Source organism: Netta rufina, assembly GCF_964035555.1.
Source record: "Netta rufina genome assembly, chromosome: 3".
In the NCBI taxonomy this organism is placed as follows: domain Eukaryota; kingdom Metazoa; phylum Chordata; class Aves; order Anseriformes; family Anatidae; genus Netta; species Netta rufina.
In genome coordinates, this window is record NC_140125.1 from 82,648,159 (window position 1) to 82,702,262 (window position 54,104).

The 54,104-nt window shown below is 38.7% G+C and overlaps 1 protein-coding gene across 1 annotated transcript; it reads right to left on the minus strand.

The window, feature by feature from the left end:
* Positions 1–12,580: 12,580 nt before the first annotated feature.
* On the minus strand, positions 12,581–24,005 carry TMEM244 (transmembrane protein 244; the record flags this gene model as incomplete). The annotated part of the gene is made up of 6 exons (XM_084283669.1): positions 12,581–12,675; positions 13,543–13,587; positions 14,511–14,636; positions 17,023–17,096; positions 17,633–17,718; positions 23,973–24,005. 6 exons carry the CDS (start codon positions 24,003–24,005, stop codon positions 12,581–12,583), a joined length of 459 nt encoding a protein of 152 aa, XP_084139795.1.
* Between the last annotated feature and the right edge of the window lie 30,099 nt (positions 24,006–54,104).

Here is a 54,104-nt window from a genome sequence, read left to right on the forward strand (position 1 = left end):
ACACCCAGCTGGACTCAGGAATCCCAACAGTTTCCTGGGTTGCCCTAAAAGGGGCATGAAACTTCTTAAAAAGAAGTTCCATACGGAAGCAAGTCATCCAAGTATGGTCAACATGAACAGCAAACCAAGAGGGCCAGACTATGTGCTTTTGTAGCAACAACGGCTTCAACCTCTAAACAGGAGGAAGACTCATACTGCTTTCTCAGCCTTTCTGCTCCTTCCTCAAGCTAACTAACAGCCACACAACAAGGTGCTGGAGCAGCAGTAGTGCCCCATCTAAACCTAGTCCCAGGGTCCTTTGAGAAAAATTTGCCAGACCTGCCAGAAATATTCCTCAGGCAGTGTTCAGTCCATCAGCCACATCTTGAACCATACAGACCCCAGATCATGGACTTTTATGAAGCAAATTAAGTCTGTACTCATACCAAAACCCTGTACAACCTGGTGAGACCTCTCGGTGAGCATAAAGATGTTGTAATCAGAGGGCTGGAAGAAAATGGGACTGACAGCCCTACCAGAAGTATTATTTGCTGACCAACTTTTTAAAAATATAAAAATTGCACATATCAGGGGTCTCACGACCACTCTGAGAAAAATAATGGTTTATTTGTTGATGTTTCAATTAACAATCTTGCTGCATTTCATGCAGCCACTTTCTGAGGCGGGTTATAAAAACAGGTAATTTGTAACAAATATTGCATTTCCAAAAAAGCACTTCAAGTCTGGGGCTGTTCTTTTCTACCCATGTAGCTTAATTATTTTATTTTTTCTAAAATAGAAACTGTACCTAACATAAATATGCTTCAATTCAAATTTCTGCAGTACAATTTACTGTGGAAATATCCTTCGTAGCTTCAAATGTTCACTCCCCTGATAAATGTCTTACATTCACGGGTCTACGTCTTTGTCTTCAGCTTGTGTTGCTTGGTGTGCTCTGGAGCTGTTCTATCTGCCGCTGTCTCTTTTGTCTGTTGTTCTCAGGAATCACTGCTCATCTCATTTTTGTATAGTGCTCTGCTTTCACATGGTGTGTGATCTTTATTTATGTGGAGATAATTATGTAAAGCATATTTATATGAAAACATCTCACCCTTGATCATAACTCAGTATTTTTAACAATTATTTTCTTGGCTGATCCATTCCCATTCAGTGAGCCTGCTTTTGTCTGACTGAAGCCAATTAGAAGTTTATGGCCGAACTGAATGGGAACTGTTGCTGTTGACTTAAACGGGTACAGTCATCCTCTGTAAGGGCTAATTAGTCAAGGTAAGAGACCAAGTACTGCTACACGGTTTCTTCTAGCAACTATGACTACTGTATTTCGGTGTATTTACTTCTGATTTTCAGAAGGGGCATTTTTCAGAATTGCTATATAGTACCCAAGGGTGCAATATTTTTCCTGTAGCTTTGGGATCCTTTTTTTTTTGGCAATGATGTCAAATTAAAAGCTAAAAAAGATTCATATGATTCCTATATTTCTGCTAACTGTGCAAGTCCTGTAGCAATTTGAATTAATTATCCGTTTTTCAGTAAGTATTGAATTAAGGGCATAATTATGATTCCCAGAGGATCTGATTATAACCATTGTTTAGGCTGCTCAATGTACTATTTTATTGGCATAGTTTAATCTTGTCACAAGCTGTATTTTTCTCAACTTAGTAAGTACAGTCCTTCACATTCAAATATCTTTTTCTTATGACATTATTAGCACAACAGTTATTCACTTAACTGCGGTAGAACCTTGAAATCCAATTCATGAACCAGGCCTTGTTGGTTAAGTATTTACACAGAATAAAAAGATGACAGCTGACCCAAGCACCTTATCATTTAACTGTATGCTGCACTCATGGGGAGACAATGCTGACAATAAGCATTTTTCCCAGCGCTCCAGCTGCCTATCAATTCTTCACTCAGTAAAATAGCTATTTTTTCTATTTCCTTGCTGTTACTTTTTTTTTTAATTTACTATTTCTATTCTCATGTAAATTAAAAAAATATTATTTCATGGCTAACCAGAAGCCTACTAAGATGGTTTAATCAGAGCTCGTAAAGTATACTATTTAATGAATATGCCATACAATCTCATGTTTACGCACTCTCTTTCGTATTCCACTGTTTTCTGGGGTCGTAGTTATCCTGCTGGCCACTTGCCAATGGAAGCACAGAATAAGCCCACTATAACGCTGAATAGTTGCTGTTTGTGCCTGAATGGCATCGCCCGAAATACACAGGACCTATCAGTCATAATTTCGTGTGGTGGATGGACAAAAATATTACGCAATTGTGCTAGAAGCAAGCTGCACTGTAAGCCTGAAGATGACAGAGTACCCTTCCCCTCTCTGCCCAGAGCGAAATTATGATCTCTCTTGCTGAAGAGTATTGGTACCAGGGAACACCTTGTCCTCGTTCATGTCCTTCCAGCTACCTCCACTATTTGCTACTCCAGCGATACTCAGTGAAATATTTGTCCCCTTTTTAGCTGTGACAAATGAAAACTTGTCCTAATTCACATTTATTCAGCACTATAATATTCAGTTTCTTAGCATGGTGAGACCCCTTTGCAGCAACATCTCCAACAGCTCTGCCTCTCCCATGAAAGCAAGTAGGCTGGACATTTAAACACCTAACCCTAATTCTATGCACTTTGTTCGGTCAGTACTAAAACAACCAAATTGTGCCTTCAGAGGGGCCACTGGCCACCCATTTGTTACATTTCCAGACATGCACATTTTCAGACACTCGCAGCTGATGCTCATTCAGCATGAGAAGAGCTTTCTGTAAGTTTGGTAAACCTGTAAGTTTGGAAAACTTTGGTAAACTTCTGCATCCTTTCTCATGATACCTACAAAACACCCAACAGTGATGGGGCTGCTGATGGTTCAAGAAATTAACTGCATTGTTTCGCTGCATCCCCTCTTCTGCCTGCATTATTTGCTGCTTCCTAATTCAGATGATTTTTTTGTTTGTTTGTTTATTATCTGATGGATATATAGCAACCAAAACCATGACGCTCTGGTTCAAAAGCAGCAGCATCATGCTGCTAAACAAGCAACCACTGCCCAGCGGGAGAAGGGAGGCAGGGGAAGGAGCCGGCAAAGGTTTTTCCTGCCCAAATGCCTTCTGCGTTTGCCCAAGCGCCAGGAGGGGACATCCCTGCCCGCACCACCTGCGCTTCTGTCTCAGCCCGAGCTCCCTCCTGCGACACTTTTCGCCTTCGGACCTCTTGCGAAACCCTCGGGCACCTGCGCGGGCGAGGAAAACTCCGGCTCCCGCCCGCCACCCGGGAGGCGCAGGCTCGCCAGTGGGTCCCTGCCCGTCCCGTCCCGCCCCCGGCCCGTACCTCAGGTGCAGGTAGTGCACCAGCTTCGTCACCACCGTCACCATCCCGCCGCCGGGACGCCTTCTCCGCCGCCGCCGCCGCCCTGGGATGCTCCCCGGGGCTGCCGCCCGCCTGCCCGCTGCCCCCCGCCCTGCCCCGCTCCGGGAGGCCGGCCCGGCCCGGAGGCGGAGCCGCCGCCGCCGCAATCTCCCGCCCCGCGGCCTGGCACGGGGCCGTGAGGATCACCCTGCTCCAGCCTCTTGCCATGGGCAGGGACACCTCCCTTCAGACCAGGTTGCTCAAATCTCTGTCCTTGAACACCTCCAGGGATGGGGCATCCACAGCTCCTCTGGGCAGCCTGTGCCAGGGCCTCACCACCCTCAGTGTAAAGAATTTCCTCCTTAAATCAAATCTCCCCTCTTTTAGTTTAAAGCCATTACCCCTTCTCCTGTCACCACATTCTCTGACAAAGAGTCCCTCCCCAGCTTTCCTGTAGGCCCCTAAAAGTACTGGAAATATCACATATAAATAATCTCTATATAAATCTCCATATAAAACACACATATAATCTCTATAACTGTTTGATTGGGGTTATTGAGAGAATTCTGTGGTCTCTGTTCTGGAGATCAGGTGGTCACAGAGCAGATGATCACAGTGGTAACTCCAGGTTTTCAAGTTATGAATACTAATTACATCCTTTCTGCTGCACTCCAAATTGAGAATATCCCTTCAGCCTAATTCTGCCTTTCTCGTGCATCCATCCTGGGCATTTAACCAGGCAAAAATCTCAAAAAATATGTATGTGAATTCAATTCAAACATGGTCATAAAGCATGCATTAACTTTTAAAAGGGAAGGTTGCAAACAAATATATACTTCATATTTTCCATCTCAGAATGCTTGATTTATAATAATGACTTATTCTAATGAAGCACTTCATTGTGTTGATAATATTCAACACAATTCTAGAATTCACTGAAACTCTAGAATTAAAGAGAAGTCACAGTACATAAAATGTTCCTAGTTCACCAGTATGTATTTTGGGACCATGGATAGTTTAGAAATAATAGGGCCACAAAGACAAAACTCATAAGTTTGATGAAAAATTAGAAGGTTTTTCCTATAAGTAACAGTTTGGTCACTGTACCCTTCTGCAATAAATTGGGTACTGTAAATCATATTTCAGTGTTTTCTAGGAAGAACTGACTGGAAATCCCCATAGCCAGTAAGAATTTTAACTCAGTTTCTGGTTTGCTGTAGTCTCTAATCCTTTCCATCTGCACATTCTTGACAATATCAGACTCAAGAGAAAAGCGTGTGTAATTTTTGTTGATGAGTCAAAATACAGAGATTCTGTAAAGATAGAAGGAACTAGTTAAAAATAGATCCTTTTTGTAGCTGCACTGTATAAATACTGCTATTTAGAATATTTATAGCCCCTTCTACATAAAGCTTTATATACCAGATCCTTGGGCTGGTTGTTTTCATTAGTGACTATTTTCCTCACTATACATTTTTTCTGTACTTCCTGTATTTCTCAGCTCATGTCAATTACAGCTCAAAAATACATGCACTTCACTTGCTAACTTGTCCTCATGTCCTTCATGCTGCTTTACACCATTTACACCTCTGCTCCATCTGTGGGGGAGAGGTAGTTTCACATCTAGTAGATGTAACATGGCTGGCTTCCTTTTGTACTTAATGATCCCCCTTTTCATCCTCATATTTGTTCTTAGCATTTGTTATTTCTCACCAGCATTCCTAAATTAATCTTTAGCTGCTAAGTCTACTCTTGTAGTTATTCTCATAATAAATCTGTGTGGAAAAAAAAAATCAAAATATGAAGTAGATGTAGTATAGCAAATCCATTAGCATAATCCACAGAATTACAGAATCATCTAGGTTGGAAGAGTCCTCCAAGATCACCTAGTCCAACCTCTGACCTAACACTAACCAGTCCTGCAAAGTGTTTTTTTCCCCAAATCATATGAATTATCTCACTAGATTAAAAATTCAATACTTTTTCTTTCTTTCCTGAAAACATTTAAAGTTTCCATGGAACAAAAATTCTGAAAAGTCTGGTTAGTAATTTCTAAGTGGATTTTAGATTTGTTGTTGTTGTTTTCTTTTACTCCATTGCTTGAATTTCTTTCTTTATTTTTTTTACATTACATTCTGTTGTAATTCAGTAGTCAACAGGATAACATATATGTTTTGATAAGTTACTGCCAACAAATCTCAATTAAAAAAACTTACCTTGAAACCTTTAGATTTTGTGTAATCATTATCTTCTGGCAGAATGTTGCTCATCAGAAAGTTGTAAATAATTCCAAAAATCAGAAATTTAGCCCTTTATTTTCACTATGCTAAGAATGAAAGCAAACCTTTTTAGAATAAGATATTTGGTCACACATAGTGGACAGCTGAGGCATAAGCTACCGGAAAGGGAAAATTAATACCTAATCCTATTAGTTAATGGATGGCTTTCTCTGAGCTGTATCATCATATGTTCTTTTTACAGAATTTAACTGATGTAATATAATTCTTTGTTTTCACATTCTTACATTTTTGGCTTGTAGACCTCTTTGTGATGTGCACAAATCAGCAAACCTCGGCATATTGCTAGAGTCAGGGGTAGTGACTCGAAATAGAAGACCAGTGTAACAAGCATAATTAAGGGTAAAGAATTTGAGAAAGAGCTGCTGTCTTTTGAAGTCACAGCTTTGCCTGCAGAGGAAATCCTTGAGAAAGGATTCAAATAAGCTTCATGGAGCGAAGAGGTACAGTCTGTATAAATATATTCTCCATCAAAATGCACTTTGAGTATTGTCAGAAGAGTTCGCTGACTCTAAAATGGATCATGTGATTAAGATTAAGTGTCAGGAGAATATAGGAGCTATCAGATGTCTTGAGCATATCATGTTCTAATACATAAAAGAATCCAGTTCCATCTAGAGAATTAAGCGTTCATAATTTAACACAATCTATAGGCAAAACTCCAGAGAAGAGGCAAAAGAAGTTTCTGGTGACAAAACTTGTATTTGGTAGCTTGAAATTATCTGCATTTGTGGGGCTTGTGTCCTTTAGCAACATTATAAACCCTAGGATTTGTGTGAGATTTAGTTTTGATAATTTTGAAATACATTTTTCTTTTTTCCTCCCAACGGAGAAAGCAGGCTTGAGAAAAAACACAGCACAAACTAATAACATTAGCACAGTTCTCACTGCAGCTTCAAAAAGAACAGTTAAGATTGCAATAAAATTATATGGCATTTGTACTGCTGTATGAGATACACAATCTACTAAACGTATCAGCAGTTAAATGTCAGTTTCTCAATCCGCTCATTACTCGGTCTGTATCATGGACAATACTTATGCATACTTGATCATAGGCAATACTTAACATGAGTTTTATAATTTGCTTTCTTTAAGTAAGCAATTGTGTATTTCAATTTTTAAAGTGAAATTATAGGAAGGTATATGCCTTCCTAAAATTCTCACCAAGTATCTATGTGTTTTAGTTAAGAATATGTGCAACACTTTTTTTCCTATACTATTTCTGAACTATGTGGTTATTTGTTGTTTGTCAGATATCATTTTCTGCCTTATTTACTTCCAAAATCAACCAGAAGCAGTGTGAAAAGGATACTCTAACAGTCTTCATAGAAAAAGGCACTTTGTAGAAAAAAAAAAAAAAAGTGCAGTTTCAAGGTAACAGCAAGACATCAATTTTCTGTGTTAGAAATTAACATAATGTTTTACATAATGATCCTCTTTGCTGATCATTAAAATAACATAGTTACCTCGGCAACTGGAACATTTTGCAAATGTTATCTAGTGATACATAACACATTCTAAAAATATATGTAACAAATAAAGTATGAAACATTATCATTTGGGAAGAATTATTTTTTCAATAAAAATACCTTCTAGTCTAAGCAGATTTTTGTGAGAATATTTCAGTTTAAGGCAACTTTGTTTTTCAACTAAACTGATTTTATGTGCTTGAAACCTGAAGACCTGTTGTTGCTTCATTTCATGACAAAGGAAAACAATAGCTGGTTTTCAATTACAACTCGATTTTTTTTTCTTTAAATGTATCATTGGTAAATGTTTAGAAAATAAAAATTATTCCTATGTCAAGTGTTGCAAGCTTAAAAAGCTCCAGAAAATATGACACACTGAAAAGTCGACTAATGAATTAGATATAGAGAGTTTACCATTTTAAATCTGAATTCATCCACTGCCTTTCCAGACCTCTCATTCTCTTCTTACTGGTACCCATGTGAGCCTCACTGGCATAACTGAAATCTAATGTGACTGAAATGAACAGTCATTGACACTCTTGACCTCCTCTCTTTTTCAAGCAAAACTCATTTAACTGTGTTCTCAATTGGTTTTGGCTGTCTTAAAACTAATTTTTGTGTAGAAATGATTTTCTGAAAAATTTTGCCCAGACCTAGTTACCAACACATCTCCCATTAGAGAGAAAATTTCTCCCAGGTATGCAATTTGGTTCATATCCTCCAAAATCTTTTTTGCTCTCCCTGGGTACTGAAGACACTACAATCTTGAAACACCATGTGCCATTGCCCCTTGCTGGCTGCTCTTCTCTGTCTTGGGAGTGTATTAAGAAATACTTCCCACTTCCGTGGGAAGTCACATTTAAGAGGTCCTTTGCTAGAGTATTGTCCCAGTGGAGATAATGGGATCTTTGCTATTGGAAGTGGCAGTGGGCTACAATCACTTTGCAAATCCACAGCAAATAATCTCATATCAGGAACATAATGAACAGGAAAGGCCAGGCTGTGACTATCTTTGATTTAAGACCATGTCAGCAAGAATCTGAGTGTACCTTTGTATAGTTCTTAAAAGCTCCAGCTTCAGTTACTATCCTTGTATTTGATCGCAACTGTTTTCTAGGGGTAGATAGCCTTAAAAGATTAGGGTCTGGGCTTTTACTCAGGTTTTGGTTGCCCATAGTTTGTGTCCTAGTATTGCTTCCAGATCCCCAGTCCAGCATCCTATATGTCAGGATGACATCCAGGCATTGTTTGTCCTTGTTTGCAGAGTACACCCAAGTATATGAACTGGAAGACACCTGTAAGATGTTTATTTGGTCCCCTGAACTGGAAAACGGACGGAGTAGGGTGCAAGTCCATCTCAAAGCATGCTTGCCCTATGACATAGGTATAATTACCTAGGTGCATCTGAACAGGAAGGTACATCTCCTAAGGGATCCATATTATTCATCCTGAACAGAGGAGAGTTGGGGCATGAGTCTGTGTCTTAAAATCACAGTCTCACACTAAAAGGTTTAAAGCCAATAATAAAGGTATTAATTACATCATCAAATTTTATAGCCATTCCTAAGACCTTTATCCTCTCTGACATCTAATGAGAGAGTGCCTGCTGTCTGGGGCTGTGATTAGCTCACAAAAAGGAGAGATTAGAGTATTAGCCATTACTGAGCAGATGGATCATTACATAGGATCTTAAGCCAAGAAATAAATATTCTAAGTAAGTCACATTTAGAAGATACAAAATATTTAAATAAAGTGTTAAATACCTGTGGAGATTAACGAGGATCCAACTTTTTGGTGTGACAACACACATACCAGAAGACGGATTGAAAAATGTATAAGGCATTCACATCGTTTCTCTGGTTAATCAAGCTCTCTCAGTCACAATGACTACTTCTACTCAGGAGTCTATGGGCCATAGGAATCCTGTGCATGAATATCTATTTTAGGAGACTGCAGTCAGGTGACTCATGTACCTATTGCTCTTTATCTAGTATTACTCAGACTGTTTCCTGTATTTATCAGTGTTGCAGTTGTTGGGATTTTTAGTACACAAATAATGAGTACAGTAGGTTTTTGCTTTGCTTGCATTTTTAAGTTTGGATACAAAGAAGGTGGTTGATAAAGTGTTTTAAAGAGATAGATAAAGTGTTGTAGAGAGATAGAAAAACCATGGGCTTAGTCTGAAGAACTAGCTCATTACTTCAATGTGAAATTGTAAGCATTTAAATCTATATTTTTAGGAAAATGCCAACTGTAATCATTGCATTGTCTGTACTGTATGGTTTTATGTTTGGCTGTGTTTACAAGGTTGAGTCAGTTTGTTGGTCCCAGAACAACTTCATGAAGTGGTTTGCACTTTGACATTACATCAAAGGCAGTGCTGTTAGAATAGGAATAAACTGAGAGTCTCAAAAAAAAAAAAAATGTATTCCACTTACATTCTTTGTTATGAGCAAGACACCATTTGGGAAAAGAGTGAATACAGAGCCATTTAGGGAGAGGACTGAATTGAGAAGAACTATAATCTATCTCAGTTGGTGGTTGGGAATGACAGAAAAGAGTTTGTCTCTGAAAAGAAATCTTAAAATGACTTTAAGTATGGTGCTTTTAAGGTATGGCATTTCTGTACTGTTCCATTGGATTCTATAGCTCATGTTTACATGTTCCAACTATCTTCCCTGCAAACTCTGCCCAGAATCTCAGAGTGGAAGTGGATAAATTCTCCCTCTGCATGCAATATTTTCTAGAAATACTAATTAGAAGGAGTTAAATAACCAAAGACTAAAGATATGTCAACTCAATTAGTCAATATTCCTGGGCCTGGTTGAGCCAGAGAACAGAGAATACTGAAAATCCTGGGGCAGGAACCAGAGATTAAATCAGCGATTATAAGGATATCTTTGGATGTGGAGACTACTTTTCCTAAAATAATGTAGACACAAGCAAAAAACAGACTGTGACGTACATGTGGCAGTTGTATTGTGAAGTTCCAGTGTTACAAGTTCAGCCTGCAAGTCTTTTTTTATTTCACTGATCTTGCCCATTTCTGTGTGCTCCTTTCCTGCTTTCATTGTTGCTTTTCCATACATGCCTGTTTTTTGATGTCCAGGTTGCTTTTCTTGTAGTCGTTGGCAATTCTGTTGTGAAACACATAGAAAGCCCTTTTCCTCCAGAGGCTCTTTCCCACCTGTCTTGACTGTTATCAATTAATCACATACAAATTGCTCATGTGGGTCACTTCTTTATTGTTGGAGAAATAGACAGGGTTTTTTATATTCAAAAGTGTCATATTTTTATATTCAAAAGTGTCAGTTTGAATATTTTATATTCAAAAGGTGTATCAAATAGAAATCACACAGTATAAATAAGACCTCTAAAACCTTCTAACCAAGTAATTCCCAAACAGATATAACTGATATTTCTTACAGAATGGAAATTTATTTGTTCAATATGAACTTGGACTACACTTTAAATATTATTTGTAATATTTGTAATTGATGCTCAAGATAACAATAACAGAAAAGACAAAATAATACATAATTCTGAAACTGTCTTGTTAGATATTTGAAAGTAATAGAATAATCTCATGATGTTTTTAATAGCTTGACTAAGGTTTTTAATCTTCAGTAGAGTTTTTACTCTGATTGTTTCTCTACCACTGGTCTAGTTGTAAACGCTTTGGAGAAATTCTGGGGACAAAGCTCTCTTTATATAGTCTGAAGGTATTTTCTTGCTTGTGGTTTAAGATTTTAAAGAGAAAACAAAAGTTTAAAATGTCTAGACTGGGCAACAGAACTATTGCAAGCTGTAGCAGGGCGGACACCCAAAGGAGAAAATCCTTCCAATTTAAAAATAGAAACTTGTTCCGTCTGTAGATTATCTTTAATCCACTAATGTTTGCACATGGTACCCTACCTACATGCACGAACGGCATATGGACTAGAACGGAGGCATGGATTGATATTGGACTAATTCCCATCCATTTTTATAGTTCTAAACTGAAAAAAAAAAAAAAAATCCAGAAGAAATGTGTGTGTCTTTCAAACAGATAACACCAGTCAGCTTTGGGAACACAAATATTTATGGAGATAGAAATCCATTGAAGTCAAAGTGGTCCATGGCTCAGTCCAGCCATCAATGCAGGTTGGTTAATCAACTCTTTGGAATTATCTCTGCTAACTTCAGTACACAGTGCATTATACTTCATATGGTCTTAATGATCCACTTCTAAAGTCTAAGTCTTTTCAGTACTGTGTATTTACATGTCTAGTTTGTCTCTAAAATTATTTATGTATCTATCATTCACAAAAGACAATCCCATACTTTTGGGAGTCTGAAATGTGCTTCTCATTATATGTGTATATTCAATATTAAAATGTGCATACAAACTATAAAACTTGCAATGTGTTTTAAAATGTTTGATTAGATCTTGAGGGGACATATTCTTCAGAGGCATCATCTGCTGTGTAAAATTAAGGCAAATGCAACACTGTGCTCCTGTGCAAACACCAATCCAGTCCTGCTCTTCCAAGTAAACTGCAGTTGAAATCCAATTACTAATATTATACTTAAGATGAATTTGCCTCCTAGCAATTTTGCTATTAAGACTTTATTATGGTTAAATAGATACAGCCACTACTGTGGTTGGCTTGTTGTTTTTTTTTTTATTACTACTATCCATAGACTAGCACTTCAGCATGGGCCATGTGCAGCTGCGGGATACATAAAAAAGTGACTGTAGGCAGCATTTGCCTTTCATCGTTCCAGCACAGTCACACCATAACTGGATCATTAGTGAAAGAAAGAATGGCCTGAGGCTGTCACGGAAAACATTTGGCTGTAGCATTCCTGGAATTCGGGGAATCAACTAAATATTGATGATTGTAAGTCTGCCTGTTTCTGTCTTGAGCACCTTCTAGGTGAGAGCTTTAAGATGGAAAGAGATATGCAGAGATATGCGCTCTTCAAGGAGTCTTCTTTGCTAGGGCTTTGCCAGTAAAGACTGCTTTATACTTAAAATGATGTATGCCAGCTAGGTGACTTTAAAGTTCTGCAATTGTGAGAGGCCAGACTCCAGTCTGAGTTACAGTCAATACTTTATAAACTGCAACAGATAACAAGTGGTCTGAAAACATTAAATACAAATCCATTTTTTCTTTTAGGATTTTGCGAGAGTGCTGCATTATTGCTCCTATCCTCCTTGTGGTTTATTTGTTTTAAAACAGAAGCAGTGTGTCTAATTGCTTAATGGAAAATGTACATACAAAAGCTAAAAGTGATTATATACAATAGCTAAAAGTCATAACATTGACTTTGCAAACAAATGTAAGATACAAGAGTTCTGGTAAGCTAAATATTAGCCTTATGATTAGACAGTTTCTAGCTTCATTTTAATTATGTTGTTAAAGAAATCTTTGGAATTATATAAATATAAACACAAGCTCTAAATTGCCTTTTCAAAAATCATCTAGAACTGGATAAATGAAGTTGTCTTTGAACAAGCAGTATGCCAAAATCTGTCCTCCACAGATCATGGAAATTACTCCAGATCCTGAAAGGAAAAGCATGACAGTTTTGTATTTTTTTATTATTTATTTTCAGTGGAATACAAACATTATAATAAAACTTTAGTCAGTTTTTCTTATTTTTTTGAATGGTCTGTTTACTTAAACATTTTGCCCAAGACTTTAACCACCCACATAGAGATCAGTCCCGGTAGTTGCTGATACAAAACCAGTTGCAGGACAAGAGATTTATTTGCTTGTCTCTGTCTTTTAGGAATTTACTACAGCTGTCGATCCATGTTATACATCATAAAAGAAAGAAGAGCAGAAGCCAGCACTTTCTCCCTTAACTGTTTTCCAAGATAATATAGACTAGCACATGACTATATTTCTAATTTTACAGAAAATTAAACATTCTAAAATTTAGATTTGCTATTCACTGTAAGAAAATGTGATGACTGAGATTTATCTTGTCTATCATAGTACCTGTATATAGTGTTTATAAAAATTGTTTCAGAAAGTGTCTATTTCTTTCCATTGATTGTAAAGAGTACCAAGGAAGACTAGTTTGGCTAACTGTCTTTTTGACACCTGCATTTGATGAAATAGATAGCTTGATTATTCAGGAATTAACATGGCTCATTTCAGCAATGTGAACATATCTGCTGTTTGGTAGGAAGAATAACATAATTTGCGTACATTCTGGTCTTAAAATAGGTGATTTTTTAAGGCAAGTCAAATGTTAGTTTAGCGATACTTGCCTGTGTCCTTAAAAGTGTAGATGTAAAGAATATATTTCTTCCTCAAATACTGACAACTCCCAAAGCATTGTGACAACAGACATTTAATAGAAAAAGAAATCATACTGTAAATGCAAATTTTCTAGATTCTAGTGATTTGAACTTTAATTTTACCTAATGCCAGCCACCAGTGTAACATCAAAGGGAATTCAGACATAACTGCAAGGAAAAGAAAAGGAGGAATGTAAGTTTTTAAACAGTAAGTATGAGGATATGCAAATATTGCATTACAGTATCTGCTTAGTTATCTTTCAGAGATTACATGCTTTAGATTTATTGAAATTGCAAACTCTTATTGAGGTCCTAATCATTCAGATATTTGGTTATACTGTTGCACAAAAGTGGGTGAGCAATCCCACTGGAAGTCATCTTTAAACATTAAAAGCGTGTGCTAAATTGAAGTTTTAGATTGTAAAATCTCTGAAAAAGAAATGGTTTGTTACTACTTAACTGTACAAAGTTCAGTATAATGGAGACACTGATCATCTAGTAGAGTACTTCCATGTTGCTGCAATGCAAATATTTTAACCTGTCTAATGTTTTAAGTTTAATGGGTGATAACAGCACAAGAAAGACAGGCTAGGACTGTGCACTGCGAGTCATCATAGATACCTAGCTCTGCTATGTGTCATGCAGCTACCTTTTTCTCCTGTAAGATGACCAATATCCCCACTGTATGATCAATATGAGCCTGTATCAGCCTCCAGAAGACCCAGCAGGGCTGTTGAAGCACTGAAGGGAGCTAGGAGGCATGCTGCGTGCTCTGGTAGTGCAGGTGAACTTTGGCTGGCCATTTGAAAGCAATAATAACAGTTCTGGTGTTGTTTGGAGATCAGTGTGCACCATACGATATAATGATATAAGATAGTTTACTTCAGAGTTTAAAATTCTGAAATTTTATAAGAAATTTGTTTTGTTTTGTTATTACTATTTTTTTAATACTCCAACAAATACAGAATTAAGTTTTAAATGTCGGTATTTAAAAACATGGATAAATTAAATGGATGGAAAGTACAGATTAATGTGTTTTTAGCTCCACGGAAGAATGGGCTACACATATATTTAGCAGCAAACCTACTTACCAACTGAGGTTATGATGATATGAATAACAGTAACTGTTACAGCGTAATCCCAAACCCATTCTTCCACAACCAGGGCAAATAGCAGGCCACAAATGAAGAAGGTTATTTCCAATGAGACTACAAGAACTGTAAATGAAAGCAGGATATTTACACCAAGCATAGTTTTGAAAGGCTTTTTTCTCATATTCAAAGGTAATAGCACTAGGAAGTTAAAATCTCTGATACAATGTTATGCAAATTATTTCTGATTAGATCAAATATTACACTGATGGTTTCATTATAAAGTTCATTTCTAATTTTACCACAGACACCTGCATGGGTTGTATCCCAATTTCCCTATAAGCTTTCAAATGTTTCATATTTTGTGTAAAAAACATGAGGATGAACAGTCCTCTATGTGTTGCCTAAAAGAGAAATAGTGTGGAAATCCTTCTCAGAGACCATCCATCCAGGGTCTTTGTGTATGGCACTAAATAGACTTCATTGATACTGACATAGAGCAACTTTTTTTCTTCCAAAACAGAACTGTGTGGCTAAGGGGTTACATCCAGTATGAACCTTGACAGTTTTCTCCCTGTCCACTTGTTTGCATCATGCACATGTATCAGTGCAACTTAAAGATGAGACATGCAAGGGGAAAGAGAGTAGAGAGCCTACAAAGCAAGCACAGGCCATCCATGTGTATCTCATGGTGTATAAAACCAGGAGGTCTGGCTTTTCGGTTCTGATAGCAAGGCTGACACAGCTACCATATACAATATGCCAGCTACAATATACAATATACAATATGGACAATAGCTGAGTTCTGTTGCTGAGACACTAATAAAGCAAGCTGACCGAGGAAGTCCGCCTCACAGGCAAGCTGTGCAGCCTGCAGAAACCACCTAAGCCGTCATGGAGCAGAGGAGCTAGGGTGTGGAGGTGCTCCTGCTCTTCTGGGAGGTGCAGGCTTCCCCAAAGCCTCGCTCAGCTTGGCTCACAGGACACTTTCTTGCCAGCATGGGAGGTAGGACCAAGAGAAACCCTTGTGGGTGAGCCCTCATGTCCTGCTACCTGACCTAGTGGGGCTGAATGGAAAATGCCTGATGTCTCCTCCAGCTACAGCCCTCAGTGGTTGTGTAACGAACAGGCAATAACAGCACACTACTGATTCATAGGATTTTCAATCTGAAGACTTTTCATTTTTCTTTTTAATGTCCCTAGGCATATTGAACTCCCATTTTTAACTGAATTATTTTTTTATTGTAGTAATGTAATAGCTAACATTACTGTAACTCAGAGTAGAGAGAATGTTATTATTTTTTTCTGTATTTAATTTATACATTTGGCAGCATTTTGTGCCTCTCAATTTTATTATTTTCTTTACACAGTCAATTAGTTCTTAATGTAATATGGATCTTTCATCTTTTTGGTTTAAAAAAATGTAAAAACACCAAGAAAAAGATAAAACCACATGTGGTTAGGAAAACAGAAAATGCACTTCAAAAATGTAATGTTTGTAATGCATAAATGCTTTCTTTAATTTATTAGATTTAATGTTAATAGTATTCATTTAAATTTTGCCAATAATTCTGTAATTTCAAAAGTAAAAACCATGTATACAGACATAATAAAAGGCAGCGTACACAGATAAAATACAGATAGTATACAGATGCTCTGTATACTTTTCCACAAAACTGGGCCAGTAACAATAGCTCAGTTCTGAGCTGAGACTCCCATTTTTATTTTGACATTATCTTTTAAAGACATCATTCTGTTTTTAACAGGCACAAGTGAGACCCCTAAACAAACTAATTCACATTTGCAACACCATTCAGAGAGCTCAGGTGTGTCTCTGTGCCCATAGATTTAAACAGATCCTTCTAAGTTTTGCTACTCCATGTTACTTCATCAGGTGGACAAAAAGCGGGATTGAATATTACCAACTTGCATGATGTATCAACTGTCTTTGGCACCTTATAAGCATGCTGCATCAAATTACCTTATACAATTCTGGAACAGAAAAATCATATTGAGATACGGTAATTACATTAGAGCCTTGAAAAGTAATTTTAATCGAATATGATTTAAATTTTATTTTTCCATTGCTACAAATGGGATATTTTTTTCATCTGAAAACCGTATTGTCAATGTACAAATATACATAATTTTTTATCACTCTTTTTAACATGATCAACTGAACAATTTACTTTTGAGCAGTTCTAATTACAGGTAATGTGGTTTGCCTTTGTAAAATAGATTACAAGTCTGAGAAAAATTTCATCTGTGCATGTAATTTAAGAATGACGGTTTAGGAACGTGAAATTATTTTGAAGGTTTCAGATGATACTGCAGGAATTTGTATTAGGATATATAAAGGCATGTTTAGGAACTGAATTACAATCAAACTCTGAAATTTTAATGCCCACTATATTACTAAAAGGGCTCTAAAATATTGTCAATAAGGAAAATGAGTTTACATCCAGATTTAATCTATTTTCTTGGCTGGGGAAAAAAAAAAAAATTAGATTACCTAAATAATGTGGGTTAAACCATGATGGATTTGTCTTAAAATCAAAAGGTGCCAAACCATCCAACATTTGAATCCTGGGGAAATAGAATAAATAAATTTAACCATAAATTTTCAATAATGCCTTAGTGATTGCATAACGTATTATAGGTGCTTTTAAATAAGATTCCAAATGAAATATTCTACATTTCATTCATGTTATGGTCTTGCCCTTGCACACGGTTTCTGTGATCTCCTCTCCATATTTTTACTTAAAATGTCTGACACTATACATGCCAGTCAATAGCTTCCTAAGGGAAAATAATTTATATTTCTTATTGACTATAAAATCTTTCCTTTTAAATTTTTCATGTCATATTTTCTTTTAAGTTTATTTATTTACAAGTGCAAGGAAGTATATTAGAGTCAGCATTTTATATTTACTTTTGAGTATTATTTACTTCATGCATTTAAATGAAGGTTCGGGTGTAACAATATAACTGAATTTGAAAAATCTGTTCACAGAATAATGGGCTGGATGCCTCCAGTCTGGATGTCTCTTCTCCAGAGTCATTGTTCTACTCACTATATCCATCTGTAACATGCAGTCATAGTAAAGACATGGAAATCTTACTTGAATACTGCAAAGCCAATGGAAAGGACTACATAATACACGGTGTAGAAAACTGCCATGCATATCAACAGGTTCAACAGAACAACCTGCAAAAGGGAAAAAGAGAATAAAACCTAATGTTGTGTGTTTGCATTGTCAAAAATAATTCCAGATGTAATTTGTAAGAATTCAGGGAATGAGAAGCACATTTGAGAGTTTCAGATCATTCAGATGTGTAACTAGCCTAATTTTTGTCTTAAAAGAAATGCCATCCTTGTAATTATGTTGAAACTATATAAATACAAAATGTAGAAAATTGTAAAGGTATGATTGTTGTTTTCTAGCCTCTAGAAAGTATGTCATTCCAGTGTTTACATTCAAAGGTAGGGATATAGGCAACTTAAATGAGAATAACTTAAATGAAGATAACGAGGGATAGCTGTTAAACACCTTTCAAAACTCAATTACTTGTGAATTTCTTTTAAATAAACTCCAACTCCAAATTTTAAAAATGTGCATAAAAATATGAGCTTCAGAAAGTACCACTATCTTATTATCAAACATTGGGTCTTTAAAATAAGAAACATTATAAAAAGAATTACACAAAGAATTTGTGCTTCCTAAGGTATCGTGGCATCATTATTTCTTTCATTCCGTTGAAGTATCTTCACTTCTGACCTGACGCTTCAGAAGTAATGCATCCAGAGGAAAAAATGTGAGCCTTCGCCTGATAATGTTCCTAAAATGCCTTCAGATCCTTTCTTTTCAAGTGAAGCATAATTCACATCTGTGCTCATCTAAGCTGGCTTCCTGAATTATGCAGGCCCTAGGAGTTATATTAATTCCTACAGTTATAATGTAAAATTATGTTTTGAAGTTTAATATACTTTGGTAATAACAATGGAGTCTTGCTAATGCATAACACTGGCATTTTTGTTTTCTCTGATGATCAAATGACATTCCAGATGATTATTTGTGCTTCAGCTGCTGATGGGTTGTTGGTTTTTTTTTGTTTGGTTTGGTTGGCTGGTTGTTTTTTGTAGTTTGTTTGTTTTCTTTTCTTTTCTTTTTTTTTTTCTCTGTAGGGAAATAACACATATAATGAACACATAAAATGATTTAAAATTTTTCTTGCCCATTCTCCAGTTTGGCTACCAAATTGTTGAAACTAGCAATGGTGTTTACCTGACTCATCTGGTTAAGATCTCCATAGATCTCCGACATATGAAGCATTTTAAGTTTTATTGAAAATGCAATGTTGACTGTTATTCCTATATATAGGAATATATATTCTATATATATTCTATATTATTATATATTTAATATACATATATATATTCTATATATTCTATAGAATATATATAAAGGCTAGATTTTGACCATCTAGCCTTAGCCATCAGGCCTTTTGTGTTGTTTTACCTATTCCACTTGAGTATGAATACTATAGGAAATTTATCTCTGAATTGCTTCCTGTACTCTTAAGGGTGAGGAAACCACTGCAAAATGCTTCTTCCTATGTAAGGTTCTGTATCTGCTGCAGCTTATCCTTTTCATCGGTATTTGTGGTTTTGCCTCATCTTCCATATTTGTTCCATTTTTCCTCTATTATATTTTTTTAACCTTCCATTCTTTAACTGCTTAAGCTTACATTTTGTTCACCTATTCACTTCATGTTTCCTTATTTGATGCTGCTAGTATGTCCTATTTCATACTATATCTTTTATGATCCTGTATATTCTCACTTTAACTGAACTTTCCCTTATTATAAAATTTGAAGACGTGATGAAATCCTGGTGCCTTGTCCCACAGCGGTCCTCTCTTATTAGCTATTCTTTCACCTTTTCATACTCTTGAGGTTGAGCTAAACTTAACATGTAGTGATAAACCCTCTTTCATTGTACTTTGTTGTTTTTTGTTGTTGTTGTTGTTATTGTTTTGTGTTTTTTGTTTGTTTGTGTTTTTTGTTTGCTTGTTTGTTTGTTTGAGACATACAGACAATAGTAGTATCATTTCTCTTTCTGGTAATCCTGTTCTTCTTTAGAGAAAAACTGAACATGGACACTATTAACAGCAACACTCCCCACAACAAAACTGTACTGATGACCCATAATAAGATCATCGTGGTCATTCAGATCTCTTACCAGTCATTCTGGTGCCTCAGTTGCCAGTAATTATTTTGCAGAAGCTAAATCTGTATTTCATTTCAGCTTTTAAGTGTCCCTCCATCATTTTCCACTTTACTTCAAAGTAAAAGCTGAGTGGCAGAAAATGCATTCTTAAGAATGCATTAGCTTGATTTGGATAGCATTTACTCAAGATGTCTGTACCCTGTGTTTGATGGCCTGTCCTACCTAAAAGAATTCAAACTTACAGCTTCCACTTTCAAGAAAAAAGCTGTATCACACTTTTGATTGGATATATACTAGTAGATTTCACAATGACTAACTAGACAAAGTAATTTTTCCCCTTCAATAGAAATTACAGCTTTTACAGTCTTAGTTCTGCAATGGACATTTTAATCATGGTCTCGATATTTAAAAAGAGGACACTGCCACAGAAAGACAGTGTTACATAAAATACTTCTAGGCACATCAAAAAAATGTACCATTCTGGTCCAAAATTCCATTTAGGCTACTTTACAATAGCCAAATGTGTAAACTGGGGGAAGTAGTATAAGGACATGGGAAGTACAAGTAATGCTTGTTTCCAGGGATGGATGTTTTAAAATCTTAAAACCTTTTAAAACCATAGATTGCATCCACATCACAGCGTTTTGAAGACCTTGATGGGTCTTTCTTCCACTACTTTTTCAATTTGCTTTCATTTTCCAGAATACTTTCTGAAAAAAAGTACCACAACTTAATTCTGGGTGTTGTGAGAAAATACCTTGGGGTGGGGTGGGGCTTTAAACCTATTGAATGATAGTTTTAATGACTGGCTTGTGAAATGCCCTCTAGTCCTTACGTTATCAGAAATAGTGAGTTTTTCATTCCCTACTTATATTTTCTGTTATCCCTAATCGTTTCTGTCTCTATACTGTCCTATGTGTCAGATACCTAAGGAGAAAAGTTCTCATCTACTACTAAGTCCCTCCAGATACAAAATCTATACTGTATCAGTGATTGCTATTGTTGTCTTTGCACTTTTTCTAGTGCTACATTCTCTTTGTAAAAAGATGTAACTAGATCAACTTTCAACTTCCTCTTCTATTAACAGGTTTTAAATTTTGTCAAGGTACAGCAAATGATTTAGTTTGAAAGTAGCAGTGACAGTTTTCATTGCCTGAGAGCAATGTCATACTGCAATAATGATCTAACAAGAATGTAATTACTATAGTGATTCCATTATTAAGTAAATTTGGACACGTAAATATGGGTCCTAAGCCTGAAAATTTATGTATGTGCCATGCAAGATTTCCTGCTGAATTTCCCCAGAGATCAAATTTAGCTCAGTTCCAGAGATGAAATTGAGCTGATATCAAGTCTGAAAGTTCTTAGGTTTTACAGAAATTCTTGTCCATGCTAGTCAAAAATAAATTTAAAATAGAAAAATGAAGACTATGATGAAAAATTACAAATACAGATATTCATTCAAAAGTAAATTCTTGAAAAGTAACCCTGTATAAATTAAACAGACCGTAGTGAACTGTACATAATTTTTCATCAAAATGGCAAGCAGAGATTATGAATTGAGTATAGTAAAGCACTGTATCAAAGCAAAAGAAGCCAGTGTTTCTGTCTTTGATATGTGACACAATGGAACTGAATTTAAGAAAGAATAGGTAAGAACTAATAGGGTAATAGAAGTCCTTTTTTGAAGAAAGGTAAAAGAAGTCATGTGTGCAGTTTGACTACAGGGACTGAGGTAGGGAAAATAGTTGCATATTTATAACTAAAAAAGAAAATGAAGTATTTGGAGACGTAAGATGAAAGAAATTCAAAGCAAACCAAACATAAAGAAATTATAAGACGCTGCAAAGTTTCACAAATCATTTCCATTTTTCAGTGTTTGAAAGACACTTGCTCTTTTTATTTATTTGCTTTTATTCAAGAATTTTCATCAAAATTGGTTATTGAATAGTTCTGTGCCCTCATCCTTACTATGGATATTTGAGGATAAAGTTGGAAAATGTTCTTGACAAGTGATTCACAAACAACAAAGGCAAGAAAAAAAAAAAAAAAAAGAAAAAGGATATTTTTTTGAAATCCTCATTTTTAAATAAAAGTCAGTTTTAAGCCAAGATTTCAGAGAAAAATATAAAACATAGACAACTTGGAAATGCAATTTTCATTTTGATTTAACTTGTTATATGTTGGTAAAAGGTATAGATGAACGTTAGCTCATACTAACTCAGTTTTATGAGTTTCTCTTGCCATACTGTGACAGAAAACAAGCCCTCAAGGCTTTGGGATTTAAGCTGGGAGAATATAAAGCAAAATAAGGAAGAGGCATTACCCTTAAACACAGCACTTGGGAAGATAAAGTGACAACCAGTTTGGAGTCAGCATTTTAAAAAAATATGTTAAAAAATGAAGGTGCAGAGAAGAACCACAAAAGAGAGCTGATGGCTAGAAATGTTTTTTTGTTGTTGTTGTTGTTGTTTTGTGTTTTGTTTTGTTTTTTGTTTTTCATTAGGACTACAGCTCTAAAGAGGTCAATCTGTTTAGCTCTGAGGGATGATTTGCTTATGATGGATAAGTTCCTTTGCAGGCAGAAAATACCAGGTATTAGGGGCTCTTTAATCCATCAGAAAAGCCACATGAAGTAAACAACTTCAAGTTATAGCTGGACAAATTCAAAAGATGCATTCAAGACATTTTCAACTGTAAAGGCAATTAGCCAATGGAACAAACTGTCTTTGGAAATAATGGATTCTTCAAAACCAGGTGCCTCTCTGGATGAAGCTTCATTCAGATATCTCTATTGTTCAATTCTGACCATATGTCTTTGAATGGCTGTGTGGTAGATATATTTACAGAACCATCTGACACTTACAGATGTATGGATACTGCAAATTTACTAACCATTTATATTACTTTTATTTTGCTAGATATTGAAAAGTGAAACTACGTCACTGCATTTATCACTCACAGTTGCAAGGAGGCAATATTCTATTTCTAATGCAACAGAAGAGAAACCCATCGTGCCTGTACAAACTGATATTTGACAATCTTATTCTATGTTTTTTTTCTCTACATCAAAAGAAAGCAAAACAAAAACTGAGAACATTTAATCTGTTGTCAACCAGTTTTATCTGAGAGGAAAATACAGCTCTCCTTTTTTCAATATCTTTATCGTAAATGACAATTGGCCAAATAAACTGTTTCATTCATTCTTTTGGATCATGGTGTACCCCATGGTCAGTGGGGTACGGTTCATTGACTGCAATGTTACATGCAAGTTTAGTAGCCATGCTGTACCTCACCCCCTGAAAGTATCCCTAAATCTTGGGCACTTTTTTTTGTTGGGAATCATTTTTATCCCATTTCTCTGAGCAGATGCACATTTCCTGGAATTCTCCTTTATCTGCCTCCTTTAAGCCTTATCTGCTCCAGATGCAGATTTGTACTGTAATAAAAGTGGTGAGACAGGACTGAATAACAGAGCTGAAGGAAGGCTGTGAGCTGATGGCCTGTTGACCTCTAATTACAGTAGGTGAATTCCTGGCCTCTCTTGAAGTCAGGGCTAAACTTGCATTGGCTTCAAAGGCCCAAGATTTTTCTCTTTATACCCAGAATATTCTTAGTTCCTATCTAATGTAGTGAGGTATTAGCTTGCTTTGCTCACTTGAGTACAGCTAAAGAAAGGCATGCAGTGCAGTGCTAAGAATATACTCAAATTAATAACACAAAAATAGAAACTTTTTGGAAATTTTCCATTTCTATAACATTCAACTTCTTTTCATTTCCACTGAAATTTATATATATATATTTAAAACTCAAAATATATTTTATTTTCAAACTATTTTTTCCCTTTGTAACCCCTCAAATATTTCAAAGTGGAAAACATGAGTTAAAAACTACAGGGTCATTTATTATATGCTAAAACAATTTAAAGAAAGAATGTTAGGAATACCTTGGTATCATTAATTTTTTGATTTTATTAGGCAATTCCAAGAATTAGATCTCATAAATGCAGCTACAGCACATATTCTTAAATCCTTCTTGTAAGGTGTACTTTGCAGTACTTACTACCAGACCAATAATAAGCTCTCCCGTTCTTTTTGCTTTTTAAGAAGCGAACATTGAATAATACTCTGTAAGAATGAAAGCAATTGCTTTTTAAAGACCTGCAGTAGCTACCTAATACTCTAAATACTACCCAGTGACATACAGCACTATACAAACTCAATTCCCTTTACCTTGGTTTCAGCAGTTTTGACCTTGAGAGCCATGGACACATGATGAGTGAGAGGAAGTGATGTTGCTATATTCCTTATGTCAATATCAGTCAGAAGAAGCAGCTGTTTTTCACCCAAAAAAACATTCTTATAGGTGAGCATAGGACAGAGTGAGGTAGGTTGATTGGATTAAACAGAATTGAGACAGAAGCCATCTGTGAGCTAATTGTAAGCGGCTGAAGACCAAACAGAAAATCCTATTCACTCATTTAATGATCATACTTTTGTACCTATGGTCAACTAAAGCATATCTATAATACAAGTTGGCCATTTAGAGACAAAATTCTGTATTCTATTTTCTACCTTCTGTTTGTTGTTGTTTTTTTTTTTCAGCATTCATTTAATCACCACTCCTTGGGTTGATTACACCTTCCTACATTTAATTAGTTTTACAATTTCTAACATTAATTCTGTTGACTGTACATGTAGAACAGTACATTCTTCACATTGTTCCTGTTAGCATTTTTATTCTATATTTATTACATCATGTATAATTCACATTAAATTAGGTATAATTAGGTTAAGAAACGACAGACTTATGTTATGACTCTTCTCCTTTTCCTGAATCATTATTTTTTCCTTCAGTAGAATGAAATTTAGCATGCTCTAAATCAGATCCACCTTCTACTGAGCAGTTCCTTAATGGATTTGGATTTGACTTTTTACAGACATGTTATGATTCACTATGCTGCATTACATAGAAAAAGAGCTAATATAAGGGAGTATTTCTGAAACTGAATGAAGAATGATTTATTTATTTATTTACTTTGTTATCACCAACATAATCTGAGCAAGTTTCATTTTTTTATGTCTTTTTAATTGTACAAAATTAATACTATCTGCTTTAGGATGTCATCTGTAGTCAGCAAACAAGAGCTTCTGCTCATGAATTGGATAGTTCCAGATTGTGAACACTGTCAGGGAAATTACAGGTAGTATCCTGTGAAATTTCTTCCTGTGCAAAATGCTAGCACAAAAGTCTGTGCATCAGTTAAATAGTATTTTGATAGCTGAAGTGATGTCAAAGGAATAGAATGAAACAACAATAACAACAAAATTAATTTGCTTAAGTTGTTGCAATAGTCACAAGTAGCAAATTAATGAAGAGATATGTTAGCAATTTTTATTAATTAAAAAATGTTTGAAAATGAACAAAAGGTTCCATTCAAAGAGTATCATGTCTATCCAAAAAGATCAAATGAAAACATTTGTGACATAAAATTTGCATAAAGATTTGCAGTAACCATGAGTAGCAATCTAATTGAAAAAATAATGGATTGCATTAATCTAATACCGTTATTAAATATAATATTTCACTGACATGTTCACAAAGAGTCAATTTAATCAGACGAAGTTTGAGGATAGAACTAAAGTCACTGAGTTTGACTGAAATGTAATGGAAGCTATAGACATGGATTTACTGAGGAGATTGAGTGCTTCTTCCTGTTCCTATTGTGAAGCTGAACATTTTAAATACTCTGAGAGGATAGGATTTCTGTTGCAACCTTGCTTCCAAGCATGGAAACAACTGAATTGTGGTAACAACAAACAGCAGCAAATCATAACTGGGAATGGCAGAAACTGTGTGATCCAAAATACTGACTGGAAAGTCAATAATGAATGGCAATGGAGGAGATATTGTGTTGCTGTTAGCAAAATGTTGAGATAATGGAATAATCATTTTGGTATTTTTTTTCTTATCTTCTTTTTTACTAGGTCAACTATAGGAAATATGACAATTCCTATTCAGCATGGGGAGACAGAAGACAAGTTTTAACACAGGTTAAACTAAATGATCTATTTTGGTTTCAACTAGCCCTATTTTTTTTTATTATTATTATTTTTAATTACGGACTGTTTTCTGAAGCATTGCATTGCAGATTGTTATTCATGATATGAGGAAAAATAGTACGACATTAATTTTTAACCCCTGGAGTTTGTGCTGTTTCGTGTTGTGGAAACACCCAGGAAACAGTTACTTCAGTAGCTTATCCTCACATGTTTGAGAATTGTTAATAAACACTGTTATTTGGTATTTGGTTGTACCCATGTACTTCCTTCATATGAATATGGACTTGGCTTAACGAATAGTGATCAAAGCATAACTGCAGACAATTGCAGAACAGGGAATAATTGCAGAGAGCTTTTGAAAGTGAAATTAAGTATATTTCTATAAGGCAGTATCTCTTTCAAGTAACTGATAATGGCACTTCATATTACCCAGGCACTACCTACTTTCTATTTGTTACCTGGGGCAAAACAAAATATATTTTGTAATAATGAACTGTGAGAAAATTTATAAACGCTTAGTGCTTAGTTTGCTGTCTAAGCTCGTTATTTACATTTAAAAAAAAAAAAAGTTCCCATGGAAATCCACAATTTATAATGCAAATATAATTGCAAAAAAAAAAAAATAACAAAAATTTGAATAAATATATCATACAGAAATATTCCACAAATATCTCTGATGGAAGTTAACAGGTGATTTATGTTGCTATTACACCGATTGTGGGCTCTAAAACACACTGCGCCTTAAGATACATAGCCAGATCCAGAAACGCAATTCTTAGGTAATTTGAAACAATGAAAAAAATTAGAATTGGGGAAAATACTGAAATCCAAAGTATGTTGATTACCCAGAAATCCTAAAGAAAATACAGAGATCAACCAAATGGATGCTCTCTACATTCTGTGGTGAGATGACATCAAAACATGTGTACTCTGTCTCCATCTGCTGATGGGAGGAACTTTTCTTAAATTGTGTAGGAGGAAGAGCTTTGGAAATAATGTGGCCACTATCTTTATTCTTTTACTAGAGTGACTGCAAGACTATAAAGACTATGAAGTGAAGACAATTTGATGAAAATACATATTTTAAAAACAAAAAAGCACTTACATTTATTGACTTACATTGTATTACAATTGTTGTAAATATAACTTTATTGTATCTTGAGAAAGACACAACCCATGCATAGGTCAATGTTGATCATATATGTACTATACAGCCTTAATATGACAGCTTGGTTTCCAAGCTTGGAGGCAGAGAGAATTCTGTGAGTTCTAGGCTCTACCTCTTTGAGGATCCAAACAATTAGGTTCTTTCCTTCTTTCACCTTGGCTGCAGATGGATAAATTTTGAGGGATCTTTGAGGGATAAATTTTGAGAGATCTGAGAATTCAGTGGATGTAGGAAGGTACTTCAGATGGACCAGTCTATTACTAGTTTCAAAGTTTGTCAGATTGCCTTTAACAATGCCCTCCTTCCTGATAACAGCATATAAATGAACTTTTAGCTCCTGAAAAGTTGTCTTCTTGCATTTCAGCATAAAAGGTCACAAACTCTAAAATGTTCATTGTACTAAATCAAATTGTTTAACTCAAAAATTGGTATAATTCTTTCTGATTTGCAAACAGTAAATGAATTAAATTCCTTTTGAGGTACTTAACCCTAACGAGCTACTTGTATCTATGGAGCTGTCTTAATTTCAAAAACAGTGAATGACATTTTTTGTTTTGTCAACTGACACTGATGGTTTTGAAAACAAGTTCAATATAGAACTTTAAAGTGTTGGCAAAGGAACCAATTTAATAGGCTTTATTTATTCAAACTAGAAATTAATTTTATTGTTTGTAACTGGTGTGGGAGTAATAGAACTGAAAATGAAGTCTTTTATTTATCTAGAGAGATGTTATCACATGATTGTAGCAAAGTAAACTTTCTACCCTGGTCCTACTATATGCCTAAGAACCAAGTGTAATTGTCTGTATTAAATACAATAATAATAATAATTTAAAAAAAAATCTATATTTTCTATATCTCTTTTTGCAGAGAAGCTTAATGTGTTTATTGCCACAAGCCCAACTTTGGAAGATATTCTGGCATCTCCACTAGTGTTAGTGGGAATTTCTGATGAGTATAGTGAAGCTCTGAAAAATCTCTTTAGGACTTCGGCCCATGGAAAATGGAGGAGAGGATTGTAAACTTGTTGTTGCTGTTAGAGGAACATTTATCATGCTGGATCAAATGGCCTGAGAGAGTTGAGGCTTCCTTGCACACCTGCACTCCCTCTCATTGTTGGCAGCATGGACACGAGGACCTTCTGACCCATGGTCTGCCTCCAGCTGCTGGCACCACAGACGTGCACATGACATTGTGTAGACAGTACCTCACCCAAGAGAGTTCTAAAGGAATTTAAGAAGAAAATGGGTCAGACCATGCTGATGAGGAGCAGGCCATGACTTGTCTGCATGCTGACTGGAAAAACATCCATTTGACTGCCCTTTTTTATCCCCTTACCCCTCTACTTCCTAACATTTGTTCCTCCCCAGATCACCTAAATCCCTCCTTTTCAAGCTTTTAGTTCCTCCCCTGATCATCCTGTAATAAATCCTGCACAACGCCCAAATGCTCTTCCCCATAATGTGTCCTACACCCTAGGCAGCAACCTTCTAAAAGGAGATCTGGAGAGCTGCTCCAGATGGGTTGTGATGGGCCTCACACCTAGACAATGGGGCTGAGGGTCTCCTGGGACAGCCCTGGGAGGCATCTAGACAAGATGTTTGCTCCTGTGGTGTCAGCTTGGCTTCCTGCCTGCCATTGTGTCCTTGTGCTCCTCTGGGCATGAGATGGGCCTGGTAGTAGCCCAGCATGGTTATGTGGGCTCCACTTCTGATACTGTCTCACTGTGCTCCTCTATGAGTATGCAGATGAGCCATTATCACATAGCCTTACAGCAAACAAACCTGTCTCTCCACCATTTGGAAAAGCCAAAACCTATCTGACAGGACTCAGTGGGTGATTTTGGAATGGTTGAACATTTTATGGGACTCCATTTTGTACTTGGGTGTGCTAGCTGGCATGGGCAGGAACCTTTCCAGCCACCATTTGATTCTACGTGCAATCCCATTTCTGTGCCCAAGAAAGTTCCTGGTCCTGCTTTGATTTACTGGGGTAGATGTAACTATGAAGTCTATGAGAAATGACCTAATGGTCTCATTTTTGTTCACTGTAAGGCGGTGTTCCCAGCAGAGTAATGCATTGCACTAATTAACCATCTCTTTCTTGTGCTCTGAGGAGAGATACCAGAACTGACTGGGATTTGTGATTTACAGAAGTTTATCTTCTGACTGAAGGGCTGGTTCAAGTACTGGCAAGGGAATAGAAATAAATACAGTGACAATAGCCACCCTAAACGTGCTAATATACAGCTGGAGAAGGACTACTGGGTAAGAGCACTGAGACAGTTCAATGCTCACCAGTTTCCCTTTGCTCTCCTAAGAGGGAATTTAAATTAACCTAACTCTGTTATTTCACATCGTTCTTAAGTTTACATAGTAAATCATTGTGCATGTATTTTATCCTGTTCATGTAGTACACTTTTGCTGATTTGATTATCAGTATATGAAGAAAGTGATTGTTTAAAAAAAAAAAAAAAAAAAAAGCCTGTGAGCCGTCTCTGTACAGGAGTCTGGAAAAAGTGCATCTTTTCTTATTAGATTGAAAAGTGCCACAAATTAATGATTATTGGTATTTGAAAACTTTAGTTTGAACTCATTGCTTTAGTGTGGGAAAATTCTAAAACTGAATTGATGAATAATAAACCACATACAGATATCCATCTACAAAAGTTTCTCATTCATATTTATTTTTCTGCATTTATGGGTGCACTGCTTTTACCCAGAAAATAAAAATGCATGTTGTTGAAACAATCCTGTTTATTCACATTCTTGAGTTCAGTAGGCTTTGAATTTATTGTGAAGATGGTGCCGGGGCATTGCTGATTTTCAGACCTGTCATTTCTACAGAAAACTTTCCTTCATTGACAAGTAAAAAGGTATTTTTCCAACTTCTTACTCCAAAAGCAATTTGGAATCTTAAAGTCAAGCACTCTAATACAACAGATGGTTTCTGCTCTTAGTTACACCTGATGAACTCCATTATCTTCTGTTCTGCCCTAATTACATATATACAAACTCATTCACTTGACCTTGCTGACCCTGCCATTAAAACTTTAATTAACTCTTGTAACCATGATTCATGGCCCATAACAGAATGCAAGTCACTTTACCCTAGCTAGGTTGACAATTGGGACTAAAAGTACATTTTTGATGCATCAAGCATTTGTCTGTGATCACTGAATAGGAGGTTGAATACAGATGTATTTAGTAACTCAATGAAACATCTATATATATTTATATTTTTGACTACTGCAGTGTAAGCAGACATACCATTGAGCTCAGAAACCTGATAAATTCTCTCATCTAAACAATTTTTACTCAATTTTACTGCTCCTCTGACATTAGATCCAGCTGATATTTGTCAGAAAACAACAAGGAATTGTATTTATGACATCTCCAAAATATATTTCAACAGCTCTTGAGCACAGCTCCAGTTTAATAGAATTCATTATTAAATGGTTTTCTGCCGGATAATAGCTAATGACATCCTAATATGAATTTCAGCAGCCTAAATCTTCTTTAAATCCAATTTTTCGCATCAGATTGCTCAAGTTTTTAGTGTTCCAGGGTTTGCCCTGCCAATTCTGGATATGCTAAAATTGGAGGACCTGTGCTGTTCTCTGACCTTTTGGCACCCCTTGTTTCCTGTCACTCACTGTGGTTAGCTGCTCTTTGGCATATGTTCTAGACTGGCAGATGTCAGTTGGCCCTCAGGTATTTCATCTCCATGGCTATGGAATTGGCTCCCAGTAGAATTTAGATATGCAGGACTCATACCTTTTTATTCTTTTTAAATTAGGTTTTGGGGACATTATATTCTGACACTGGTTTGAATGGTTTTTACACTTACTATGAAATCTATGGAATCACTTGAGCAGGAGGAAGGGCAGAAGCCTTTCCACTTGGTAGTTGAATCAGTGAGACATTTATCTGTAGAATAAGGTAACAGCATTTTTCCAAGTCAGGTACATTTGCTGACATGATGCATATGGTAATAATAGTAAAGCAATGAATAGTATAGTAACAAAGGCCATTTAAGTACTACAAGCAGATAAATGTCCAGTTATGCTTATGAATAGCCCAGTTAGCACTAGAAGTAGGGAAAATAAAGCCACTTACATAAGTGTGTAAGTGCTACCAGGCCATCCACCACTAAAAATACATCTTTTTTGCATTTCCTGATCAGATTCTAGTAGCTGCTTTGGGTTAGGAGGTATGGAATGCGGCTGCTAGTGGTAACTATTCTTTCTATTAGTAACTCATAACCTTAATACAAACAATCTGACTTGGCTATGTCTTTGCTTTTCCCACATTGACAGCTGCTGTTCCAGTTACTGAGACTATTCAGGTAGGGCTTGAGTTCTGCTATGTAAAAATTTTCAACAATAGTACATTTCTGGTATTCCCAGAGGGATGGAAAGGAGGGGGAGATGTGTGAATTAAAAGGTGTCTGATTGTCAGTATTTTGTTTCATCTTCTTCTATGCATAGGTGATACATATCTAGCCACACTGCACAGAAAGTGTTACTGCAATTTTAAGAGTTTTTTCATTAGATAGCCAGCTTGAGTCAGAAATTTTTCCTATCTGAGTGTACAGTGCTGGGTAAACACATGCAGTTACTCTTTAAGGCTTTAAAATAATTTGCACCTAATAATACATGTTTTCATACACCTCAGATGATTTAACACACCCTGGTATTTAAAATAGCATATAAAGTACTGTGTTCAAAATATTTGCCACTAGATGGCAAACTGATTGTATGCAGACTTCCACACAAAGGGAACGTATCTGCTGTTTGCTAGGTGACCAGGTGAACGTATTGCATCAAATTTATCCTTCCACGATTCCCTTGAACCAGTGGAATTATACCAGAGAAAGAGACGGCTCTTTAACCTCAGGTACTGAAAGCGCCTACAGTAAGTAAATATCATATTTGCTTCGGTTTGCTCGTCTAAATCAAGTCTGTTATACTACATCTTTTAACTTTACATCACACAGCCAAAATGCAAGAGTTCAGGCCCATCATTCTGTTTTAGGTACCAGCAATGTTCTATGATACTTAAGAGGTAGTGAATGGCACATCCTGACAGCGACAAAAGAGACCTGACGATCAAAATCCTCTCTTACATGTACTCAGACGTACATGACACATGTAAATGCTCACATTTTACAAGGCCCAATCCTTTGACTGCCACAAATCTCTGATGTAGAGACTTTTACATCCATCAGTTCATGCACAGCCTCAGCTAGAGTCAGGACCTTTTATTATGTTATCCTTTCCTTTTTCCTCAAAATATTGCAATAATTAATGGCTTTTCTACACAGCAGCTGCACATTTCCATTCATGAGTGCTATTTGCAGTCACTTATGAAAACACAATAACCTACTCAAGATCTTGTTTTTATCAGTTTCACACCAATGCTACTTTACTGTTGCTATCAATATGCAAGAAAATATTTTATGATCCCATATTAAATCTAATTGGCAGAGGCTTTATGTCTGGTAGTATACTTTTCTATTGTGTGTTGGTCTGACAGCACCAGCCAGAAACAATCAGAGATCTCTTTCAAAAGCAGGAGTTAGACAAAATCAATCTTGCTTACCGTATTTTACTTTCTTACATTAGCAGACTTATATAAATATCACATCTCTACTTTGCCATTAACTGATGCTAGTATCCATCTTTTATTAGTTTCTATCTGGAATTAGAGTTTTCACAGGAGTTATTATCTGAATTAGCATGTTTGAGATTAAGCCATTCTTAAAGGCAAAGGATCAGCGGTTGTGCTGTCTTAAGGAAATAGGCTGGCAATTCTGACTCAACATTTATTTTTCATACTAGTTTTGAGTTACTGGTGCTATGCTATCACAAATAAAATTGGGGTTCTGACACTGATATAATTTCTATTGTTGTTGCAAACTGACAGTATTTAACAATGCTTAGGGAGTTTAGGACACGTGTCAGAATCTCAATCAAGATTCATTCTAAAAATGTAGACTGAATAGGTGTGCGTCTCCCTTTGGTTTTACTAAGTTTGCTTCTAGCAAACCGTGATGTTTATCTTCACCTTTCATGGACCTAAAGATATTATAGATCTCATGCATGGGGCCATTAGTTATTCACCAGTAAGAATCAGTAAGGCATTTTTCTGCCTCATGAACAATTAGCAACATGCACTTTTCATCTGAAGTACCAGAATTCAACCACATCTGAACAGGGCACCTCACACAGAATGACTTCATGCTTTATCGATGTGCAGAGGGTCTTTTAGAGGACTTTTCCTTCTTCTATAGTGTGAAGTGTGGTTCGTCTTCTGAGATCATATCTCCCACGGAGCCTTCTGCTCTCACTGTGACCTGGGGAACAGGTGTCACAACCTTATGTGTCCTGTTTTGTGCCTGCGACTAAAGAATCTCTTACTCTTCTGGGCATTGAACCTCATTCATCTAACTTAAAATCTTAATTTTGAATGTAATACAGTAACAGATCTGGCTTAAACCTAATAGTTTGTATTATACAGGAGGTAAGACTACAGCAGATAACGGTTCCTTCTGGCTGTAGACTGTGAAAACAGATATCATACCTGCTGAAACTTGCAAGTTTACCTCATTAGAATGTCAAAAACAATATTTTCAGATTTTTAGCCAAAATGCTGGACCGTTGATCTGTATACACTGTTACAATTTTTTCCTTGAAACCTTAGACTTTCTATAACTTTTCTCATATGTAGAAGGTAAGGGGATCCAGTTACATGAAATAACTCTTTCAGTGGTTTCAAGGGGCTCTTTTAAATATAATGAAATGAATGATTAAAAAGTATTCAGTATCTTAGGTTGTAATATTTCATGAACTTTTTTTCAATGCAAGACATTGTCTTCTCAAAGGAAAATTGCTTAGAGAAAACACCTGCAATATTTTAGATATGTAATTCAAATTCCACAACACTCTCACAGCCTAGAAGGCTGAAGTCATTTTTCTGTAACGGATTGTTAACTCTTCCTATGACAAAGGAATGTTTTTGTTTTTGTTTTTGTTTTTGTTTTTGTTTTTGTTTTGAGACAGTGTGCATAATTCCTCATCTATGATTAAAATAGCAAAAATCACTCCTTATTTTTGAGTGACTTTCTTACAAGAGACAAAAATCATCTCTGTTGTTTTAAAAGTTGTATTGGAAAAAAAAAAAAAAGAGAGAAAAAGAAAAGAAAAAGAAAAAAAGGTTATCATGAGTTTGCTTGTTCTTCCCATAGACTTTATTTGTGAAATTCAGGAGGCATCAAACTTCCTGTGCATGTCAGTAGTCTTCAGTTACACAAAAGAATAATATTTCCTCTACTATAAATTTATTTGGATGTTTGGTTCATGCAGAGGTGAAATTAGACCTGCTAATGCAAGATGCCAAATTGCATAGCTACATTTAAACTTTGCTATCTCCAATTCTGATGTTATTGAATTTGTTTTGTTGTTTTGTTTGTTTGTTTGTTTTTTAATTACAAACATAATGAATTACAAACATCACTCCAGGATGAGGAACATCCTCTGAGTTTGACTTCAGCTGAACCAAGTATTTTTATGTTTTCCCTTGTGTAACACTTTGTTTTCAGTCTTGTGGCCTGAGAAGTTGCAACCAAGGTGTTCTGCTGTTAGCTACTCAGATGAGTATGTAATACCTGAGTCACTAAAAGATAAAGAACTCTTCTGAGCTTCATCCTCCCACACTACTACAAAATCTTTCTTTTCTACCTCAGGTTTCTGGCTCTATATGTTCCTACATTATCTGTCATTTAATAAACTCTGCTTGGGTATGAAAGAATCACAGTCTGGATTTCCTGAGTTTTAAGATGAAATGAATGCAACACTTCAAGCTATTGTTCCGCTGGAATTAATTTGTCTACACGATATTTTACTGTAACTCCAAACTGTTCTCTGGTTTCTATCCAAAAGTGGAGGTTCTATTTTAGTTACAAAGCTTAACTACGTAGGTTTTTCTTCAGTAAATGCAAGCTACAGTGGTTTTCTCGTTCCAGAACTATTGTGGTTTTTTTTTTCTCCTTATGTATTTAATTCAAGAACCTAGTTGACCCCTTGTGTGAGATGAATCACAGTCTAACCAAAAAAGTGCCAAAAGCCCTGTAGGATTGAACTAAATGTTCAAGTTGAAACAAACAAATCAGTGCAGTTTTGCATAACTAAGAGAGTTGTTTGTTGAGGTATTCGGCTTGAAATGAATTGTGGAATAACCAATTTAAATTACATTTCTCTATTTGGAGACACATCTGGACCAAAGGAACAGTTCAAGGTGAGAAGCACTGTCTGTTGTAGAATGGGAAAGTGAGAGCTTAAAGTCAAAACTGGGTTGTAATATTCAGTGTCCAATTCAAGGTGCCAAGGACCTGACTTTTGAATTCATTATGTCTGAAGCATTGTTCCAGTGGAATTCAAGTGCAGCTCTGACTAGCCAACACTATTTCAAACTAGATCTCAGATCTCTGGGTGAATCTCTGGAAATATGCAATTAGTGACCATCTGGAAAATTTAGTTTAAAATTATTTTAGTGTCATATGAGACCTCTGTCAGAGGTTCTATCTTCGCCCCTGCATGGCATCATAATTTTCAGCATCTCCATTCAGGTAGGTTTCCTTCTAGCAATCCACTGCTTAATACCTTTCACACCTTCTGACTGCTAGAGTTGATGAAGCAGACGTTTGGTAATTTCTTTCAATTTATAACCTTGTGGAAACCCAGAGGAGATTTCTTATAATGGGGTTCACTGAGTAAGGCTGGATTTCTGCAGAAGAAGTAGTATATCATCATGCCACAATAGTATATCATCGTGCTTGTGCCCAAGGATTCAAATTAAGGGTTCAAAAGCGTTATCAGCGTTGGTATTTTCCATGTGCTACCTCCTTGCATTGCACCTTTAAAATCATGGCTTAATGTTCTGTCTGACTCTTATTCCCAGTCTTCTTTATGCTTTATACATTTATGTCTTCTTACCTAACTGAATAATTAAGCTTCCACTGACCAGCTCCCAGACTTCTAATTAGCCCTCCTGCACTATCTAATCCCTGTTTTAGTTAGTGTTGCTTTTCAACGCCGTTCCCTGAAATCCTTGTCTATACTTCCTCTTTCTCTCCACACCTGGTCTTTTTGCTCAGCTAATCTCAGTTCTCTTCCTTTGCCTACCTTGGTTGTTTGTCGTCCTCTAAGCCTCTTCCACACAAATTCCCAGTCCCCATCTCCTGCCACACATGGCAAGTCATGGTTCCACTCTCTTCTCATCATACTTCTTCCATTTCTTTCTCCCTGTATATGCTCACCAACTATTAAATTCTGATTTAGTCCACACTACATTCAAATTAATCTCCTTTGCACTTTGTCAACAGAAAGTTCCCTGAGGGACATTGGAAACACATTTTGTGGTGCTTGGCTCTAATCATAGGAAGAATTACATTTGTGCAGCCCTGAGTATGTCCATAGCAGACAGACTCTTCAGTTTTCAGATAAATCTCTAGCAAGTCTTTTCTGAACATTTGCAAAATGGAAATTTTCAAATGCGGATAGATTTTCAGAGGAGCAGCAGGAATATTTCTCTAGCCAAAGCTCCTCCACTCCTGTCAAATTTAGTGTTTTTACTGTATAAATGAAAAGAAAAATAAGGGGTGGGGGAAGAAAAATAAAAGAAAAATAGGAAAAAAAAAGAAAAAAGAAAAAAAAAAAAGAAAAGATGAAAAGGGGGGGAGGAAAAAAAAAAAAAGAAAAAAAAAAAGAGAGAGAAAAAGAAAGAAAATGAAAGAAAGCAAAAAGCAAAAAAAAAAAAAAAAAAAAAGTCCAGGAAAGACCAGAAAAGACAGAGAAGAAAAAAGAAAGAAGGAAAAGGGAAGGGAAGGGAAGAAAAAAGAAAGGAAAGGAAAGGAAAGGAAAGGAAAGGAAAGGAAAGGAAAGGAAAGGAAAGGAAAGGAAAGGAAAGGAAAGGAAAGGAAAGGAAAGGAAAGGAAAGGAAAGGAAAGGAAAGGAAAGGAAAGGAAAGGAAAGGAAAGGAAAGGAAAGGAAAGGAAAGGAAAGTGAAAAATGCAGCATTTTTAATATGGTCAACACCACACACTTTTTGTCTGGCCTTGTTCTCATACAGGCTTTTATCTGTAAATTGAAAAACAAACAATTATATAATCAAACTAAGGAAACACATGTGGGAAGAAAATTTTCAGTCCAAAACACATTTGGCAAAGTTATAAGTAATTAGAAGAAGGGTCGTGGAGTGAGAAATGTTGGGGACAGCTTCATGCAGATGGCAATATCAGATCCAATCATAATACATACAGTAACAAACACTGTGTACTGTCTCCAATGGAATAGCTTCCAAGGTGCCAAATATTGAAGCAAATTCAAGCTTTGTGTTTATAACGATGAAGAATATTCAAACAAAAATGTATGCATTAAAATGCCTTTCAAATACATATTATCATCCTGACAGAATTACTAAAGTCTAAGGACCACTTTTCCAGCGTTTTTTAAAATTACAAAGCGTGTAGAGTATATAGGAAAATTGTATTATATATTCTCATATAGATAGTACATAATGCATAATAGTTATATTAGATAATGCATAATAATTACAAGGTAATGCTCCTATATATTTTAATTTAGAATATTCCTCACTGACCCAGCTCCAGGCCCCTTAGTACTGACTTAGTTCCAGTAGGTCGAATTTGTGTGTATGTGTGTGTATCCAGTCATCTTCTATACATAGGAATGAGAAGTTATCATATATAAAAAATGGTATGTTTCCTCACCTTGAAGACTGAAATTGGTGATTTATAAGCAAGACTCAGTACGACTTTTATTTAACTCAATATACCTGAACAATATAATTAAAATTTTTAAAGTAGCTAATGACTCCCACATGCAGTGGTTATTATTGTAAAGCATCCCATATGACTCCTTTGACACCTTTTTTATGGTGCCACTGGTAGAGCTGTCTGGATGCTCCTCAGGAAGGGCTCACTCATCAAGGTCTCTTGAGCTCAGGAGCACCAAGAATTCCTGTAGCTGGGGGTCTACAGACATTAATACTTGGGGGTGAGGGGGTGTTGTTGTTTTTTGTTTTGATTTGTCTTTTTGTTTATTTGTTTGTTTGTTTTGTTTTGTTTTGTTTTTTTCTTGTTGATAAAAGACCAGGTGATTCATATCCTCACAGCCAACACAGCATGGGTTTGGCTTGCCAGAGGGGCAGGGGAGATGCCCTGTTCTGTCAGGAAGCAATGATTTTTGCCAACTGGTTTATCAAAAACTATTTTCATGTTGGTGACTCTGCTTGCTGGGCATAATTACTTAGCAGATGAACTGCAGTGCAAAAGCTATGTTCAGAAGTCAAAAAGGGAAATATTTGAATGAGTTCCTTATTTCCCCATCTCCAAGGAGCTATTTGTGGCCCACAGAGGCTTTTATATATGGATGACAGAGACCTCTTCAATTTGCCATCCAAGTCTAGAGGTTCTCTTCAGTTATGCTGGGACTGGAGTGAATGGGGTGGGTAACCAGGGACAGGAGCTGTTGCTGGAGCTCAGGAAATCTCCCAGCTGTGCATTCCAGACACGGATGAGCCTCAGCTGCTCATATATGCTGCGCAGTTGTGCAAAGTCACGGCAAGTTCACTTCCCTGGGCTGGTATATTGCTATATTGCACTGGGTGTGCTTTTAGGGATGACAAGCAAATGAACATTTGAGCTGACACAGAGCCCTGGAAGCTGAGAAAAGATAGGGTTGAGGAAATTAAATTTTTGTTATGCGATCTGCAGCCTAATGTCTCTCCCATTAAATGGCCATCCTTAAAAAATAATAATAATAATAATTGCAAACACCTATTTGAGTACTTGATAAAGGTTTGAGCAACTCTCTTATGCAATTTGAAAACTGCACTTTGAAACAAAATTTCCAATGTTTTCCAGTTGCCAAGTATGGGATTAATTGCAGGTAAATTTTCAATTAGTATAGTGAATGGTATACCCTGTTAAATTGAAACTGTCAATATAATTCTTGCTTTCTTTATATTTCAGTTTTGAAATGTTTCCTTTTAGAAAGTTGTAAATTCAGAATTCACAAAGCCTTTGAGCCCAACAAGAAAGAAGTACATGAGTTTGGCGAATATGTACTGGTCATTGCAAGCCTTTTAACAGAGAGGGATACACTCAGCAGTTTGATATAATATTACTGTAGCTTTGTTCAGTTGCTTTAAGTTATGTGGCTTACTTATGGTCATATGTATCAGTCTATCCTAATGAAAAGTTGCCAAGTACGTATTAAAACACAATGAACATTTTTACTTTTCCTTAACATTGATAATATTAGAGGTGCTTGCACAGCCTCAGCTCACAGTGTATGAACACAAAATACACTAAACCCAAGAGGTTTTGGCTCCAGAAACAGATTATTTTTAGATGTGGGCAAAAGCTTCAAAATGGTCTAAAATATCTTTTAGCCCGGTTCCCACTGGGAATTAATTTCATTGATTTCTATAGGCTTTTGGTTGACTATTCAATAAGCTGGTTTAGAAGTACATTTTATCCTCTGATTTTTGATTTTACTTTATTTCAGACTAATATATAATGACCACATTGTTGCAATCTCACAAGAATATATAGAGAATAAAACAATTACACTGAGAGATTGGTACCCTCTTGTCTGTAGTGTGGCCATTATTTCAAAACATCCAGGTGTTATCTGACATACTAAGCACTTGAAATACATGTGTGATTTACTGGGATATATGGACTATCTGATTAAGTGTGCTAGCTGGAGATATCACCAGTTAATGTGCAGATTTGATGTACTGCACATTCTACTTACCTTCTTCATCTACTGTAAATTTCTACTGTAGATTTGGTTTTGAATTCAGTCCATGTTGGAATAGAAGCAAGAAAAATTATTTTGATGGTTCTTCAATAACCAGTGCAATATGACCTTGTCGCCTTGATTAGTTTTCAGAGAACAGGGCTCTACATCATGAAGAATGCTTAGTTTTAGCTGTCATTGACAGACTCAGTTGAGATAGTTTTGAGTCATTGTGCACTGAATTGGAGCCAACCTCAAGTGGCAACTGCAGCCTAAATTTGCCTCAAGTAGCTACTTTGCATCTGTGTTAAGGCAGAGTGGCTAACCAGTGGGGAAAAAAAAAAAAAAAAAAAAAAAATCCTGTTCTATGCTGTATTTGATCTGTTATATTTCTACCTTGTTGGTTAAGCAACCAAATCTATGTATGCCTCTGCTTCAGAAACACCCCCCGTATACTATAAACTACTTAGAGCTAAAAGGTGGCAAATGTAAACTTTAGATGAAATGATTTTCATTTTAATGTCCTATTTTCAGTCATTCATTACTTACAGAAATATTTTAGGCTTAAAGTTTGCATGCTTAGCATCAGCCATAATTTATTTTTTTCACCTATTAGAATATTAGGGAGAAAAAGACCCTGTTCGGAAAGAATTCTTGCCACATTAAAAATAATTAAATAAATAATTTTATCAACAATATAGCTAGGAATTTAAAATAGAAATTGGCATGGAAATATTCATTACTTCAGAGTACATCATGCTCTTATCATGAGGGAAATTAATTCTGATTTAACTAAGCTTTAAGGATTCATAAGTTGACTTTGAGCACCTGTAATGGTAGGTCTAGTTAAAGAAAGGTGTTCTTGTTGCACATATACTATTGGTTTGGGAACAGATTTTCTTGTTAAAACTAGTCCATTTGTGTTGTGGAATATTAAATATTCACAGTTACCATGTTATACTGCTGGCTTTTATCTTTAAAGAGAACTACAACTTACATTATTTGGAATATACCGTGGCAGCTTGTGAATTTGCAAGCTGTGCAAAAGAGAGGTGGGGACAGCAGTTGTAAATACACATTGGTTTGAATTCCAGCTGAGCATCTACCTTGTCTACAACGCGCATATGCATGCACCTATTGCTATAAGCATGTCTCAACATATTGGCTATTACAGCAGGAGTAGCAGCATGTGCAATAAGTTTATATAATGTTTCCTAGCCTATTCAACTCTGCAGCTGCAGATTCCCTGATGTGTGCAGAACTGTGCTCACTAAAGCTCTGCTCTGATAGGTTGTAGTAATGTAGACAAAACTGTACAGTACTGTGGCCTATTTGAGAAATGAAAAAATCATAATTTTGCTTAAACAATTTTTGTATGCAGCTACTTTTTCTTAGGCCATGTCATTCTACATCAATCTTCTGATACAAATGCAGAGCTTGTTACGCAGAACTGGATATCCATCTTCCCTGCAGAAGGACACTGCACCAGAAAGACAAAGCTGTTCATGTTTTCACTCACATGCATGTAAACCATCATATTGCAGAGCTCCTTGGATGCCCATTGTAGACCATATATGATCCACTTACATAGGTGCTTTCTGCTTTCAGGAAATTATAAAACAAATACCATTTTATTCTAATGTGATCTTGTTGTTATAGATGTGGGTCAGTCTATTTTTATGTGTGCTTACATAACTCAATTATTTGTTCCCAGCTGAAATTTGGCTTACATTCCACAGAGGAGAGCAACCCTGTTACTTGCAAAAAGATTAAGTGTTTTATTATAAGTAAATATATGTATATAGATATAGATATAGATATAGATATAGATATATAATATGCAATTATAGCACTGTAATTTTAAACTCTTCTTGCTCATTTGGATATAATTAGGTAATAACTCTTTTACATTGGATGGATGGTCAGAGCTACCACATCCTGGCAGGTGAAGTCAGAAATATTATGAATGTAAAGGGATCATCATCATGTTGTAGGAGACAGCTTTTGCCAATCATTTCTGGACTGAGAATTGTAATTCCAATATTTACATAGTCATGTTATGCATATACATGTATCTTAACTCACTTATTGGTTAATTATAAGCAATGAACTCCTAATATATATATGTTTAAATCCCACTCTAAGGAACATCCTTCACTCCATTGACTGTCTAGAAAGCTTTAGCTCCAAGCCCAGCAGGTAACAGAAGTGCCAGAAGGTTATGCATTACGCATTAGCCATTGCACGTAGCTCCTAGGTGAGGTTTGTGCACTAACAGTATCCTTGCATGTTATCTTCGCTATGATTACTTCTGTGAGTAAAGCAAAGAATATGCATGGAGCTTTCAGGATGATCGAATGTTTATGAAATTACTAGTTACATCCTTGCTTGCCCAGACGAGTGATGAGAGGGAAAGACATTTTCTCCTTGGAGCCAGAAAAGTCCATTGTAGGTTTTTAGGCAACAATCTCAAAATTCTTCTGTGCTTTCTTGGATGCTTGCAAGTTTTAAGTGTTTCCTGGAAATTTGCCGACACCCCTAAATGCAGTATTTATGCACTGCAAGCCTAGAAGTCTTTCATTTTTAACTAAATGTTACTAGTTTCAGTACTTGGAAGTTAGGTAAAATAGGGTAGATATGCTTTGCAGTAGAGTACTATAATTGTTATAATGATTATATGGTTCATGTTCATATGCCACAACATCCTCTTTCTAAAATTTAAGCCATAGAGGATTTTCAGTTTGCAAAGATTTCCTTGGGGATAGGAAGTCAGGAGGACTTAAGTATTCTGTGAAGCTTGCCTTTGAACACGTGCACATGAACTAGTTTAAATAAAAGCATCTTTTTGGAAGTTGTGTTCTTGAATGATTGGTATACACATATATACATCAGTTCTGTTGTCATTGGATAGTGAAATCAAATCATTTTGTGGTAAACTGTAAATATAAACCGACATGAGCAGATTTGTCCATGAACAGGAATCAGCCTGTACAGACTACTAACGTATGCAGTTCTGTACTCAAAGCAAAAAGAATATCCTGTCTGCTTTGTTGTGGTAGCCAGGAGACTACGTTCTCCATTAAAACATGTTTGTTGAACCTTGAAATCTACAGTAGGCAGGTACTCCCTTCTCTTACTATTGTGCGTCATTATTTTTCTAAGAATACTCATCCACACTCCTCATTATTTTCTAGATAATAAATGAGATTTTGGCAGATTATTTTCCTAGCATGCACAGTTAGAGCATAACATAAGAGTCCAGAATCAAAACTCTATTTTATTTAAATGAGGCCACTATTTCCATTTACATACCTCAATCCATGATAGCAAGTATATAGCAACAATGCCCACTACTCCAGCAAAGCAACTGTAAGAGTCAGCTCTTCAGAGCCTGATGACTCAGGATTGGTGACAATGGAATATGAATTTCTCAGATTCTGAACAAACCATTTGTTGTCAGGCTCAGAAACAGGCCCTATTAATATTCGCTATTGCTTGTCAAAGAGTGGAATGCTACTGCTCCATATCCATGTGACATGACATCACTGGAAAAATGTTATAAAGGCTGAACTTGTTGTTCTGCATGGGAGGTTGGGTCTAGAAGCTAACAGGAGATGCTCTGCCTGTTACTTTGCTTGCAGTCACATTTGGTAGGCCTACTGAATACCTGTTTTGTTACAATCCTAACTCTGAACACTCCAGTAAGGAAGACCTCTTATTAATGACCAGAAAGGCTTAATTCAATGTTTGCTAGAGCCTAGCTGCATTTCTGTTTTCCTTCTGCTGCCATTAACCATTTGAGGCCAGGCTCTTGCATTAGGCACTTCAAGGTGAAATCTGTTTGTTTGGAGTAAACCCTGTGCATTACCTTACATACATCAAGTATGGATTTTTGCCTGTTAAGTGCCATCTGTCTTACATCATCAATAACTTTTTAGAACAAAGTATTTTATTTAACTGTTAGAACAACCTTTTTGATAAAAAGGACTGAAAAATAAAGGAAGATAAGTCTACATGTATTCTTAGGGACATCTGATCTTAGGGCTAGTAGATGCAAAATTCAGGATTCTTTCCTCTTCATCTCCTGCTGGATCTATTTCTGCTTTGCTAGGAACATCCACATGTGGTTGTGAGTCACTAAGTCTAACACATGTTACTCTAAAGAATGTTTTATTGCTCTCCAGGGAGAGCAAGTTAGAGCTAGCTTTCACCCTGCCATTGTGTCTTAAGGACCTTGGATAGGATGTCCTCCTTCTTTCCCTATGCTGGCAGCCTTTGCTGTCCAATCAGACCTACAGCACGAGCTATTGATTTACTTCCAGTTATTTTTCAGAAGCAATTACAGATCTAGAAAATTTACCAACCAAATAAACCCTTCATTTGTTGCCTATTTCAACCCAATTGTTCTCTGTGTAAGGCAGCAATCCTTTCTCATTCAGCTTCTGTTCCTAAGAATGAGGTTTGTTCCTGTGCTGCCTCATCAACTTTCCTTCTTTGTGTATATTTAAAAACGCAGTCTTAGCTCTTGGAGTGACTACCAGCTTTGGGATGGCAGGTCCTGAGTAACCAGGACCTTTCCAGAACAGTGCTTTGCTGAGAGGCTGTTGTAATCATAGGCGCAGTTGAAGCCAAAGCCTTTTGCTAAGGGAAATGATAGTGGCCCTTATGTGCATCATGTGCCCGCTCTCCTTAGAAAAGAGGATGCAGGAACAGAACTCCGTGTCAAAAAGAGCCCTGTGGTGGTTGCGTTCTTCTCGACCCCTAAGTAAAACATTGCTCATTACTGCTCCTTGAAAATCTCACCATGAAACCCCCATTTTTAAAGACTGTAATTCTTGTGCTGTTCCAGCTGTGTCTAACACAGGTTCCTTCCCTTCTTTCCCTTTTTCCTTCCTTTTCCCCTCACATTCTGCCCTTTCCACATTGTCGTACACTATGTTTTCTCTCTAGTACTCCGTGCCTTTCCCTTTCCACAGGACTTTTATTTTTACTGTTTTTATTTTTGGCCCATCATCCATTCCAGATGGCCCAGTCTCAGCTCTACCTTTGTACCCCTCCTCCTTACCACTCTGGACTCTTCTGCCCTTTACTGCTTTCTTCAACTGATTCAAGCTTTTGTCAGTTCTTCAAGCCCTAATGTGCAACTCACATGCCCAGGCTTCCGTCTTCAGCCTTCTCCTGGCTCAAGATTCCACATAAATATTCCCATTATAGGTCCAAATTTCCATTTGAGCCAGCCTTACAAACAACTTTTTCTGCTTTCATATCTTGTTAACCTGGTCCCATGCTTCCCAAAGTTTTCATTGGCAATATTCCCCTGGATTCACTTCTGCACTCCGAATCCCATAGCTTCCATATCTGCCTTCGTATTTCCTGCAAGGTGAATACTGCTTCTAGAAATCCCTGCAGTCTTGCAGCTTCAGTGACATCTCTGGAACACCTACTTTGCAGTGCCTTGAAATTGCTATTCTCTAGAAAGAAGCTCTCCAAGGCTGCATCAGGTGTGTACTGGGCTGAAACCTGTACAGAGGACACTGCAGTTTCTTTCAAGAGCTCATACTCAAATTTCCTTCCCAAGAAAAAAAGAGTGTTGCATGCCTAAATCTCACTGTGGTACAGGGTTAGGATGTGGCCAGGGCACACACCTGGATTTGACAGATAGGAAGTACTCCTGGTTCTCCAGTTTAGTGTGGCATCTGAATAAACATTGATAATTATTTTGGGACTAGTAGGAAAACAAACAAACAAACAAACAAACAAAACAGCTGCCTTTCAATCTTCTACAAGGAAGATTCTATTGATAATGGGTCAGTCCTCATTTCTTCATATTTGTGGGGACACCAAGTCCCTGGAGAAGAAGACAGCACTCTAATGTGGAACTGGAATCACCATGGATTGCAACTCACTTGTCTTTCTTTCTAGACTGGCATATACACCATCTCTCCTCACCCTCAGTTTCTCAAATCTCTACACTTCTACCTTTCCTTAACTTAGTATCATATAAAACTTCTTTTTTGCTAGTGATTTCCCTCAAGCTTTCTCTCCTGTCCTCCTGGTTTCGCTTGGGGAAGGATCGTGTGGCTGACAGGTAATTGTCACAGGTCAGGAAGGTCACACAATGAGCTGCACAGGTTGCTAGAAGAAAGATGATAAAACATCACATGCAGGCTACTTTTAAAAAATACAGCCATCTTTGAGGCATCTTAGTCTGTATTCCAAAAATCAAGACACCAGAAGTGTTAAGTAATTTGGTATAATGTAAATCCTGGCTCTCTATTCCTCAGTTTAATTTTTGGTATTTGAAGAAGAGCCATTAGATTGCATGATGGTATCAACCCAATATGCAAACTGAATCGATAATGTACATTTTTTTCCTTTCACCACCTTAAATGGTATTCACAATTTGGGATTTGGAAGCTATGTATATGGATGCTCATACACATGCTACAAGAAAAATAATCAGTAGTTGGCTACAGCACAAACACCTATTCAACTAGTTGCAAGAATACTCACAGAGAGACCAAATTTAGCTACTCCAAAACATGTCATTAAACATACTGCCAAAATCATATTAAACGCCATATTTACATATAGAAAACAAGTGTTCAAAATCCTCAGTCTTTGGAATACAGATGGAAGTCTAGTGTTCAATAAAATGGCAACAGAAATAATGCTTAAAGAGCATATTTAAATAATGTTCAATCTATTTTTACTCAATAAATTGTTATTGACAAAATAATGGGTTTAGTACACATCATGAGCTGCCAGAAAATGATTAGGGCAAGAATCAAAGAAGAGACAGCTAATGGAAGGAATCTGTATTAATTTCCCAGGTCTTTTTATTTTAATCAAAGAGCTATCCATTTTAAACTACTTACCCAATAAAACAGCTTTGCTCTGGTTCAAATACCTGGTTTCGCTTCTGACCTCCAAAATGTATCCTTCAAGGAGCTTTTTCATCTGTGTAGTCATTTTCTGGAAGGGACTATGACTTCTGCAAATTGATCAGATGGATTAGAATGTAACAGGGTTTTACAAATGCTGCATTTCCCTGTAAGATTTTGAAAGAAAAAGGGACAAAATTTTTCAAGCATAAAAAAATAGCTGTGGATAACTCAAAATGAGTGTTCTTTGCATAGATTAGTCAGAAATGCATCTTGCTAACAGGGTATGGTACACTATCCACCGAAATCTCGCTGTCATCTGGAGAAATAATCAGTACAGGTCGTGCGTCCTGAAGAGTGTTTTAAATAGTACCAAATTCTATCATTCTTTAAATGTCTTCTGCAGAACCCAGCTAATTTAAGGCTACAATAGAATAATCTAGTTGTTTGGCAACTATCTGCATAGAAACATTTCAATAACATTAGGAAATGATTTTCAGAAAAGCATTGAATGACTTCATTTACAGTTTATTCTTTGTTTCTAACCCATAAATTTCCTCAACTGTGAGTTCACTGTAGGGAAATAGAAATTTTCTCATCTTTTTTTTTTTTTTTTTTTTCCTGGGTCCATGTTTTAGAAGAGTTTAAATGTATGTTATCACTAATTATTACAATTAGGTTAATACTGTTTTCTGTAATTAGTTTCTAATGAACATATGTTCATTGATGAAATCCGCAGCCTATATGCGATGCCATTTGAGCTGAATGGGCAAGAGAAATGTTAATCATAAAATAACTATTATTTATTGCACTTAGGCACCAATCCTGCAAGCACTTAGCCACGAGCTCCATTTTACTGCTGTGAAAAAAATAAACTTAGATAAATAGGAACTCTCAGGATAGTATGCTGCAAGTCTAAGTAATGTCATGTTTAAATTATTTGAGCATGGACATAGCTTAAGGAATGAGAGTGGTCAGATTTGATTCTTAAATATTTTAGCACAAGTTCTTAAGTAAATACTTCGGTGAATGGAAGCTGGGATTAGGAAGTCCTCGTGTCAGAGAAGGAGCACCTCTGTCCTGCCCCCAGTGTGAGGCTGCCCCAGTCATCGGCGTGCTACTGTAACACAGCCTGTACCCAAAATGGCAAAAAGGTTTCATTTGATTGGGTGTAAACCACTTTTTGTTACTCTGACTTCGTAGGTGAGCATTTTCGTCATGTATTTATTTCTGATGATCCTGAATCCTAACACTTATTCCTGGTAATTTATTGTTACTACTCCCGATCTAGTAATTTGAGCCACAGCTGTCCCTGTAATTGTAGAAGGAAGAGTGTGTAAAATCAAGGGAAAGTCTGGACGTTGATAATTACTGGGATTAACAGAAGTTATATTGAGACACAAGAGCCGTTTTAAAAAAGATATAATAACTCACCAAACTATTAAAAATGTAAAATTCACTTTGCACTTCTTGCCTTCAGGATAGAGCCATCTCACAGAGGTATTCTGTGGTGTGATATATATATATACATATATATGATTGGTATAATTAGGATTGTATTCCGTGTTGGTTTAGTCTTTGCCTGAAAGTGTGTATGTATGTATATATATGTATATATATATATTTCAAGTATCATGCATACAACAGATTGCAATCCTTCTTCCTCCCTCTTCCCCAGCCTAGTTAGGCCTCGTGTAGGTCTATTTTGTTCAATGCTCTTTTGCATAACAGACCTCCTTCTAGGTGAAGGAAGTCCGCCCTAGCCGGTGCCATACAATAAGACGGGCCTCCAGCTTTCGGTGTTTTCCGAACAATGCCAAGTGACAGAAAATAGCCGCCGGAGACCGCTTTGCTCTGGGACCACAGGGGAACGCACCGGTGGCGAGGACGTAGGCAGGTGGCACGCTTGGCAGCACTTTTCTTTGGTAAAGCGGCGAGGCTGGGAATGGGACGAGGCCCAGGGTGAGGGGGTCCCTGCCCGCCGGGGGACCGCGGGGAAAGTTGCGGAGCTCCGCTCGCCCCCGGCCAGCGCCGGGCTCCCCGCCGCCCACCCGGCACGGCACGGCACGGCACGGCACGGCACGGCACGCCCCGCACCGGGGCGGCGCGGCTGGCATCGGAAGGCTTGGGGAGGGGGGGGGGGAGCCGCCAACAAAATAATAAGGATAATTAATAAGAAAAAGAAGGAAAAAAAAAAAAAAAAGCGCAGCGCATCCCCGCCGAAAGGGCCCGAAATAGCGCCAGGCGGCCGCGCGAAGCCTCCTTATTATTCCCCCGGCGTCGGCGCTCGGGGGAGATGCCGCACCTCCGGCGGAGCCCCTGCTCGGGGCCGGGCTTTGGGGCCGGCTTTGGGGCCGGGGGCCGCCGCCGCCCGCCTCGCCGGGTGCCCCGCGCTGCCGCCGCGCCGGAGCCGCGGCCGCGGGAGGAAGAGCGAGCGGCGGCGGCGGCAGTTTCCCCTTTCCCCAGCCCTGGCTCGGCGGGCGCATGCTCACTTGTGCCCGCAGCCCTGGACCATATTTGTCAGGACTGCTCGAGAGCCGGAGAAAGAGAGAGAGAGAATTTGGGGGGGTAAGGAGCGGCGGGTTCCGAGCCGGTCCGCCAGCCGCGCAGGGAGCGGCGCTGGCGGAGGCCGGTGATGGGTTTTGGTTTCGGCCCTAGGTGAGGATGAAAGTTGGAGAGAGCGCGAGAGATAAAGGGAGAGGCGCACCTCCTCTCCCTCCCTTACGAAACGGAGCCGGGGAAGGGGAGGGGGCTTCTCCCCCAGCACCTCGAGCGGCAGGGATGGAAGTTAATGCCGGGGAAAGTGGGCAAGTGGCTCCCAAGTGGCTGGGGAGCGGCCGGGGCGCCGGGTGTCTCCCGAAATAATAAGTGTGTGAGTGTGAAAGAGGAACAAAAGAAAGAGAGAGGTGCCTCGCATTTCTTTTTCCCTTCCCAAACACACGAAGGGAGTACACGGGGATATATATGCTCGCGTTTATATGCACACACAGGCACGCACGCACGTATGTGGATGTGCATATCTATGTATATGGGGGAGGGAGCCGCTGAAATGCGTCGGGGACGGGGGGGGGGAGGCTTTTTTTGGGGGGAGGGGGCTCCGAAGGGAGGGGGAAGGGAAGGGGAGAGACATTTTGCAGACTTGCCCCACCAATGAGCTTGTCAGTTGGCTCCATTTAATGCCACTTACGGGGCACCGCCGTGCCGCGGGGAACAATGTGATGCGGGTGCAGCCGCCGGGCTCGGGAAAAGGGGGGCGGGGGGGTCGGGAAAAAAGGGGGGGGGGGGAGCTGCGGCTTGCGGGGGTGCTCGGGGAGGGCGGGAGGAGGAAGGGGGGGGCCCTGCGCTCCGCGCCCCCCCGGGCCCGGGTCTTTGTTCACACGCACGGGAGGACGGGGCGAAGCGCGGGCGCCGGGGGGGGGGGGGGGGCAACGCGCGGCCGGGAGGGGTATGAGAAAGCCCCGTTTTTTTCGGTCGGAGGCGGCAGGCGGCGGCGGCTGCCGGGAGATACCGGTTGAATGTGCCGTGGGTCCGTCCCCCCCCCTGCGCGAAGGCCTGCTCAGCGCGCAGCGGAGAGAGTTTGTATTTTCCGTCGCTCCTCCGCACTTTGTCTGGTCGTGCGCGAGAGGTATTTAAAATATAATCATCTCCCAATTTCCGCCATTTTGGGGAAAGTTTGCACACACATGCACATAGCAAAAAAAAAAAAAAAAAAAAAAAAAGCTCGTAGCGATTTAAAAAAAAAAAAAAAAAAAAAAGTCTTTTGCTTGAGTGCTCAGTTCCTGCCTCCGTGCGGTGTGTGCGCCTCGCTGGCTGCGGCAGGCACGGCGGGCGGCCGGGGGACGGCGACGACCCCTGCCCGCTGCGGGCTGGGGGCTGCGGGGGGGTCCCCGCCTGTCACCGCCGCTGGCTGCTCGGGGGGGTCCCCGCCGGTTGGCCCCGGGCTGCCGGGGGTGTGCGGCGCTGCCCGCACCCGGGGGGGGGCCCGAAGGGCCGGGGGGCGGCGGCGGGGGCTGCTGGCCAAGTTGCGTGCCGGGGTCCGGCTGGGGAAGGGAGGGGGGGGGCGCCGCAACCGGCCGCCTCTCGTCTCCCCTCCTGTTTTGTGCAGCCGGTGCACGTAACAACAGGATATCGGCACACTTGTTTCTCGCTAACGTGTGTGTGCGAGGCGCTGTTTTCGCGGCGGGGGGAGGGGGAAAAAGATTTTGGGGCGGGGGGTGGGGGGGAGGCGCTCCCGCGGAGCGGCCGCCCGGGGCGCGGGGCCAGGGCGAGGCCGGCGGGGCGGCAGCGGCCGGGGAGGGGGGCGAGGCTGTGGCGACCCCGCTCCCACCCCCATTTCTCCCGCCCCCCCCGGCTCCGGGCCGGAGCGTGCGAGCGGCGGAGCGTGAGAGAAAAAGTTGCGGCGGAGGCTGGGGCTGCGGGTACGCGGGGCCGAGCGGGGCGGGCGGGGGGCAGCCCCCCGAGGGGGCGAAGCTCCCCTTCCCCTCCTTCCCTTCCTTTCCCTTCCCCTCCTTCCCTTCTCTTCCCCTCTTTGCCTTCCCTTCCCTCCCTCCCGCGGGAAGGGGTGACTTCTCCGCCGAGGGATGCCCGGAGATTGGCTGCCAGCGGCCGAGGAGCAAATCCCCGCAACCCCTTAGAAAAAGAGAGCTCGCCCCCCTCCTCCTCCTCCTTCTCTTCCTCCTCTTCCTCCTCCTCCTCCTCCTCGCTGGGGGAGGGGAGAAGAGGAGGGAGGAGAAGGTGAAGTCTTTTTTCCCTTCCACTCGGAGACAGCCTCCCTTTCCCGGATCCCCGTCTCGGGGTGGGGTAGGGGGGGAGAAAAGGACCCGGTAAACAAGCGGAGTCCCTCTCCAGTTGTGCAACTTCCTCAGGAACGCCCGGCACCCGGTTCCTCTCCCACCCCCGCCGCCGCCCCCGGCCCTGCGCTGCGTTGCGGTGCGGCGGGGGGGGGTCAGGCTGCCCCCGCTCGGTTTCATTGCGGGGGGGGGGGGGGGGGAAGGAGGAGAGAAATTTGGGAGAGGAGCGGAGCGACGCGAGAAGCGCTCCCCGTGCCCGCCGCCCCCGGCGCTGCCCGCCTGCGGGGTGCGGAGCGGTGCGGAGCGGAGCGGCCGCTTTTGTCTCCGCGCTCCGGGGCGAGACGCGGACCTGAGCTTTTTTTTTTTTTTTTTTTTTTCCTCCAGAAAGTTTCAAGTGCAGCAAAAACACGCCGCAAAAACTGGCCAAGGAGGGACCTCTGGCGGTAGGCCCCGGGCAGCCGGGCCGGGCCGCGCCGTTCCGGGTGCGCTCCGCTGCCGCCGGCTCCGGGCGAGCGGCTCCGGAGCGGCTCCAGATCCGGATCCGGATCCGGCCGGCGGCTCTCGGCGCCGTTTTGCCGCTTGCCCCTCTCGGGCGCGGGGCTGAGCCCGCATTGAAAACGCTCCCCAGCCAGCAGGCCCCTGATCGGGCAGTGAGGGTTATAATGTGTGTTATTTTGTAATTACCCGAGCCAAATTAGGCGGGCTGCAGGGTGAAATGTGACAAGAGTTGCATTTTCAGTTTGCCTCCTGTTTGGTTCCTTCTTTCCCCGGTGCGGTGGAGTGGCATCAGGCGAAGCAGTTTTGCTTTTTGTTTCTACTTGTGAAGCGAGGCTTTGTAGGGAGTCCCAAAAGTCAGGTGGAAAGCGTAAATGAAACTCGAGAGATGCAAACTCCACTTTACGTTGTTTTAGGAAATTGTCTGCGTTGGGACTCATCACAGAATTTTCGTGCTGCAAATTTAAAGCCTCCTCAGGCGAGCGGTTCTTTTTACCAAGGAAGTTATCTCATTCCCAGCAGTTCAGATGATTAACATCTGTAAGGGAGAAACTCGGGGAAACTAGCGGTGGAAGGCAGTAAAGCACTCTGTTTAGGTCCTGGTGGTGCCGGGTAGTCGTCTTTTCCCAGCGTGACTTCAGCGGCTTTTGGCTTTGGTCTGGTTGGTCTTCTAATGAACGTGGCGTGCTAATGACGGTGGCTGAAGCAGCCGTCTTATTGGATGGGTTTTTGTTGTCAACTGGGCAATTGTAGCGAACTTTGTTTTTATTTGTTGTTAAGGATGTTTCATATTAATTCAGTTTCATGATTTTTTTCTAGATTGTTGCTTTTAAAAGTTACAGCTTTCAAGAAAATGATAGCACAATGAATTCTTTTCCTTTGACTTGTTCAGTTCTGTTGTGCATCACTTGGGCTGACGTTTGTGGGTTATTCCATTTACTCTTCATCTTTTTTCATACTGCTAGGATTATCAAATGTAAGTGATGGGTGTGAGGAACCAGTGATTACGTGACACAAGATTTATCAAGGAAAGTGATAGCGTGTATGTAGCTATAGCTTATTGTTGCATCGGTAGTAGAACTGCTCAGCACAGTGGGAAATACAAGCTTTATGAATTGTAGATAAAGGAAGGAGATAAGGAGATGCAGTAACCAGTATTTAGGAGCTAGAAGAAAGTGCATTAATCGTTTAGGGACTGCAGACCTTGTGGAAGCTGGAAAGAGAAGGCGGAAGCATAGGAGGAGGGCACGAGTCAGAGAAAAGGAGTGTGCAGAGGCAGAGTGAGTTAACTGGGCAGCTAACTTCTCTTGGTGACAATTTGAAATAGGTCAGGTGATATTCAGTGTCAGGGTTTGGTGCGTCACAGTTTTTGAGATGTCTGCACAGGGGAAGGAAGGAGGCATACGCAGGCAAAGGCAAAAGTGTTCTCTCACTTTCTGTGCCTGGTTCAGGGAATTAAGAGAAATTCACAAATGGGATTTCAGAGCTGTTGTGCTTCAAGCCTTAGGGTCCGAGTAGCTTACATCTCCATTCAGGATGGCACAGACTGTAACAAGCAGAGGAGACACTTCTTCAGAGCAAGGTGTGGGTTCTCTGAATGAGTTGAATGCTGTGGGTGGTAAATTTCATTAGCTGCTGGGATAGTTTCAGCATTGGGTAAATACTAGTACTACAGTGCTCTGTGGGTATTTGAAAGTGATGCAGTAGCCAAAGCCTGTATGTAACAGTAAATGTTATGGAGTTTCTAGCTCCGGTACCTATGTTGGCAGAGACCAGGTTCAGGTGGAGGCATCAAAAACCTTACTTAGCACTGGGGCAGGCTCGCTTTTATCAGAGAGCACAGTTTGCAGTTTGTATTGAGTGTGGCCAAGTTTCTTCTGTGAGGAAACAGACATTAAGCCTACCTCCTGGGAAGCAAGACCAAACACACACAGTATCCCCGGAGAACCTGGCAGGCAGAAAAGTAGCAATAGGTAAAATAAGAGGAAATAATACTAAGGGGGCATCATCAACAGGAAATCTGATCTGATTTCTGTTACAAGTGCTAAGAAGGACAAAGAATTCTAAGATTAGGTCCCTCTGTGAATGCCATTCCCACCTATATAGCTCATCTTTAAGATAATTTGTTTGTAATAA